General features: G+C 43.1%; 1 protein-coding gene across 1 annotated transcript; it reads right to left on the reverse strand.

Moving 5' to 3' along the window:
* Nucleotides 1-5,421: 5,421 nt before the first annotated feature.
* Nucleotides 5,422-28,411, reverse strand: MYL10 (myosin light chain 10). The gene is made up of 7 exons (XM_063173649.1): nucleotides 28,331-28,411; nucleotides 19,119-19,205; nucleotides 16,351-16,426; nucleotides 14,904-15,008; nucleotides 11,419-11,497; nucleotides 6,403-6,451; nucleotides 5,422-5,657 (listed from the first exon to the last, which is right to left on the reverse strand). Exons 1-7 carry the CDS (start codon nucleotides 28,331-28,333, stop codon nucleotides 5,559-5,561), a joined length of 498 nt encoding a protein of 165 aa, XP_063029719.1. The 5' UTR covers nucleotides 28,334-28,411; the 3' UTR covers nucleotides 5,422-5,558.
* Nucleotides 28,412-72,089: the final 43,678 nt, after the last annotated feature.

Raw genomic sequence — 72,089 nt, forward strand, 5'->3', positions numbered from 1 at the left:
AAGTTCCATACCTTCTTGGGGATTTCTCATGGACAGCTCCTCACAGCACTTACTCCTTCATCGCCACAGCCCAGCCAACAAACTCCATCTCCCTCCTCACCCAGCTAACCCACTCTTTTGTAGCACTCTTCTTCTTATTGGACACAGCTGTGGCTTGTTAAGGGCAGGCCTGTTCCTAATCTTTGGTGATTAGTACAGCTGCAACTCCTCAGGTGTGAGATTACCTTCTGCACTATTCTCTTACATTCTCTCCCTCCACACTTGGGCATGAGCATTGTCACAGGCTGGCTCAGAGATGTGGCTGAGCATTGTCACAGGCTCAGGGAGATTTGGCTCATCAACATCCTGCTGGTAACCACCTGGATTCAAACAGACTGAGGAGAAAATGAGGTGAGGCCCAAAGGTGCAGAACTTTGTAGCTGCAGGCAGGTTAAAGACCAGTGCCCCTGAGTACAGTTAAAACATGTCCAATGTGAATTAGCATTGATAAAATCATTTCAAGATGACAAGGGAGAGGGAAAAGGAGGAGGATCTGTCCCAGGGTCAGATACTGCTCAATATTAACATTTTGGAGGGTGAAATAGAGAACATACAAAAATTTTGGATGATGGGCTATAAGCTAAAGCAGTTTTTCTGGAGTTTGGAGGATTGGGATAGAATTCAGAACAGCTTTAAATTAAAGGGATAGAAAGCCAACGAGAAGGAACCAAAGATCAGTGCAGGTTGTTACATGTTAGAAGAAAGTAAAATTCAAGGAGCAATGGTCAGTAACTGGTCAGGGTGTAGCTGCTTAGGAGGGATCTGGGGTTCCAAGTGCAGCACAGATGGATCAGGTGTCACCCCAGAGCAGGGGCAGTGTCCCCTGGGCTGTGCTAACAGGGCTGACACCAGGAACATCAGCATCTCAGGGGTTTGCAGTGGGAAGGCAGCACAGGGGATTGGCCAGACCAAACCTCCTGCTCAGAGCAGCATCAGGATTCCCAGGGCCAAGTACAGCTGCGTTTGGGATACCTCCAGCAATATTTGGGAGCTCCACAACAAATCTGGCCAAGCTGTTCTGATATCTGACCATGTTCACAATCCAAGAGTTTAAAGGGGCTTTCCTTATTCCAGCATGTCCATTGCCTGTCGTCCTGTGCACGGACGCTGCTGGGAACAACATGGATTTGTTGCACTCAGTCCCATCACCCAGCTCATTGATGAAAACCTTAAATGCTTTTGGCATTGCTTTCAAATAGAAAAAGGAGGCTCCAGACCAATCTACACCTTGTTAACATTCGTGAAAATTCAAGGTAATGTCCTCAGATAACCCCTGCTGGCACATTACCAAGGTAACAGAGGCACAGGGAATCAGATCTGAGGAACTTTCTGGGATAGACAGAAGAAGCTACAGGGGGATCAGAAACAAGCAGTTATTAAGGAAGAGAGGTCTGGAATAAACTTCTGCCCACATTGCCTAGAAACATTCATAACCTTCATTGCTGCTGAATCACAGAGGGGGGGATTGGTTTGTTTGGCTTTTTACAGACAACCAACCTCTGAAATAATTATTCCAATCTTGCTGGTGCTGGAATTTTGTGTCCAAGTTGGCATAGGATGTTTAAAAACAAAATATGCACAAATTTAAGGTAATCCTAAAGAGAGCAAGACAAATTAGGAGTGGAGAAAAGATTACTGGGAGGAAAAGTTGGAAAAAGATTATTGAAAAAAAGAAAACTAAACAGGCTTCCACTGTGCTAACGTCATTACAGAGAGGATGCAAAGGATGAAATTGGCTTAATTTGCAGACAGAAAGATTTAGGTTAGGGGGAAAAAATGCATAAATCTAAGGCTAGCTTTGGACTTGAGGCTACCTACAAGGTTTAGGCAGGTCAGACAAACGTTTGTAACAACAATCCTGCCTCTAAGCAGAACAACAAACTGGGGGAACTCATGAGAACCTTTCTCTGCAGTCTATTTCAAAGGCTGCTCTCCCCTTTCACAAGGTTTCAGAAAGGTTTAGGGGATTAAACTTGCAAGAGTTAATAAAATACATTATCAATTCTACCCTGCTTCTTTGTTTTTTCCCATCTAAATAGTAATTGTTTGTGAAAGGGCTGACACTGAAGAGCAACTGCCAGGGTTCATGCAAGTTCATTTCCCATCTGATCGTTTTAATGATGCTTGGTGAAAATCTGTTTTGTGGAATTAATCGTTGCTCTTTGTTCCCTTTGGTTATTTGAATCTGCATCCAAACCCCATGAGCACAGCCCTATGTCCCCCTGTGAAAGTGGAGATTGAAATTAAATTGGGGTTGATACAGGCTTGTTTTGAATCTTGAATATTTTCATGATGTTTATCTGAACATTTGTCCTTCCCCTTTATAGAAGGGGAAGCGTGACCCCAAATTGTTGTCATGATGGTCCAAGGGTCCAAGGTACAGCCAGATTGGTGGCATGGCCCAATCCAAAGATCTCCTCAAGCAATCTGCAGCAGGCTCCTCAGCTGCACTGCCCTTGAAATGCCATCATTCTGGGGTAACAGACAGAAAAAGAAGGTAAGAAATGGGTTTTGAACCAAGATAAAAGTGCAGCAACAAGGAAGGAGCAGAACTGCAGAAAGCCTGAGGGCACCCAGGGTCAAATGGAACCCGGGGCTCTGCACAGCCACAAACCACTTCAGAGGGTCTGCAGAGCTCTGGTGGTTGGGAGCACCCTGGTGGTGCTTCACTGTTTGGTGCTGCAGGGCATCACAGCTGCGCCCGGGTTTGGTCCCACCAGGAACCAAAGGCAATTTGGACTGAATTCCAAGCAGGGCCTCTGGTTTAACTTCCTCCAAAAAAGCTACTCAGGTTGCTCAAGGTAAGTTAGAGCAATCAAGTGATTTGCTTCAAAATTGCAATCCAAACTAAGCCTCTCCTCGTGGTAAAGCCTGGCTCAACCTAATCCATGGTCAGGAGGTCCTGCTTTCCGTCCTGCCCACTGCTCCCTGCTCCTGCCCCATCTGCAGGTGTGAGGGAGCCTCCAGCAGGGCAGGGTAAAGTGACCTCAGCAAGATCCAAACAAGGCAGAACTAAAGAGGGAGGGATGTCAGCTCCCAGATTCCAGAAAGGAAATTTAGGGAGCAGAGGTTTCTTCTCAGGCAGTACCTGCTGTGTGAGCCCTAGTGCTGACTGGAGGGAGGGAGGGAAGAATGTGGAACTGCTCAGACCAGGCTCCCATCAGCCTGAGAAGTCACAGAAACTGCACTGGAAGAAGTCATGCAACAGTTACAGATGAAAAAGGACTCATCAGAAACTGTGCTTTGATGGAAAAGTGTAACCTCATCCTTCAAGAGCATTATCCTCCAAGTTTTTACCTACCAGCTTGCATGAGAAAAAGTAAATCTCTCTGGATTGAAGGCCAAAGGTAAGCCTGAGTGCTGTTTCATCTCCTCTTCAGCCTCATTCTGAAATTTTCACAGTGTAAAAACCATAAGCACTGTCTGACATCTGATGCCTGAGTGACTGCAGCTCAGTACTCACTTGGTGGGAAATGTGATTTTGTGGGGCTTATGCAAGGTAGCATTACACTTTGAACATGTGTTTGTGCCACAAAAGAGCATTTTACAGACCCACCTCTCAGAAAATTTCCAAATTAGGTCTGAAAATGAAACATCCATCCCCATGAGCAGCTCAGTCCTTTGCTGAGAGGAGCTGTCACTTGCTTGCTTGGGTCTGCAGAAGAGCCTGAAGCAGAAGTTTGTTCATAAATCACCTTTTTGATTGTGCCAACAGAAAATCCTCAACCTCCATGACCTCCCACTGCCAATCTACAGCCCCATCCCATGGACAGTGGTCACAGACTGTGAGGAAAAACATTGTGGGGACAAAAAACAGTGGTAAAAGCTGGGCTTGTCCAGGAAAGCTCAGGAGGTAGAAGGACAGGTTGTGTGGGCTCTTGCATTGCAAGAAGATTTCTGAGTCACCAAAGCCCAGGGGGGCTGCTCATGGTGTTGGGAGGGACAGCTCTGAGTGATGCTTCAGTTCTTACAGGAACAGGTGGCAAGAAGTGTTAAAGCCTTGTCCACATCTTCAGCAAGATTCCTGCAGGAAAGGAGTGAGTTTTGCCCCAGCTGTGCCCACTGATATATTTAAAAGAGATAATTCCTACTGGATAAAATTTGGAATGAACTTGTTATACTGGAAAAACAGTGCTAGTGCAGGAATGTTCACACAGCTTCTGCACGCAGGGGCAAGGGGAAATTTATTTTATTAATTTTCTGTGTGCTGAGAGCCTTCTCAATCCAGTTGTTCTCTATTACTGAAGTGCACAGAGTGCAGGATTTTGCTGGAACAGCAGAAAATGCAGGTAGGGGTGAATGTGACATCCCTGAACCATGCAGATGTTAGAGCTTTCTCATGGAATTTCTGCCCCTCTTGATGAGGGCAGAATTCAGCACATTGCCCTCAAGTTCTCTTCCTACAAAGCCTAAGAAGATGGAAACAGAAAATAAGTGGTTTGTTTCTTCCTCTCAGTGTCTGTGGGACTGTGGCTCCAGCAGCACTGATGCACAAGGAAAGCATTTTCATGAGCTGTTAAAACAGCAGAAGCTTGTTTTCCTTTGGCTGCAGCATCCTCCTGCCTCCCACGCAGGAAGTGTTCATGCAATATTCCACATAGGCAGAATATGTCCTGTTCCTAGAAGTCCAAATACAAGAAACTGTAGGGCATTTAAAACCCAGGCTGCTCTTGGATTAGAAAAGTGAGAGGTAATCTGCTTTCATGGGCTGCAGTTCCCAAATTGTTCCCTTTGTCCCTAGACTTGATGATCTTTGGCCAAACACATCCTTGGTGTGTGTGGGTCTCACTGAAACCTAAGGATGTCACCAAAGGTGACACACCAGGTGTTATTGTTATGTCATGGACACCTCCTCACATAATAAAGATGTCTCTGAAGGAGGAAATTCATTGTTCCTGCATTCTCAGTGCACCTAGGTGAACTTTACCATGAGGAAAACAGCCAATATTCCACTATTTCTGCTCTTTTGCACCAAAGCAAATGAGTCCAGTGGTTTCAGGAACTGGCCACATCACTGAAATGGGGAGGGCATATTGCATATTCACAAGAACTTCAGATTGTTTTATTTACACTTCCATTGCTAGGGGCTGTGGAATGGAACATAATTCTATTTGCCAGACACTCTTCCTAGTGCAATAAGCTAGAGGAATTCTCAATTAATACATGGAGCTTATGTATAAAAGACAAGAGGTTAAGTAAGACTGCAGTGCCCAATGGACCATCTGGTGAACATTAGGTTTGTCAATAAATCACAAAAGCACCAGTTCATCAAGAAAATTCCATTTCAAACCACTGACAGCAAAAAAAAAAAAAAAAAAAGATGGGAGAAAAAACCCTCACAAAATTGGTATTTTGATATTTTATAAAAACAGGAGCATTAAATAACTTTAATCTATTTGCAATTATTTTATTGGTTCTCTTCCAATGACCATGTGGCTTTCACATCCTGGATGTTTGTACATGAAAGCATCATGAAATAACTGGGTGCATCACCTCAGGAGAAGCTCCTCTCTTTGCTCTCAGTCTTTCTCCTCACCATGGGTGATAACATAGCAGAGGTTCTTATAGTCAAGGTTCCCAGAGACATCTGGAGGGAAAGCAGCAAACATCTGGTTGATCTGCCAAGCAAACAGAGAGAAGTGTCACAGACTGTGGGACAGCAACATGAACAGCTTTTCATTTTGCACCCAGCTCAGCTCCCTGCTGCCCTGGTCCTTTAACCACCAAGGAGAAGTTTTCCTTGGGCTCGGTAAAGTTGAAACCAGAGTTGGAACATAACTGGTTAATAAAGTTCTGCTAGAATCCCACAAGTTCTCTGTTGAAAAGAGCTCTCCCTGAACCCCAGGTAAGCTCTGGTTGATAAATGTCCAGTCTCTGTTCTGACTGGAACAGACTGTCCAGTCTGTTCTGTCCACAGACCAACTCCACTCAATCTCCTCTTCTGAAATTAAAGTGCCCCTAAATTCCTCCCAAACAGCAGAATCCATGCTGTCTCTAACAAACCACCAAGTCAGTACCTTATTTCAGATTTCAAACCAAGTAACTCACAGAAATGGAAACCAGAACACAGTCCCCACCCAAATCCACTTGGACTCCAGTAAATCAATTGCCCAGCTGCCCTCCATGGGGAGGAGCAGCACAAGATAGGCCACACTTGCACTTGGATGGGAGTCCAAAGAATCAGTTTGACTTTGATTTAGCCATGGAGCTCTTCAGAAGAGATGCTTTGAATTGTTTCTAATTGCCAGAGCTGGCATCAACCTCCTCTCAGGCTGGATTTCAGCTAAATTCATGCATTTAAAGAGGGGCAAGGACTTAGTGCTGAACAGGAGCTGGATTCCTGGTTTGAATGAAGTTCCTTACCTCTTCTTGACTGAACCGGTCTGCCTGTGTCATGAGCATTTCTTTGATGCTGTTCAAATAAAATGAAATAACCTGATTAAAGGGTGATAATGGCACATGACAATTCAGATGGCAAGATCCCTCCTGAAGTTGCCTGAAAGAAAATCTGTGTGACCGCATAAATTAGAGCTGCTAATCCTTACATGATATTGTAAGAGATTTTCTGTGGGCACCCATCAGTGTCAATGCCTCGCTCTGCCAACTTATTTCTCTTTTGTGACACTTTATAGAGGTTTAAAATTGTTTAAGGTTATTACTGTAATTGAAATACAGCAATTTTGTATGCTTATCTTAGCCTAAAATGGTAGGTTTCCTCACTTGCTGCTTAAAGTTTGGATCACTTAACAAAACCAAAAGAGGGAATATTTTCTGTAAAATCTGAGGATGAAAGGAACAGAGCATGAAATGAGAAAGAGGACTTGAAAGAGAACTCGAGCCTCTATTGCCAGTCATCACTGGAGAATGCTTTATTTGCATGCAGCCATTCCCAGAGGAGCTGTGGAGCTGCATGAGCCCTGCTGTATTTCACGGTGCCCTGTCTTGATCTGGAGTCACAGCGCTGGAACACGGAGCTTATCCCACACACAATCTGCATCCCGTGCAATTACATCAAAGAGAATCTTTTGGGGGCAGACTCTCAGCTGATTTACCCTCTGTTTTAAACCCATTGTGGGAAGGCAGTCGAGCACGTAATTTATTTTTTTCTTTTTTTACCTAAGTTTAGAGGTGAATAGAAAAGCCAGGAAGAATTATTTTTTTTTTCTAGTCTAACCCTTGTACATAAAATATCTTTATACCTCCCCCAGTTTCTCATGTACTGAGGGCAGCACATGCACCACGTGCTGGGACATTGACCAGTATAAACTCACTTAGATTCACATAAACATCCCTTCAATAACACCAATAATTTCCTCTTCCTGTAGAAGAATTCCTATATTAATCTCACAGTTTTCATTCACGCTGAAGAGGCAGAGTTGTCTCCTTTTGTCGCTACCAAATGTATTTATACATTATCAGACACAGCTCTGGAGCAGTAAAACAAACTGTAAAGCTGTGATAACAGGTGAGCAGTCTGTTGTACAAAAACAAAAGCTGAGGCAAATATAGAAATCTGGTTTGGTTTGTGGATTTGAAAAATAAAGCTGCTTTTTTCAAGAATTTGTTGTGGGGGGAGTGAGAGTGGCAGCTTTTCTAGAAGAAGTCCTTTCTGCTTTTTAAAGGGAATATTTAAAACTATTTCTAACAGAAATGTTAGAATATATAGAATATTTATAACAGAAATCATGCCTGAACAGGAACACTTGCAGGGGAGCAAAATTCACCTACCATGGGTGCAGATGTTCAGGCAAAACAATAAATCCTCCCTTTCAGCACATGAGAAAAGTCCCCCAGACAGAAGTGCAGTTTGGGTGGGAAAGCGACAATGGCACTCACAGCTCTGAAAAATTATCTTTTTCCATGAAAAGGCTACACATCCCAGTCTGCAGCAGGGGCACAGACACTTCTGCAGCTCTTGTTGGTATAAATGCACATTTGGAAGCCCAGAAAGGGAAAATTGAAAACAATGAAGAAGGACAAGTGTGAAAATATCTGTGCAAGCTTTGGGAACACACAGAGCTTAAGCTAATTGGTATATTTTTCTTGCATTACTTCACCATTCTCTGTAGTTAGCTAAATTTCTTCATCCCTTTGTCTCAAGTTTCTGTTTCTGTTCTGTTCCTCTGGCCATTTGGTATGTGACTGCATTTTTGAAGGCAAATTCTCAAATGATCAGTGGGTGCAAGAGTAGAGAGATCATTCCCCTCAGCATAAATTATTGGATATATTGGATATAGATGGATTATTGGATATATATGCCCTGGACAAACAGAATTAGCAAATGCAAATGGAAGTGTGATCCAGGAAGAAGCTTGGTGAATAGAAGGAAGCACTTACAGCAGTTTTGTCAGAAGTCACAAATAAACTTCATTGCAAACAAGCCTGAATTAAAAAGAGATCTGGGCACTGTGTGTCTTCTATTCACATGCTTAAAGTATTTAGGGGAAAAGAAAAGATCAAATATCTAATTATAATCTTCTGATGCACAGCCCAGTAGGCTCTGGCACACTCACAAGGAAGAAGGACTGACTAAAGGATCCATGCACATTTTCCATTATTTATTTTATAGGGAAACAAACACTCACCATTTCCAAAGCCAAAAATTATGCACTTTTTTGGTTTTGTATCTTGTTTTCTTTAGGAATCTTATATTCTTCTCAAAAAATAGCCCAAAAAAAAACCAAACCCCCCATTCCCCAAAAGAAAAAAAAAAAAAATCCATTTCATTTGCCTTGACTTAGGAGTGTAAATATTGTCTCTTGTCCTGGCTCACATAAATTCATTCTACATTTACAAATACCTTGTTGCATTCTGATATCTTTAAAGCCTTTTTAAAAATTATCTGTAAAATCTCTGGGACATTTTTGATTTTCCTCTGGGTTTGCCTTTTCTACAGAGCTGTCTTGGAGGAAACCAGGTGAGTGGGAAGGAGCAGAGCTCCACAGCTATGGGGAGAACCATCTCCAGCTCAGCCAAACACCTCCAAAGCCCAGCATGCCTGGGACCTCTTCCATCCCCTGGGTCCATTTTCATTTGGCCCAAATCTGAAAAGTTTCATTGGCCTCAGCATCAGGCACAGTTGGTGTTGGCCTGAGTCACTCTGCCCCACGAGTGGCATTTGGGACTGAATCATCCAACCTTTCCAAACACTGCCCCAGTTTACACCAGCTGAGAATGGGACTGGGAGCTTTTTCTCTTTTTGACATCATGCTGTGGGAAGGGTTTTATGTGTGGTATAATGATGCAGAAAAACAAAGTCTGTCATTGAATTTGGAAGTAAGTTATAAACTCCTGGAGCTTCTGGAAAGGTTAGAAGGCTCCATCCCAGCTACCATCACATGGACTAAGTGAGTCATTTCCAGACTAGAGGTGAAAACACGCAGAGGGAAGAAACATAAAAATCCCCAGAAGGATGCTAACTCCATGAACATAAAAATGAAGTTCTGATTAAAAGGTCAGCATGACTGGTTTTTGGGAGAAACATTCCAGGATTTTTTAATACGGAGAAATATTATTTATTAGCATTAACTGTCGCATTGAAATGGCTGCGTGAGCCAACAGAAAAATTATTTCAAAACTTCAAATGTCTACATTTTGGAAGCATATGAATAGAAGTTAAACCTCAAAGACATCCACAGAATTGATTTAATGGTTTGTTCTGTAATGATCAACATTACCCTCGGGTCTAATAAGTAAACATTATGCTCTGTTGTGGTGATGAACTAAAACAATTGTCTAATGTTAGCAGTGCAGTGGGGGTGGGGACAAGATTGACCTTTTCCATCAAGGAAAAATTAAATATTTCTCTCTCATCTTCCTTTTGGAGTGTGATACTGCATTCCTAATTTGCCCCAAACTCCAACTGGCTTCCAGCATCCAAGGAATGTAGAGCTGAACACAGGGTGGCAAGCTGCAGATTTTGTATGCAGGATATTGTTACAGATAGTGGTGGGAAATATAACATTTCATGGGTTCTGGAGTATCAGAAGGTTGTATTTCATGGCTATGATTTCACTACTGTGTGATCTGCCCTATTTGGTAAAAGGCTGCATTAATTCTGTTGTTTGAGTCACTTCTGATATGATCCTCTGACTCTTCTTCCCAAGCTCTTTGGGTGATGTTAACCTCAAAACCATCAGGACAGGTCTTAACCTTCTGTTCCTTCTGATTGGTTTCTATATCCACTTGTGTTTAATTAATTTGGAACTTCTCACTCAAAGGACTGTCTCTCTTATTTTGCATATTGCAGAAGTTCTCAGACCCACTGGGGTACTGCCATAGAAAACCACCTTGGTAAAGGAAAGAGATATTGAACATGAATCTTACATTTTCAACTACCTTTCATCAATTATTGCAGATAGTGTCATGGAAATCTCCACAGGGTTCTGGTCAGAGGCTATCACATCATAAACAGCAATAATTGATGTAAATGCAATTTTGTAACTCGTAGTTCCCTGATAGATTTCCTATACATATCATGCTTTATAAAAACCACCTGAAATGGCTGCTGCAGTAGAAGTACAGACCCCAAATTCACCAGGAAATTTCAGCATATGAACAAATTTAAGCATATACATAAATCTAGGTACATAAATCTAGGTACATAAACCACTTCTCTGGAGCAATAGGTCCAATATCCTTATCCTCTGCCCTGATGTGATATCATTTATCTCACTCACCTGAAAGTCCTGCTTGCACCATTCTGGCAGTGCAAGGAGGGTTTGCATTTGTGCAAATACCTCTTAAAGTCCTTTTACATTGCTTTGTTGGTGCAACAGGATATGAATACAAATGAAGTTCTGCCTCCTTATTTAAAAATAGCCATATTGACAATAATTGCCAGATTATTAATAGTATTATTTGGTTTGGCTCTCACTGTATCTAGTGGAATTTTACAGCAAATTATTTCTAGAAGCAGAAGGCTCAAATGATAAACACATAAAAAGGAAAACGTCCAGCACTAAAACCATGTCTCAGAGTTAATTAAATTGATCACTTTTTTAAAGAGAGGAGTAGCTTTCCCATTTTAGTCAAGCACTGAGAGTTAGGCACCAGACATTCATTTTAATTTTACATATGGAGTTAATTTACAAAGAGTCATGTGTCGATTTATATCCAGACCTTCAAAAAGAGGCTATCTAATGGCCTACATGTGATTATATTTCCGTTGGCTCTTGCAATGTCTGAAGACAATAACATCTCTTTTTGGTATACAAATACATTCATACAACAGTCCAGACTTTTAACTCTGGCTTACAAAGCTAAATGTTTCTCTGCCTCTTAAAATACTGTGAAAAATGCAGCTTTTAAGCAGTTCTTTAAAACTCTGCAATTATTATTATTGTTGTTATTCTTCTAAAGGATTGGAAATAAACTTACTAGTCTGCCTTTATGCGGCCTTTTCCTTCTGGGTCGAAAATCTTAAAAGCATTCAGAATGGTTTCTTCTGGGTCCGTGCCTGAAATTAATGAAATATAATTTAGAAGCCTGGATGTATTTCTCTGGCTGCAGAATACTTGCTAAGTAATTACATTCGCTTGAAAACAGTGCAAAATGGAGAATTCTGCAGTTGTGGGTTTGAAGACAAAGGTTCCCTGAGTCGGCAGCATTTGTCATGTCAGATAAACAATAGAGGTGAATAGTTCAATGCTCAGAAGCTTAAAAATAATAACTCATATCTATTCTATGTCTGCAGGAGAGAAAACTTCCAGGAACTGGTCTCCAATATCAGTACCCAGAGGATTAGTGGCTTTCAGAAATGAAAATATAACAAACTGTTTCCCTCACTGGCTTCCTTTAATCTTGCACTGTACGTTCCTTGTAAAAACACTTTTTGATGTTACTTGTTCTTGGCCATATAGAGAAGAGGTTATTTCCCTCACTAAGGGAAACGGAGCTCATCATAAAATCCAAATGCCAATGGAATGCAATGGAAACAGGATGATCAATGTGAGATGGTGATCTGCACTTAAATCCCATTGTGCCCTTCTCCTTAAGTGTCTCTTCATTAAGTGTTACTTACAGAAACAGGATGGTGTAAAGAATTAGACTGTGGCTACAAGATTTTGCTTCTGCTCTTAGCTGGGCACAGATTTTTAGTATGACTTTAATATCCCTGTCCTTCTGTTCCCAGCAGTAAAATGATTGTAATGGTCTCCCTTTTCTTCCTTCCATTATCTATCCCATCTCTTTAGACTGGAAAACATTTGTGTCAGGGACTCGTTTTCACAGTGCCTTAATCTTGGCTGGGGCTTCTGACTATTCTGTAATGCTGCAGATCCTGAGTAGACTCATTTTCAACCCACACCAAAGGATACACTGTGTACTCTGTTCCTGACTGTTCCCCAATATTTCAAAATATTCCTGTAGTATACACAATACAAATCTTTGTAACTGTAGGAAACCAAATTTACAAGCAGATGAACTGATTCCATGGACAAAATGAAGCTATTTGGTATGCTGAAAGAGTGATTAAAAAAGGATACAACACAAAGGGGTTGCAGATTCAAAGTTTGTTTCAAAGTTTGGCAGAGGTAGAACCAGAACAGAACCCAGCCAAGGTTCCCTGCTCTACAGACTCTCCTGATGCCTTCACAGTTTGCTTTGTTTGAAAGATTTCACAAGGATTAGCAGGATCCTGCAGGATAGAATAGTGAACACACCTCGGGCTATGTGGCCTCCTCCTTGCCACACAATGGCCATGTACATTATTTTTGCCAAGCTGTAGGCAGTGCATTCAAACTGCAATGAATCTGTGATCAATACAAAGAGCATTGGTGTTTAATGAGTGTTTGGATTGTCCCATGAAGAGAAACATCCCCCAGCTCTGAGGAGAGGGCTGCATTTTAAGTAGTCACCGCTGTGGGGGGGATTTTTTTTTCCTTACTGTGTTTTACATTTTCTACTCTGTCATATCCTTGGACTTTGGCTTTGAAGAGAAGCAATGCAGCAGGCATTCTTTATTGATTAGCTGGTAAATAAAGTGGTTTCTTTGATGTGCGGCATCTCTGTTTTCTGTACAAATTGTATTATTCTGACTCCCTGTAGAAGCAGCTCCATGTGGTTGGCATTAACATAAACCGAGTTTTGTTAGCTGTTCATCTGGCATCATAATCTCAACATACAAAGCTAAAGCTCATCCTGAAAATCCCAGCTTCCCCTTTATGACAGAAATCAATTATAGCACAACAAATTTTACTTAGAAAGCACCTTTCACCAAATTCTCTGAGTGGTACTTAGCTAATAAAGAGTGTTGCAAAATTGCCATATCCACTTCCTCTAGCCCTTTCTCCCTTTCTAATTGCACTACAAAGGCTCTTCATCCCAATTAGTTTTGATTGGGAATGTGCAGTCTTTTGGCTCTGCTTCCTTTGCATGACAAACCCAACCAGAAGGGCATGACAAGCACAGCTGTGATTTTCCCTTCACCAAATGGAAATTAAAAAAAACCTCCTCCTTTGCTAGTAGCCAACAGGAAACCTGCAGACAAGAGGGCTCTGCTTTGCCATTCACCTTCCTGTGCTGGCTCTGCTTTTAGGCCTCAGGATTGGCAGGGCCAGAGGCTTTGCCAGCTCCAGCAAGGGGGAAGAGGGGAGAGGAGGAAGAGGGGAGAGGAGGAAGAGCTCATTTCCATGCTCACAAATGGAATGGGCAGCAGCGCACCCCACAACAAGCATTCACATATCCCAGGAGGAAGAATATGGAGGAGGGAACTCCCTACTCTGCCACAAGACACCTGGAATGTCCTGGTGGAGGTGCCACACACAGGTTGATGTCTGGGCAGTAAAATCCTCTCCTCAGCCAGCCTTCTCCATCACCCCTCGTGCTTCCCAGACTTCCTGCCCTCTTTAGCAAGAGTGTCTTTCTTCCAGAACCAGCTACATGAATTCTTTCTTTCAGACCTCTCTGTTTTCAATTCCAAGCATAGAAAACCCTTCACTGGAATTGTGTTTGGCAATACAAAGCCAGAGTCCATCAACCAAACAATAAATGTTTTTAAGAAGATATGATCAGATTTTTCCATTTTTCTATTCATTAGTTATTTTTACAAACTTCTGGAATGTGCTCGGCTAAGACCAGCCCTGCTTTGAAGGCTTTCACCTTTCTCTCATGCCTGTAGGAAGATGACTGGAGTTCTGTCTTGGCCTCACACCCCCCCTCTTGCAGTTTCCACCCATTAACTGGAGAGGAAACATGACTAAATTACCAGCTCACACAGTGAATTTACTACCCACATTTCCTGAACTTCCCACAGTGTTCCTTACATAATCTGGGGAAATGGGTAAAATCCCTCTCCCTTATCATTGTAAATCCACTGAAATTTAATTATTTCAGTTTATCCACCTCATTAAGGGTTATTCAGTAAAATCTTCACCTAATGGCAAAATCACCTCAAGTGACACTGAGGTTCGGCCATGGAGTTACAATTAATACAGAAAATGAGGAAAGCCCATGTTTGCTTAATGTCCTAAGGAGTGCAAAAAGGGTGGATTTTTAAAAAACAACCTAAAACCAGCTAACACAGGGAGTGCTATAACTAGAGCATGAGCAGGAGTTCAGCCCAGGAGCCTTCTGATGGTGAATAACTCCCCTGCACTGTGCTCCAGGCTGCTGAGGTTTCATCACGTTCTGGACCCCAACTCAGCCCTTTCATGTTAGTTTGTGTAAGCTAAATCACACCTTTGAGTTGTCCTCTGCACCGTCCCTCAGCCTTTCATTCTTCCCCTCTGTCTGCAAAACTGGAGATCCCTCCTTGCCTCTAAGCACTGTTCTGTGGAGACATTATTGTAATTTGCAAGGTGCTGAGATATTTCAGTGCTGAGGATCTTTGACAGATACCTCTCCAATCCCCCAGAGGTACTTACCTTTCAGCTTTTCCCCAAACATAGTAAGGAAGACAGTGAAGTTAATAGGACCTGGCGCCTCCTTCACCATGTCTTCAAGCTCTTCATTCTTGACATTCAGACGACCTGCAGCAGAGATCATTTTTCATAATAAATCACAAATTGTGTTTCAAAAAACGATTCCCATTCATCTCCTCCCACTGGGGAGCTCAGGGCTCTGTGCAACTTTGCTAATAACATGGTAGAACACAACTCCCAAATACCCCAGTGAAAAAGAAATTGGCAGAGCTGGCTCTGAGATCAAAGGGTGATTGAAGGAGCAAGAAGGATAAATAACACAGACATGGCCAGCAGTGGACGAGAGAAGGGGAACTTCCAAATAAACTGCTTTTTGAGTTGGGGCTTTTTTTTTACCTCAGGTGAAATATGGGCCCCACTGATATTAATATAGCAGAGATCAAAGTGACTGAAGTGAATCCAAGGTCTCAGTCTTTGCCCTCGTGGATATTGAGACACCTCTCTGAGTAGAGGGCAGATGGATGAGATCCCTTCCCCATCCTTGTGCAGCCCTATTGATGAGAGTTTAGACCCTGGCAACCCTCCTCAAATTGAGTGGTAATTTGCTGTGAATGTACTTTATAGGCATTGAAAGGCTTCACTGAACAGGAAAGATAGCAGAACTTGGCCTTAAGAAATAAATATTTCAGGGTAACAGTAGCTACAGGCCAAAGTTTGCAAACCTCATTGTCACAATAAAGAGTTCAGGAGCTTCTGCTCCTTGCACTGACTCTGCTGGCGTCTGATTCCACCCCGGGGAGCACTAAAGATTCTTATCAAGCTCTTTTTAATAAGCTCCAGATGGCAAAAGCCCAAATGCCTACATCACTGTTCAAGCCTCAAATGCTGCAAGAAGGATACAACTCCAGGTTTGGGATCATGAGCGCTTGAATTTTTTCTTTCCTTGGGAAGATTTGCTCTTATGTGTTTGATATCATCAAGGTTGTGATAGCCATGGAATGGACAATACCTAATCTCATGACATGCACATTTCACCCCACACAAACTCCCAGAACTTCACATGGAGCCCTCCTGGGTTTGTGTGGGCAGAGGGGCAGCTAGTCCATGACTGCGGTGCTAATCAGTGCATATTCCATGGCTCCCAGATGAAAAAGCCTGGGTTCAGAGGCAAATCAGAAATGCCTGGCATGGACCCCTGCTTGGGTGGGCTTCTTCTGAAATAGTTGCAGGGGAGGGATCAGATCTTCATTCCACTCCCTGCTCAGGACACTTTCCAGCTGGAGCTGTGCAGTAAGATCCCAACCACCACAGGGAGGAAGGTCAAACACAACAGGTTTCCTTTTGCCCCTGTGTATCTCATTTCTTCCCCCACTGTCATTCTAATACCAACCTTTCTTCTGTGCTTGAAATTGAGACAGCATATCTCTTAAGTATTGAATTGTTAGTTTACCTAGTGCAGCAAATGTGTCTCTCAAATCTGCTTTGTCAATAAAGCCATCCCTGTTCTGATCCATGATGGTAAAAGCCTGTGGGAAGGAAAAGGAACAGAAATTGCCATTTCCATTGCACAGAACAGTGCTCCAGTCACACACATCAGTCCATGGGAGGATGATATTCATGCTGTAAAAAGGAATATTTAACTTCCTTTGATTCCTCCACATCATTGCACTTTCCTCACTTTCAACACATTACTGTATCTTGGCAAGGGGCTTAATTAAACCCACCCAAACTTCTTCTTACTAAATTAATGCTCAGTGCAGCGTGCATTGGGCTGAAGCCAATGCTGGCAGCTCCAGCCATTCAGCCCTTAACCCATAAAAGTTTGAATTAGGGAGGCTTTAGTCAGGGCAGATTTAGCCAGAGTTTGCTCTGTGTTTATACCTTCCCCATACTCCATTCTTTGAACAAGGCTGAAATGTTTCTGTAAAACATTTCATTTCTGTGGATATCTCTCTGCTATCAACCTGAAGTCGTTTCCTCCTGAGCCTTAGAATGATCCATCACACAGAGATAGCTGAACTTTCAAAAGTACAGAGAAATGTAAGTTCCATAAAATTGTTTATTCAAAGTTTTCCCCTTTCCAATACACTGCATCTTTGAGACTGTGCTGTGTGCTCTGACTGACACTGATGTGCTGACCTTAAATACCCTTGTCAGGCAAAATTTAACTTTTGATAGATAAAAACAGTTGTTTTTTTTATTTTCAGCCAACACAGACTTGGTGTGCTCTAACCATTGTTTACCAAGCCAGCTAACTGCTCATGTATCTGTTTACCCATTTGTGTGTCCATCTCTTGGCTGCCATCACACTTATAATGTTTCATTGATTTGGAAAGATTTTAATGACCTGAAATTCCCCTGGCCATGCCATGGGGAATATGAGTTGATCCTGGCATGACTGAAGCTGGTTATCTGTCTGACAGGTACATCAATAGGGGACAGTATCTTTGCAATGGCCAGGAATTATTCTTTCTTCAGACAGTGCTCCCCTGAGATTGCAGTAACTTGCAGAGTTTTAAAGTCTGCTGCCCTACAGGGTGCATTTCTTCCCATGAACAAGTTATCTCCACAAATCTTCAGGTATTTTCTCCTCCAGTTTCTTGCAAAGCCTCACTGCTCACAGCCCAGTTTGCCCATGAGGCTCCATTCAGTATTATGTTCATAATCTTATATTTACCTTCCAATCAATCCCCTTACAAAAAATTAAGCCCAACTCTTTGGAGATGTTTTAAATGGTGATTTAAATGGTGATTCCCCATAATTTGGAAGCAAAAGAGAAAGAAGATATGAAGAGCAAAGCCAAACCCAGGCAGCTCACAGGAGACAGGAAGAGCATCAGGCACTGTAATGGATGAATTTTAAATAACATAACAGCAATGCTGAAACATTTGCTGATGAGCTGGTTGAAATCTCTAGATAAAAATATTCTAATCCAAATCAGGTTTTCAGAAATATGTGTCCCAGATTTGCAGTCCTTAGACACAACATGGTTTTGGGTTTCACTCGACCACTCCACTGCCTCATGCTTTTGCCATTATTCTGCCACCATCCCCCTAGAAATGCTCCTGGTATTATCTTATTTAAAGAAGATCAAATAATGGCATTCTGTCCAGTTCTTTGTGTTGGTCCATCTTCAAACAGTAATTCCCAAAGAAATTAAAATTGAAGGTTCCTATGATATGGAGAAGAAGTGGGAGAAGAGAGTCAAATATTCCCATTGACTGCGGGGAAATGATTAGTGGTTCCAGTTAATTTAGCTGGGTCATATCCCCAGGCCTTGCCTTGGGTTTGGTCTTGTCCATCACTGAGCTTTCCTGGTGGGAATCCTGAAGAAAAGTAAACTTGAAAGCCACAAGAAGGCACAACATGAAAGAGCAGACATTTATCACACTGGAAAATTGCTTTGGAGACATGAGTTGGAAAAAATGGGGAAAAAATCAGTAATTTAAAATGACAAACCAGTGCAGAATGTGATGGTCTCATGGACTCTCGAATTTGTCCCCACAGAAAAAGACCAGAAACTCATCAAACAGATTATGTGTCTTTTCTATTCTCCAGCTTTTAGGCCACCCATCAGTTTTACCTCCTCAGAGGTAACTGGTCAAAGAACCTACAGTGCCTGGACCACCAAATCCCTTGGGAGCTGAAAGCTGCTTACTTCATCTCCACATGTTGTCTTGTTCTATTGGCATTTGTGGAGAAAGCTGAGGGCTTCTTGGCATTTTCGTTTCTCCTTTGTGGGCAGCTTTAGAAGGGCACAGATGAATATTTTCTGTTGCTGTTGTGGAACAGAGCAGGAATGAAAGCCCTGGTTCAGCCTGGCATCTCTATTCAGGACAATACTTGAGCACATAAGACTATTCTTATTTAAAATACCACTTAACTTTAACATGTGCTCGAGTGTTTTCCTGAATCAGGGCTGAAGTGGATGAGCTGATGCTTTTCCTTTATTTTGGGGTGGGGGCTTGGGTGCTTTTCAAATAAGTCTAGAGAGAAACAGGGGAGTGAGTGAGGGAAGTAAAGAAAGAAAGAATGAAAGAAAGAACAAACAAACACACAAGGAAAATGATCTACCAGCCAAAACCACAGGGATGATTCAGAAAACAACTGTGTGTTCTATTAAAGCAGATGGAGAATTGAATAAGGATTACAAACAAAACCTATGTTATTCATTAGCAATAACAGGAGACTATAGAGAACAGCAGAGTAGTGACCAACCTCTTTGAACTCCTGGATCTGGGTTTGTTCAAACATGGAGAAAACATTGGAACCACCTTCTATCTTCTTCTTTGCCTTTTTGGGAGCCTGGAATATAAATAAGAAGATCAAATATATATTCCTTTGTCTGTTAAGCACCCATGAAAACAAATTACATCTTCAACAGAAGGTAAAAACTACACAGTCAAGTAATACAAGCGGATTGTGCTTTGTTATTGCAAGGTTTTAAAATTCAATCTTACAGACAGATAGATTTAGATATAGATATGATTGAATATATATATATTTAATTATACAAGGGATAAAAATTGCTGCCTTATTAACAGATTGAGGCTTTTTGCACTCCCTGCTGTGTCCTGGGACCTGACAGCTCAGACAAACCAGGACAGTTTGTCACTGTGCTGCCTTTAAAAAGGTGAGGGACCCAAAGTGGGGCCCAGCCTCCTGCCTGGTGCACTGCTGGCTCCCCCAGGAGCTGCCTGTTCCTGGGGCAGGGTCACCTCCACCTCAAAGGACCCCAGGCCATGTCACACAGGGACCTCTCCCCTTCCACGCTGGCTTTGCAGAGCTCAGGGGTGACAGCCCTTGGTGTGCAGTGGTGTCACTTGAAGATATGAGTTGGAATGCCCTAGAATTCTAGCCCTTGGTGTGCAGTGGTGTCACTTGAAGGTATGAGCTAGAATTCCCTGCCTGCTGTCTCAAGAAATTCCAGAATTCAGGTAAGTGCCTCCAAGGGCTCCCTCTTCCCAGTTCCTATGCTGGGACTGGCAGCCAGACTCCAAACAAGGCCCTGCATGAAGACTGAGCTCAGGAGCTGGAAAGGGAAGTTATATCATTTCCTACTCACAGAGAAATGTTTGGAAATCTGCTTGGTCTGGACCAGCACTGACAGAACAGATTAATCCTTCCCAAGCAGGAACACCTTCTACTCCTGGAGCCTCTACTCCTGCACCAACCTATGGCACTGCAGTGCAGTACCTTACCCAGACCATGTTATTTTAATATTCAAGATAATCATCTCAAATGAAAGGGCAGGACTGCTTTTATCACCATTCTCAAGTCTGGAGGCTGAGACAGAGCAAGATTGGGGAAAGAGCTACAATGATATCTAAGAATCTAATGCTCACTAAAACTCAGTCAGAACTAGGCTTCATTAAATATCTTTGAATAAGGGCCCAACCAGCTTGCCTAAGACAATATAGTTCTTGTTCTGCAGTAAAGAATAAAATCTGTGATTCCAAAGGATTACAGAAGTGTTTTAACCACAGTGTTATCCTTACTTGGGGCAGGATAATGAGCTGCAATGCCTTTTGAGTTCCCTTCCAGACAGATTACTTTTTTCTTTATCATTTTTACTTTTAAACTTCATTATCATAGTCCCACCTGGTTCTCGTGTCACAGAAAATTAGTCTTACTTAGTTTGGGCTATTCTGCATGAAACAGAAGGCAACTTCTACTGTCTCCTTTCATCAAAATAAAAAAGCCTGTGAAAGTTCAAATTCAATACTGATTTCAAATATCCTGAGGAGCAGAGCAGCTCAAGAAAATATTCCCACTTGACTCTGTTTGAAGCATACATTGTCTGATCAATTTAATTTGCCAGGCAGATTTCTGCACTCAGCCACCCTGGTTTAGATCCCAGGATATGGAAGGGGGGAAATTAGGGCAATGTTAGACACTCTCCCACATACCCACACTCCAGACCTGTCAAGCTCCTATCAGCTAATTCAAAGAACTAAAATTTGGAAATAGGAATGGAAATTAAGTGAAAAATATACTTGTAGTGAGGATAAAAACAAGGATAGAATGCCACCACAGGCATGGAAAAAAGAAGTTAATAAGTGGAATGTTTAATGAATGTAGAAATATTGATTTTGGAATAAACAGATTCCCTCCTCCTCCTCCTCCACATGAAATAAGTGCTATTTTGAGCAGTAATGGGCAATCTTCCACATAACGTGAGGTGCCTGGAGGAGGCTTTCAACACTTGCAGATCGAATGGAAATATTCAGAACAATCCTATGTATTTGCATGGGTTTGTTCCCTGAGGTAAAGGGGAAGCAGATGTGGCCCAGGGGAGAGTCCTGCCAGCTGTGGGGGGACAGCAGGGCTGGGGTCTGGGCAGGGCAGGGGGGCTGGTTCTGAGGGCTCCTGGAGCTGCTCCTGCTGGACACAGAACAGGCTTTGCCCTCCTCATGGGCTCTTCTGCTGGGGCCAAACACAGCATCCATGCCCACACTGATAAATATTCCCCGTGCTAGGAAACCATGGGCAGTGGGGTCCAGCTCTTCTAAATGCCAAATGCTGGCAATTCCTCCATTATTCCTCAGTTTATTGGGTTCTCTGGGCTGTAAGGCTTCAAGCAAGAGCCATAGCTCTAAGGAAGGACCAGATAAATGCAAAAGCTGCAGCTCAATAGCTATTAGAAAAGACCAGCAATTTAAAAACCGCCCAAAAAGCTTCTGTACATTAGTGAAGTCCTTTTCAAGGCAAAGAAGATGGAAAACTGATTATACAGGGAATAATTACTGTAGTATCACAGAATCTTAGAATGTTTTGGGTTGGGTGGGACCTTAAAAATAATTTACTTCCAACCTAGAAGAAGTACTAGAAAAATTGATCCTAATATATTTGTTCACTGTTACTCTCTGGTTTGCTGTCTCCAGGGATGACAGAGAAGATCAGTTCCCATGATGCCCAATCAATTTTTAGTTTTTCTGCTGAAGGTCTGGATATGGATCCCATTTATGACCTGCTCATAAATAAGAGGGGGCTGAGACCACCAATACATTTCACAGGGGCCCATGAACAGCTGCCACGTGGGTTTGATTTCCATCACCAGGTTCAAGCTAAGTCTTGTAGTGTCCAACACAGAGCATCTTGGATTACCAGTTTTCAATACTGGGAATGCAGCTTACCTGCCCTTAAAAGCCAGAAAATTCATAATCACAGAGAGAGCTGCACCCCAATTTTACACAAGGTGTGGGCAGGGAGGTGCTATGAGGGGGAAGGCTGAGAGAGAAGTAGGTGGAGCAAGAACAGAACAGAGTTCATTGTTTTTCTGGTGGGTAACTTGAATTAAAAGACAGCTCTAAGAGAACAGAAAAGAATAACTCAGAACAGAACAGTTCTGTGCTGCTGTCTGACAATTCCAAACACTCCAGAATTTTTTAATGAACACATTCATGGTTCTGACTCCAGAGTCTCTCTCTGAAAGAATGACATATTAAAAGGAACATCACAGAGCTGAGCAAATATATGGCTTCTAAGATGTCAAGGATTTAGTAGGTGACCCAGAGGAGAAAGTGGGTGACTGACACATCCCTTCTGCCTGCCTTGATTTCCCAACTCTTGAAACCAAAGTGTGCCAGGCTGCACTTTGCAGAGATAGAGCAGCTCTCGTTGCAACATGTGCTGTGAGAGTGACATACAAAACGTGCCAGATGAGAAACTGAAGAGCTGAGGGTCCCCTGGGCTCGGGTTCCGAGGCCTCAATAGCACAGCAGTGGGAAGAATGTTGCAACAACTGAACAAGCCTATTAATATTCCTGCCTGAGAGTATTAATCATCCCATTGTGAAGAAAACAACACTTCACTTTAGAGGAGAAACCACAGGCTTGTCGCATATCACTCATTTGTCTTTCCAGTGTTAGCACTCTTTCAATTAGCCTGGATTTTAAAGGGTCTTTTTTGTTGTTGTTGTTGTTTTGTTTGGTTGGTTTTGGTTTGTTTTAGAGGCTTTAAATGAAGAAATGGAACCATACCAAAATCTGGTCCCAAGAAAACTCTGCTGTACCAGACATTTTCTTTGAGCTGAGTTTCCCTCACTGAAGTTCTTTATATTTCTCCTTTCTGGCAGTGTCAGGGAGCCCCAAAGAACCAGGGTGTGCAGGGACACAGGCAGGCAGAGACAATGAGTGTGTGTGGCCTTTGCCTCTCTGGATGTAAGAAAAGGGATCCATTTTTTACATGCTGCAAAGGTGGGAGGGGAGTGATGTTCAAGGGAATCAGAAGGAAATTTGATTTCAGGGTGACCTAGAAGAAAAGGGGGTGGGGAATCAGTTTCTGCCTCTACATACAAAGGAGGAAGGAGATGAAAATACCTTGTTCTTACTTCAGAACATGAGGCATTGTTTGCCCTGATAAATTCATAAAGAGGTGATGCCAGAGCAGATCCATGACACTGGATTATTGCAGAGCTTTATCATCTCAACCACTCAGTGCATTTTGCAGACAACCAAGAAAAATATGGAAAACCAGGCAAGATGCAGCAGGGTGAGCAAGGTCCCTCAGTGGCTGCTCAGGGGCACGCTTTTACCCTTCAGTAAGTGGGAAGTGACAAACCTCCACCTGGCATTCCTGCAGCACAGGAACATCTCCACTGGCAGTCAGGAGAGATGGGCAGCACTCTGCCACAAGCTACAGCTTTGCTTTGCTTTGGTGTCGTTTGGTTTGTTTTGGGTTTTTTTGGGGTTGGTTTGGGTTTGGTTTGGGTTTGGTTTGGTGTAGTTTGGTTTGGTTTGATTTGTGTTTGGTTTGATTTGGGTTTGGTTTGATTTGGGTTTGGTTTGGTTTGGTTTGGTCTGGTTTGGGTTTGGTTTGGTCTGGTTTGGGTTTGGTATGGTTTGGTTTGGTTTGGTTTTGGGTTTGGTTTGGTTTGGTTTGGTTTGGTTTTGGGTTTGGTTTGGTTTTGGTTTGGAGAGGTTTGGGGAGGTCACTCCCTTGTTTAGCCCACCATACTCCAAGCCCCTCAGAAAATGCTCTTAATAATTAACAATTACATAATGTGGTGTTCCTGACAGCAAAGTCAAAAACACAAGCAGAAACACTTCCTTACTCAGCCACTTATTGTGTCTTCTTCTAATTTTTCTATGAAAGACAACTCAGTGGATGAGCAGGGAGAGAGCCCTGCAGGGAGAACCAGCAGTGGACACTGTTAAGAGCTTGATTTTGCTGTCCTGTGCCCTTAAGTGTTTATTCAGTCCAGGACAAAGTAGACATAAGATACCACCAGGTTTTTACTGTTTCACATTTTGTACTTCCTTCCTCTGCAACTACATGTACAACTACAGAAAAGGCAGAATCATCCATCATTTTGCTCAGACTTTGTCCCCTGCTGTGATCCACTGTATGATGTCAACTCTCAGTTACTATTACTTTTTCATCCATCACACTCTCTCCTTGTTTTTCATCCACTCTGGGATCTCAGTGCTGACATTTCCTGTCTTCAAATTTCTGTTATCATCAGATACAGCTTCTGAATCAGAAGTTGCATCTCAGGCCTGGACAAGGGATTGCTGCAGCATGGGACAGGATATTTGTTGATTTTTGTCTCACAGGTTTGCTCTGCTGAGATAATTTACATTAGATCTGCACCAAACAACCCAGCTACAGACAAGCCACCGTTTTTTAGAGGGGTTTAGGTCTTTTCCATGGCAGGTGAGCAGCACAAGGCCAACCCAAGTGCATGCCTTGGAGGGAACAGTCTAGAGAAGTAAGCAACACAAACTGCTCTAAGGGCACAATTTGCATTTCAAACAGGCAGCAGCCTCAGATCATTCAAATAAACCATGTTATCAGAAGTGAGAAAGAGAAGATCTTTTTATTACCTGCTCTGCAGTCACAAACAGACCCCTCCCTTCTCATCCCCACTCCATTTTGTGTGCAGTCCCAGCCTGCACACACCCACACAGACACACCTTTGATCCCTGCTAGATACAGAAATCTGCTGGCCTGCAGCCTCCCTGCTTCACACTCTGGACACTCAGGTTCTCCTCCTCCTCACAGAAACCCTCCCCTGTCACAGGCTCCTTCTCCTCCTGCAGACACACAGAGGGAAGGCTTCATCTGCCAAACTCATCCCGGAGCAGCAGAGCCTCCCCAGCCTCTCAACCACAGGCTCCTCCACCTTGAACACCCCAAATTCAACAGATGGGCCAAAACCCAACAGATGGGGCAAGACCCAACAGATATGCCAAAATTTAGTAGATGGGCCAAAGCCCAACAGATGGGCCAAAATTCAACAGATAGGCCAAAATCCAGCAGATGGGCCAAAGTTCAACAGCTGCTTTTCCCAACCCAGCAAATCTTCTTCTCCTTCATGTGACGAGATGAGCAGTCCCTGTGTGCACACATGGGGCTGTCACACACATGGACACATGGTCACACAGACACACAAACACATATGGAGACACACACACATATATGGAGAAACATAGGGACACACAGTCACAGACACATGGACACACATACACACTCCCAGGGCTGCCATTCACACACACTTACATACACACATGGACACTCCCAGGGCTGTAACACACGCTTTCACGCACGCACACGCACAAACACACTGTCACACACAGTGACACACACACACACTGACACACACACATGGACACTCACAGGGCTGTCACACACACTTTCACACACACACACTGTGACACACACACTGTCACACACAGTGACACACACACAGAGTCACACACACACACTGACACACACACATACATGGTCACACACACATGGACACTCCCAGGGCTGTCACATACACACTGTCACACACACAGTGTCACACGCACCGTCACACACAGTGACACACACACAGTGACACACACACTGACACACACACACACGGACACTCACAGGGCTGTCACACACACTGACACACACACATACATGGTCACACACACATGGACACTCCCAGGGCTGTCACATACACACTGTCACACACACAGTGTCACACGCACCGTCACACACAGTGACACACACACAGTGACACACGCACACAGAGTCACACACACACACGGACACTCACAGGGCTGTCACACACACTGACACACACACATACATGGTCACACACACACGGACACTCCCAGGGCTGTCACATGCACACTGTCACACACAGTGACACACACACAGTGACACACACACACACGGACACTCACAGGGCTGTCACATGCACACTGTCACACACAGTGACACGCACACAGAGTCACACACATACACGGACACTCACAGGGCTGTCACACACACTGACACACACACATACATGGTCACACACACATGGACACTCCCAGGGCTGTCACATACACACTGTCACACACACAGTGTCACACACACTGTCACACACACTCTGTCACACCCAGCCACAGCAGCAGTGCCACCAGCAGCCCCGTTCCAGCTGCCAGGTCGGTCACCGTGGCCGTGTTGCGGTCGGTGCTGTCTCAGTGCAGGTGGCACATTCCAGCCTGCAGAGCACATCTGAGCAGGGTGCAGGCTGTTTTTGGGCACAGTGCTCCCCTCAGCAAACAGAAATGCGCTACAAGGTGTCACTCAAACTGAGCAAACACGGGAATGTTTGGGGAATAAGAAAAAGGCTTCCCTCTCCTTCCTTGTGCCACTGCCCTTCCTGATGCCCACCAGCACAGAGCATTCAGGGAGACACCACAGACCCAGCTCGTCTGAAATTCCCTGGAATTAACAGAGAGCCATAGACAGTTCTCAGAACTCCATTCCACAGCACTTGTGTGGTCTGCTCTTGTTAGAAAAATTATCTCCCTGAACCCTGCCTCTCTCACTGTCATCAGCCCTGGATGTCAGAGCCTAGTAGCACTGGCTGACTTGTAATTATTTTTTACTATGCTGCTTTGTCTGCACTAATCCTTTGAAAGTAGCTTTACTGCACATCTGAAATATTATGATGCTATAAAACCTCTGTAATATTTATAAATCCCTTAAGACATCATAAAGAGAGAAAAAAACCTCCCCACAGAGTTCATCTAGCATAATTACATATACATTTCCCTCTGATTAATAAAAAATGATCACTTCCTTATGTAAAGATATTCTTCAGCTTTCTTTCATTAAGGCTATTTTTTTCTTTCCATTTTAAATCTGTTTCATGTGTCCCTGTATAGTAAGGTACCTCAGAAGAGATTTTCCCAAAACAAAAGGCACAATGAAAAGAACCACCACAGAGCATCGTCAGTTGAGCTGGGAGCGAGGAGACAGACAAGTCTCTCACTATATTTTCACGTCTCCTAACTTAAGCATTTCATCACAGAATGTCCTGGAATATCTTCAAACATCAATGAGTGTTGGTGTGTCATTGAACTAAACAGGCAGGGAAAAAACTGATAAGTAAAATCTTGGGAAAAAAAAAATAAAAAAGGGAAAAAAGAAAAGCTAAGACCCAGCACTTGTCCCCCACCCAAAAAAGGGCTGGTTTGGACTTTTCTGAGGCTGATTAAAGGGAAACCTGTAAATCCACACCTGAAGAGGCATAATCAGCACAAGGTCCCTTCTGAAGCACTGGTGAGGAACATGATTAATGTGAAACCACTGACACTGGGCTGGCACTGGCTGAAACTGGAACCTGTTTTGTGCATGGATTTTAGAAATGCCATTGAATGTGGTTTTGCCCTGCTCAGAACAGCACGTGGATCACATTCATCACCTGCTTAAATAGGATCAAGTTTGAACTAAGCTTTGAGAAAGCTTTTCATATACAACTCCCTCTCTGGTGTTCTCCACAATGAAATATTCCATAGCCCCAGGGAGCCACCGGCCAGCGTTGCTTTTAGGCAGCCTGAAAAGGACCTGCAAAAAGGAGCAAAACAAACAGAGACAAAATCACCTGCTCTTTTTTTTTTTTTTTTCCTAATACTGTTGTAGTCATTCCTCTGAATTTGCAGGAGACAAAGATCTGCCCACAATTCCTTAGGCAGGAGTTCTTTGCTCTTTGGAATCACATCAAGTGAGGTGGCTGGTGGAGTCCCAGAGCCAAAAGCCAACAGTGAGCAGGGCAAAAACACAACACAGAAATTTCTGCAGAGCTTCTTACTTCTCCTCATGGTCACAAGAGCAGCACAGACCCAGTTCCAGAGAAATCCCTTTCCCTCAGTCCCCATCACACCACAGCAGATCTTAATTCTATCTCACACCAGCCATGCCAGGAGTGTGAATGTGGGACAGAGCTGCACCAGCTCTTCCTTTCTGCAATTCCATCCATATTCTGTGCCTTCCTCCTTTGTGAAATACATGCAGAGCAGTCCTTGGGAGTTCCCAGCTCACTCTGTGGGGTATATCAGCATTCTGGATGTGATACTACAATGAGATTTCATGGGATGCTGTGTGATCATTCCTGCTCTGTTGGAATCATAAGAGTCAGAAAGAAATACAGAGATAAAGACATGGGGAAGGATAAAACCTACCATGGTGCTGCTGCTCCTTCCACCCCTGCTCTGCCAACCAGTCAGCCAACAAACACAATGCCAATTGTCTCTTTATATAGTGTCACCAAGGAATAAAAATATGCCTGCTCCAAGTTTAGACAATAGATGTAAGGTTGGAAAAGTGCAGTAATTGGATCCCAATACCATTCCAAGCATCTGTTCCACGCACAGCTTTTGCTTTCACAGAAATAATGCAGCAGATAAGTGGAGGAGGCAGTTGGGATACAATTGTACAGCACTCACAGCAAGCTTGAGCTGAAGGGGTTTTCCCATGTACTGCTAAATAATGAACACAGGGCATGCACTGGGAGATTTTAAGTGGACATGGCATTTTGAAAAAGCAGGAAGGGAAACACAATCCTTGAGAAAATGCTGGGGAAACCAGCAATAAATCCTGGCCACTTCAGTAGCCCCAGAGCCTGGTGCAGGCATTCAGAGCTCCAGCAAAGCATCTGAGGCTCTGCAGAACTGCATCTATAACTGGAGGGTGGAAAAGCACCTCTCTGCAGATGGCAATAAAGTGACTCAGGTCAGGTCTCTTGTCCCTGAATTTATAAAAATGCCTGAAGTCCAGGGCTGTTATCATCATATTTTCTGGAAAAATCTCTTTGCCCAGGATTTCTTCTCCTGGGAAGATGAGAAGCCTCGGAGAAAAAGGAAAACAATATTATCTCATTTGCTTCTCCTGTGTTTTGCTGCTTTGGAATGTGTTTGGAGATTGTTTACCAACAGGTGATTGTTTCACTGGTTTTTGGTGTGAGTGTTTTCACTTATTGGCCAATCAGTGCCAAGCTGTGTTGGGGCTCTGGAAAGAGTCACGAGTTTTTCATTAGTATCTTTTAGCCTTCTGTAACTATCCTTTCTGTATTCTTTAGTATAGTTTAGTACAGTATTCTTTAAGATAATACAGTATCATAAAATAATAAATTTGCCTTCAAAGAACATGCAGTCAGATTCATCATTTCTTCCTCTGTCTGGGAACCCCACAAATACAAGAGGGGGCCATATCCCAAAATACTGCAAAGTGGTGGAGGGTCATGGACTTCAAAGCATGAAAGAAGAGGTGTGTGGTCATGAATGTGGCAGTGGGAGCAGGAAGAGAACAGGAGGCAGCGTAGGAGCCACGGGGATTGTGTCTCCCAGGGAATGCTCGTGGACATTAATACACATTCCATCCCATTGGAATTGCTGCAATGAGCCAAAACATTAACCACTATGAAATTGCAAAATTCCACTGACGTGAAATCATGGTTCCTAAAGGTCTGATCTCTGTGTCTTTCAGAGTATCCGTACAAGAACCTCAGAACATTCAATTCAGCAGAAACAGCAGGTTTTTCAGGAACCTGCATCTGAAATTCTTCTCTCCATCAGTCATCCCAACCTTGAGTCACAGCAGTGCTCAATCAATTAACTGAACTTTGAGACAGATGTGCATTCAAGTTTCTGGTTGAACAAGAACCTTGTTCTTTCTCCAGGTCCAGCCCCTTGCAGTGCTGTCATCTCTAATCTTAGATCTGACTGCATGCTCTTCAGGGCAAGGACTGCTTTAGCTGTTGTGGGGCACCTCAAACACCTACAGGGATAATTAAGTAATAAACAGGCATAATACAGCTCATCTGGCTTTAGTGAAATGGCTGTGGATGCACGTTGGAAGGTAGCCTGGTGTTCATTGCTCTGGTTTAGTGACATTATACCAATCCCCAGTGTAACAGAGCATGAAAAGAAATCCCTCAGTCCCTCTGCCTGCAAGTGCCTGCTGGAGAGCAGCCCCAGGTTTGTGTCCTAGGCTGGGTCTGGAAACCTGAAAAACTCAGAGTGAGGTTTCTGAGGGAAATTCTACACGATTTCCAAGGTTCATTGTGATAAAGATGTGTCATGTTCACCGGGTTAGGTCCTGATTCATCAAAGCTGTTAAGAATCCACTTAACTTTTAGGGAGGAATAGTCCCACTGAAATCCACAGAACAGCTCACAAACCTTCATGTGAGAATGTGGTTACTCATTCTGCAAGATTAATGCCCTAATTCCAACAAAAGAGACAAATGAGCAGCAGCTTTGTCACCTGGCCTGGGATTCCATCCTGTGAATTTTGTGTCCTTGCTTGGAAGAATCCTTATCCTTTCACCCAGCCATTTCATGGTTTTCTTCTAGCAGCTCTGTTAACAGACTTTTGTATTGTTTTATTGGGAGTTTTGTTTTCTCTTATCTAGTATACCATCAATCACCATTGTTATTATCAATTTGCTCCTTAGTCTTGTAGCTTGATCTGCAGGCATTTTCCAATAGTGCCTGTATTTTCTGCATTGATCTTTATCTTTTCACAGAATTTCTATATTAAATGAATCCTTCCAAGCTGTTTTCAAATGACATGACACATTGGGATAAAACCCACACCATGCAGTGTGTTTGTAATGCACATGTCCTGGGAGACCAGAACCCTCTCTGCTTAGTCTGTGAAACAAATCCACAGAGGAATTAAGGGAGACATACATCTTGGCTTTAAAGGTCTGCTTGCTTCTGCAACTGCCTCCAAATTATAGAAAGGCTCCAGACTGGAGAGGGGAGGGAGAGAAGGGGGGAATAACATAAGGACTGAAAAAGAAAGGCTTGAATTTAATTGCCCTAAAAATTTCAATCATTCAATCTGGTAATTAGAGAGCTGGCTGATTCAGAAAGCAATTTCATTTGGAAAAAAAAATAAAAAAAGAGCCCAACAAGATAATTGATGCTAAGTGAATATTTTACCTGAAATATTAAATACCAAACTTAAGTCTGCCTCCAGGGCCCTTTCTGCTACCCCTTTTTGATCTGTCTTTCTACTTCTTTGTATTTTCCTCTCACATGACTCAACAGAACAGGACACTCCTTCAGAAAATCAAATTGTCACAGGGACAGGTTTATTTGAATTCTCTGTGCTGTGAAGGAGACAACATAATGATTTATTAGTAAAGAAAATAATAATAGGAAGTCTCCTGAGATGCAGTCTGGCTGGAAATCTCAGTGAGAATTTCCAGGGCTGAGTCTCTGTGTCTGGCCACGAGGACAGTCTGATGTCCTACCAAGGGGAACATTTTCTTTAGGAGCTGATCAAGTACAGGGTAACAGCTTTCTTTGTCAACTTAACAAGGATTAGCAGAACGTTTCATGTTTAATTCTGGACTCTCTGATGCCATGAAATGATACTTCAAGGCAGAGCTGTGCAGCCCTGCAGAGCCCTGTGGGTGTCGGTGTCACAGGGGTCTGATTGCACAGGTCTCTTGGCAGGGTGGAAAAGGAGCTGCTTTATTGCACTGCTCAGGAGAAGCAATTGCTCATTCTCTGCTATTTAATGGCCTAATGAACAAGGGCAGCATCCCATACACACCTTAAAGGAATGTTGTGTACCTGGAAATTAGGTAGATAATAATTTATGCCAGATTTATAGATGGAGAAATTATAAAGAAAACTGCACATGACACGTTGGATTCTGGTTTCCTGTGCTGTTCTAAGTGCTCACCAGTGCAGCGTTTTCACACAAAATGTTACACTTTATTCCTGTTAGTAATGTTAAATTTTAATCTTAAAAGACCTTTTAAAGTGAGGTTCCACATCTATTACTGCTCAGGAAGCCCACATCAAATGTTTCCAGGTGCCTTTGCAATTTCCAGCTTTGAGACTGATCATGAGAACGTTTCTGATCTGTACAACATTCAGGATCTAAAAAGGCAGATGACAGGTCTTGGGGACAATCCTTGTGGGGAGATGGGATGCCAGAAGCAGTGCCAAATGGGATGTGGCCTTTTTTTACAGCCAGAAAAAAATCTACTAATGCAGGAAATGTGTGGCAAGTACTTCTGGAAGTATTGGGCTGTTACAGGTTATTGCAGTTTTGAGACCAACTTTATACCACAACATGACTGTGCTCCTGCCCACAGAGAGTCTCCTGGCCTGCCTTTGAGGGGATACCTTCAAAAGAACACCCATGGCTGTTAATCAGGCTTGGGGACATCCTGCCAATAGGTGGGGACAATGCCCTGACCTTTAGGAGAGCTGCATTCCATCCTTCACACCACAGGACTCCAGGTTCTGTGCAAGCCCTGGAGCTGAGCAGACTCTGGGTCAGGAGTATAAACCAAGCACTAAAGGGAGAACATCAGCTAATTCCAGCAGAACCACCAAGCTAGGGTGGATTTCAAGCCTTCCACAGAAAATTAGCAACTTGAACCACCCACTTTTCCTTAATCAGCTTAAATTTATCAGAAGTTCCTGTTCTTTTAAGAGCCATGATGATGCCCTTTTCTCTGTACAGTTGTTCTCTCAGTAGCTGATGAAATTCTTCATACAGAGGACAGGTTACCCCGTGCTGCTCAGGAAGTCTGGTCTCAATACTGAATTTTGGAGCTTGGCAACAAAGCAAATCTCAGGCCAGTGAGCCTTATGTTCAGTGTGTACAGAGCTCCTGCAGTACAGGTACAGAGAAGAAGATATTACAGACACCTCTGCAGAATTTTAGATAAATTAAAAAGTGCAAATCCCACTGTGAATCTCCTCTCTCCATTGAGCAGAGACACAAACACTGTTTTGGAACCAGCCAGGGCTGCTGTAACTGTTAATTAAGTTCTGTGCGTTTGTTGTTCAGGACAGTAAATGCAAACCCCCTTCTCTGAGCTACCCCTCCCTCTCTGAGAATTCATAGCCACTATCTAATCTGACAAAAACTGTGTACTCTTTTATACTTGGAGGTCACTTTATGTTACTTACAGTGTGTTGCCTTATGTCAAAAGGCATAACACAACATAATGAAAAGCAGACTAATATAACTCAACCTGACATCAATGACATAATATGATGTGGCTACTGAGAAATGCACTGTTGTCATTGTTTTGTGTTTTCATCTGATACCTACTTGCCATTCCAGCATGGGGCATTTGTTGCAGAATTTAGAGAAGGTTCCAGACTGAGCACACCTGATTCTGCTGTGCCTCCCAAAATTTTTGCACTGAGGTCACTTGGTTGGATTTGCTGGGGGTTCCTCCTGATTTACACTAGCAAGAGTCAGGCACTACAAAATCATCACATAAAGAGCAATTACTTTAGGAAAGCCATCAAGTTGGAAAATGCAGCTCCTGGGAGTAAGGAAATGGCAACCCTGTTACAGTCCCTGTAACCTTAGCTCTGCCCTCCTGGGCAGTAAAGGAGCCTGCACTGGTTTTCCTGCAGGATGTCATTTCATTTTGTAGGACTGTGGAGCAAAGCAGCTGTTCAATATTTCTCTTAACTTCTTCATGTAGTCTGTGGTCCCATACCTCATTTGCTGCACATCAAACAAATCCTTTTGTGGCTCAGGTAGTTTTCTCCTTCCTGTTTTTATTTGCTGTTGTATTGTTCTAATTACCACAGTAGATGTGTATTTCAAAACCAAGGCTGAGTCTATCTTCCCAATGCACCCACAAGTTTGAAACACACTGTTATTCCTTCCTTGTTCCACAGACAGGGAGCAGAGCACAAAATTGCATCTATAGACTCAATGGGAAGTCTGTCCTACACAAGCCTACAGCACAAGGCAGCAAAACCCCAGCCTTTTGCATTAATTCTTTATTTTTATTCCCTGGCTACTTTATCCTGCCCAGGTCCTCAGTGGAAAAAGCAGGCATGAGCCTCATTTGTGAAAACCTTGGGCAACAACAGGTAGAAATTAATTGTTCTGGTGGTGAATCCATCCAGCAGAACCAAAACAGGAGACCCAACAGCAACCAAAATAATTGAGCTGATGGATTATAATGAAACCATACTTTTCGCTAGAGTTTTACAGACAAATCCATCAAAAAAGCCATCTCTAACCTCTTCTCCTCTCTAACACAGGCCATAGAGTTTTATATATAAATTTCAAGCCCATTTCTTCTGGTTGAGCTAGAACCCATTTTCAAGCATTGCTGTTGTGGTTATTATTAATATTATCTTATGTTGATGGTGGTTGGCCAGACCAACTGAAGCCATGGCTTCCTCAGTGACAGAATTCAGCCCCCAGTGACTCTGAGGGGACTCAGCCTCACATTCCACACTCCAGCACATCCTGCACTCCCACTTTGTGTTGCTGGTCATTCCATCTCTGCATGCATTATTTGGGGGCCTTGGAAGCAGTGGGACAGATCACTACATTATTGCTGCAAGATAGGATTTGATGAGAATGTAATTAGTGCTGACAAAGCCTGTTCTTCCTGGCCAGAAACCCTGCTGAGAAGTTCAGGTTTAGCAAAGCAGAAGTCAGGAGTGGAGGGAGGTTAAAGGAAAGCTCAAGAGCTCTGGGAAACCAGGTGAGGTTTAGGCATCTGCCAACATTCTGGCCAGGTATCCCCACGGAAAGGAATTACATTCACTTAAAACTTTCAAAGAATGAAGGAACAAGGTTTGACAAATGGTTCTCTCTGTCAGAAATTTTACCTGAATATTTCTGTCTTTTATTTAGCTTTTGATGGGATCTCCTATGTCATTTTCTGTTAGGATGAGATCTTATTTTCTACATTCATCTCCTGCATTTGTAATTTCTGTCTGTACCAACACACATGCATAATTTTTTCAAATGTTTATAATATGGTATAGAGCTTCCTAAAACTTTGGGGTGAGCAATTGGAACTCTTCACCTGAAATTTTACCATGTAGGATTCTACCTCCTCTGAAAAAAAATTGGCATAGCAAAATCCAATTTTGTTTACAGAAAAGAGTATCTAAATATTGACCCAGTGACTAAATTCATGGCAGGTGTTTGTGGTTTCGTTGCAGATGAATCTCAGAGTTGGCTGGGTCACATCACACAGAGATTTGGAGCCAGTGATGCTCAATTGCAAACACACACAGAGTGGAATAGGACACAGGCAGCAGTACCACCTCAGAGTACTGCACAGATTTTAGGCTACACCATCCATAAAAGCACTAGAAAAAGGACTGCCAAACGAGGGACAATTCAAGAATTTAAATGCAGTGGAAAATGCCAGCTGAAATAGTCACTTTAGGAATTATGGATGTAGTAGGTTGGCATTGCTCTGCAGATGTTGAATGTAGAACATGGCAATATCCCTCCAGCACAGCAGCTGTAAATCCAGGAGCCACAAAGGCATTTAACAACTTTCTGTAAATGTCACAAGTTCCTAATTCAATCCTTTGGCACTTTTCTAAAAAATCATTATGGGGGAATCATCACATGGCATGGTAACAACCTCCCCTGTTTGTGCTAATGAAACAGCCCACGTGCCTAAACCTGAATTAAAATAATGAAAAGGAGCACAACACGTAAAAAAATTGCCATATTCTGACCTCACAAACAACAGCATAAACCCATTGTCATCTCTTAGAAAAAGTGGGATTATTTGGGACTGACCATCCTGAGACTGAGGACAGAATCTGCACCCTTGGCAGCATTCAGAGTCATGGGATGGTTTGGGCAGGAAAGGAGCTTTGAAGATCAGCTTGTCCATAGTGCTGGGAGCTGTGGCTCCACTGCAGAGCAGGAGCTGCAGGCGCAGTGTGCAGGAGGGAGGACTGGCCTGGCAGTGGAGGCTCAGTGGTCACAGTGGGTGACAGCACATCCTGCCACTAAAAGACCTTCAGGTGAGACCCTGACAGTGACCAGCTCTGAGAAGAGCTGAGAACCTCCAGTAAAAGTCTTCAGAAAACAGACAGACACATTCCCAATGATGCTTCAGTGCCTTCAACCCTCACACTGGGGACTTTCTGCCTGAGTGCTTTGGTGCTGTGGGTAGAACCCACAGACCCAACACTGAGCTGTGCCTGAGAGTCTTTGCTCCTGCCTTTGCCAGTCTGTGCTAATCCTTACTCTGAGCTGAGACTAATCAGGTTCTTTTAACTTAGGGCCCCCCAAGCTATCCTTGTTCTGTGGGATGGATTACCCTGTTGTGACATGTCTCGACCTGCTGCTCGACTCAGTTCTCCTGCTAACCCATTTTATATTCCTGGCACTTCAAAACACAGACATTAGTTATGTATGCATGTGAGCCAACCCCAATGTGCTCAGAAATGCAACACAAAATCCCCTGGTAGTTTGAAAATACACACTACAGTCACTCAAACAGGAGGAAATGCAAATGCCACACTCAGACACATTGGCATATTCCCATTTAGTCCATACAAGTATCCCAAAAGCAGGACTCCACACCCCAAATGTCATGTTTTAGAGGACACAAGGTTTGAAAAATAACAATAAATTGTAATAATTGCCTCTCAGGTGGGCTGAATTACTCCTTGAAGAATTAGTCTTCCTCCCTCGTCTGTGAAGGAAGTATCTTTAACTTGAGCTTTTTGGTTTAAAAGCAATCTGAGCCATGAACATCCTGGCCATACAGAGACTCCCTAAACCCCAAAGCCTAAAGCCCAGAACATGAGAACAGGCATAACTGAAATGATCTGGGTGCACAGAGGGTTGAACTTCTGTAAGAAACAAACTTGACACACATTGTACCTTAGTAGAAGTCAAGACCAAGGCTTCTAGAAGCCAAAATCTCTCCTGAAAGGAGGAGCAGCCAACAGGTCCAGTGCATCCTTCACCAGTGGGTTGCAGTTGTGGTGACACTTCTCCACAAACCGTCTACAGGTCCAGTACATCCTTCACCAGTGGGTTGCAGCTGTGGTGACACTGCTCCACAAACCATCTGCTGTCCCCTCAGCAGGGATGGAAGCTGCTCCTCGCTGAGGAAAAAAGTGCAGGAGAAAAGAGCTGTTGGCTCCTCTCTTCCACCAGAGCCCAGGCTGAGCTGGAGCCAGGTCCCTGCACAGGGGGGACACTGAGCACACACTCTGCCCTCAAAATAATTTGGGAAAGGCATTTCCATGGTGCTGCTCAGCACAGCTGGGGGTGGACATCGTGCAGCTCCTCATTGAAAAGGTACAGAGCAATGCACTGAGGAAAATCTCCTTTGGGAAAGGAAAATAAATTTGGAATCTTAGCTGGAAGGTGCTTACCATGAATAACTGTGGCTCCCAGCCTGACTTCCACCAGCAGCTGGAATACAGGCAATGGCAATGACTGCAGAGGCAGGGCCACCAGAACTTCCCACAGGGAGCCAAAATCTTAACAAGCTCCTCAAGAGACAGAATTAACAAAGAGTCACCTTTTTCAAGTTTTTACTTTTCTTATGGTGAGTGAGTAATTAATTCTCCCTCATCAATGATAGGCAGTAAACTCGTTCTGTATTGAAAGGGAAATGCAAAATAACCCAGGAAATTCTCTGTGTTCACTTTCAGACATAAGGATGGCCTTCAGAACTCACTGATCACATGTATGTACCAGTTCCTGAGGGCACAGAAGCAAACAAAGTCCCCCTGACAAGTCTGCTGGTTCTTAAATATGCCAGGCACAAGGAAATCCAATTTTCATTAACCTCATTAATCCAGATACTCTTTTGCCTGCTGAGTGCCTACTTCAGCGAGGCAGGTAAATGCACAGTCTGTTTAAACCCTATTTTTATCTCTTGTTTTATGTGTTTATATGTGACCAACCCCTCTTCATTCATTCAGCCACTGTAGCTGTGCACTTGTGGAGGATCCCACGTGGATAAATGTGGGTTACTGATGAGAGAGAGGTCATTTGCATTTTGGTGTTTGTCAATGTGACATGCAAAGAGTTTCTGTGCAAGGAGGCATCAGTTGCGTGTCATCCTGCTTTTGGTGTTTATAATTTTATTTTTTATGTAAGAAAACAGACAAATATTCAAGGCTAATAGAGGTGCAAAGAACTGCCTTTAGCAAATCCAGTCATTACTCCACACCTGTCCTGGACAGTTTGCTTCTTACCAGCAAGCTGACAGATCATGGAAGAAAGGACAAAGTTTGGGTACATTACTCCTACATTACCTCACTCCAGTCTTTAGGTCAAGGAATGTGTTATGTATCCTGAGATTTCAGTAGGAGATCTTGGATACTCAGGGATTTTTTAATCAACTCACTTATCTACTTGACAGAATGTACAATTTGAGTTCCTCGTGTATAAGATAGGATGTCAAGGTGTCCTGCAACGTTAAGTGGTTAAAAAAAATACACCCCAGAGCTCTTCAAGTAGCTCTTTCTCCTTGTAAACCATGCTTGACTTCCTGATTTGTTTGAGGAAAAAGCCACTGAGTGTGTAGACGTCTTTTATCCCTCTTAGCCACAATTCCTTTGAGAAATCCAACAGCGAAGGTGGATACAATTATTGTAAATAATGTTGGATAGAACCCAGAGCAGATGAAGGTGGGAGGATACAGCTCAACAAGAATAGAAGTGGTTTCTAATGAGAGAGGGAATATTTCACTCTCAGCATGGCTGTTATTATGTCCTACACATTAATTCAGCCGAGAAGTCTTGAAGTAGCAGAATGAGTTTGTATTCACTGAAGTGGCAGGCACTGGCATGGCTGCCTTCCTTTTACTCTTTCAATTAATACTTTCTTGATTTCTCAGAGAAGAATATATGAGAGTTGAACCCTGCGAGGCATGAGGTACCTCACAAGGTCTCAAAACCTGCATTATTGCAGCCTAGTCCATTCACAGCAGGACATATTTCACTCTCAATTTTATTTTGATTATTTTCTGTATTTTTCCTAGAACTGTGGGACATGATTCACCTTCTTGAAAAATAAGCCCTAATAATTCTATCAGAGATGTGAATTCTTCTGCCCAGGAACACCCATGCTTGGACAGTTTCCTAAACCTTCCCCTACAGTTGTTGTGGAAATGTCCACTTTGCCCTGAACTGTCCTTTTTACAAGTGAGCAACCAGCACATGAGCTGGTGTAATGATTTACCTCAACATCCAGAAATTTTTCCCCATCTTTATTTAAATCCGTGTACCCTCACTATGCTTTAATTTTCTGGACATTCCTGACTTCTGAACAGGTGGAGGTCACCAGTTCTTCCAGCCAAAATGTGAATAAATTTCTTTTCTCCTTTCCCTGCCAATGTCCTGCAGGAGCTGCAGGGCAGGATTATTGTGCTCTTTATGAGGATCTCTCTTCGTGCTGCTTCCCAGAGCTAGAGCTGACAGAAAAGAGGACAGGAAGGTAGAGGGGATTATTTTCAGGCTGACAGAGGTACCCACGAGTAACAACTTTGGTGGTGCCATTCTAAACCCTTCATCTCCATTTAAGAACTTTGCCTTCCCAAACCTGCTAAAATCCTGAAAGTTTGAAGTGGAATCCTGCTATGGTTAATTTAAGTCAAATACAGCCTGAGTGTTTGGTTCCCTAAAGGATCTAACTATAAATCATAGATCCTTGTGACATCTCCCACCTCACAGAAGAAGAAAAATGCCCCACATCCTTTTTCTGTGTATTTTTCTTGTCACTTGCCTTGCACTCACATCTGCCTCTCCCTGTGCCAGGAGCTTGTTCCTTGTTCCACAGCTGTGCAGCACTGAATACAACAGACCCACAACCTCATTTCTGGGGTGCTACTGCAAGGCTGATAGAGAGATAACTGCAGCCAGCAGTGAAAGCTGCTTCTCACAGAATTCACAGAATCACCAGGTTGGAAGAGACCTTCAAGATCATTGAGTCCAACCCAGCCCCAGCACCTCAACTAAACCCTGGCACCCAGTGCCACATCCAGGCTTTGTTAAACACACGCAGGGATGGGGACTGCATCACCTCCCCGGGCAGCCATTCCAGCACTTTATCACTCTATCTGTGAAAACTTTTTCCTGATATCCAACCTATATTTCCCCTTGGCACAGCTTGACACTGTGTGCTCTGGTTGTGTCAGTGCTGCCTGGAGAAAAAGCCCAGCCTCAGCTGAGCACAGGCACCTTTCAGGGAGTTGTAGAGTGATAAGGGCACCCCTGAGTCTCCCTTTCTCCAGGCTGAGCACCCCCAGCTCCCTCAGGGGTTCCTCACAGGGTTTGTGTTCCCAGCCCCTCTCCTGCCTCATTGCCTCCTCTCAACGTCCTTCCCAAGCTGAGGGGCCAGAGCTGGGCCAGAGCTGGACACAGCACTCCAGGTGTGCCCTCAGCAGTGCCCAGTGCAGGGGCAGAATGAGCTCCCTGCAGGGCAGCACAGTTCTGGAGAGGAACAAATCCAGGCAAGGATGTCACAATCATATTTTCCGAAAAATCTCTTTGCCCAGGCCTTTCTCCTGGGAAGCTGAGAAGCCTCAGAGAAAAAGGAAAACAAATTCTTATCTCATTTACTTCTCCTGTGTTGTGTTCACATGTGGAATGTGTTTGGAGATTGTTTATCCAACAGGTGATTGTTTCATTGGTTTCATATGAATTGTTTTGACTCATTGGCCAATCACAGCCAAGCTGTGTCAGGGCTCTGGAAGGAGTCATGAATTTTCATTATTATCTTTTTAACCTTCTGTAATTATCCTTTAGTATAGTTTAGTATAGTGTTCTTTAATATAATACAGTACCATAAAATAATAAATTAGCCTTCTAAGAACATAGAATCAGATTCATCATTCCTTCCTGCCATGGGGCAAATACAACACAAGGGCTGGGTGCCTGCAGCTCCACTGCCTCCAACCCGGGCTGTGGTAGCTGAGCAGCTCTCAGCATCTCAGAGGATTTATTCTGCTTGTGAGGAAGGCAGAATAGTCTGTGTGTGACTGGAAACCACAGCTCCCAGCCACTTCTCCCTGGGTGTTGAGTGAGAGCCTGAGTGCTTGCAGGCCGGCCCTTACCTTTCCCAGGCGGGAATAAAAGCAAAACACGGAGCTGAATTTATTTCCAGCCAGCGGAAATTTCATATTGAGGGTTACAGGCGTCCTGTGCCTCTTAAAAGCAAGTAATAAAATGCTGCTCTCAATTACAAATTGTATTTACATTTTAAACCCCCATATGGTTTGGGGGGGTGGAGGGAAGTTTCAAATGCATTAGCAGCAGAGCTGTGCCATGATTAGTTACAATTTTTTGCTCTTTGTAATGAACAATTAATGCCTCCACCTTTTTTTTTTTCTCTCTCTCTCTTTTGCAAATTTAGCCTGTGGCTATGCCAGGTATAGTCAGTAAACAAGACACAACTCCTGCCTCATGTTATGAAGCAAAACAAACAAATGCATGGAGATGACCATCTCTAAAAGGCCTCTTGGAACAGGATTCACATGCTGAGTATAAATTCCATAAAAATTGATTTTTCTTAGGTATCTTCCTGGGCTAAACTTTTCAAAGTGTTGGGACATTTACCAGGAAAATGCAAAGTGCATGCAAATGTGCACAGCTCTATCCTCCTGTGCTAGGCAAGTAAAATCCCTTCTCCCTGCCCTCAAGCACTGCTGAAGACAAAGCACTCCTTGTGTTACATGGTCACAACAGGACCTGCTAAAGGGTTTCACCCCAACATTCTCATAAGTCCCCTTTAAGTACCAAAAGGCCACAATGAGGTCTCCTTGGAGCCTTCACCAGATTGAAAAACCCCAACTCCATCAGCCTTTTCTGAACAGAGCTGGGAACAGAGCTGGGAGTAGAACTGGGAGCAGAACTGGGAGCAAAGCTCTGCCAGTTCACCACAGCAAACCTGCTTTGCTTTTATTTACAAATAATGCATTTATGACACAAAGGCTATAAATGCTATTTCATTACTTTTACTGCTTATTTAGATACTTCCCTAGAGGGCTAATACAGCATTACTGTTGTGTTGCTATTTCAGCTCCTGTTTTTACAGAAGTTTAGTTTGCAGCTAAACCATTAGGCCCATCTGGGGCTAGGCTGAGCTCAGAGCTCAGCTTTGGACGAGGAGCACATTTGGTGTAATTAGATTTGTGGGTTTAGGTGTTTGGGGTTTATTTTATTTACTGTATAACTCTGTAATAAAAAGAAATGCCTGTAATTTATAGCCCAGCATTTGGCAAGTGGTTTGTCTGGTCCAGGATTTTTTTTTTTTTTATGGCTGAAATTTTAGATTTAGGTGAGAATTTCAAAGAAGCTTAGTACCCACAATTAAGGTAGATGTTCAGTGCTGCCAAGCTCAAGCATTCAAAAATCATGAATCAGGCATGAAAATACCAGTATTAACTCAAAATAAAAAGACATGGACACAAACTGACACTCACACACCCACATGGATATACAAGTACCTCTGAAAAAGGCTAGTATTTAATTTTGTATCAGATTAACTCCTAATGAAAAGTTATGTTTTCATATAGGGTGCAATATTTGTGATAAATAAATAAGCAAAACCATTTTGATGTTGGATTAAGTATACTTAAGGCAATAATATTAAAACATTTTTATTTTGCTGAATAAGCAGCAGTTTTCATTGAGAACCTGGGAATAAATTAGTCTCTATACCACAATATTGCATCACATTGGCTCATGACTTTGGGTTCCTTCTTTCCAATCTGGTATTTGTTTTCCACATGCATTTTTCTCAAGCTTTTCTCTACAGTAATGAAAGCTCAAAAATTCCTGTTTTGAGTTTCACACAAGCTAAGATTCTCTAACCATCCATCTTTGGGAACTCCACACCTAAGAAGAACACTCAGGATGATAAGAATCACAAAAATATCAGGAAAAACATGAACAAGGTGTGCTGCTTTCCTTTATCAAGAAAGCTGCAACTTTGCTTTCTTTAAGAGTTCAATCCCCAGCATAACAAATACTTGCCCATAAAGAGAACTTCTAAGACTTTCTGAAATATATAATTGCTCTTTTAGGTGCCTTTGTAGAGCAAGTACTCATCAGATGGTACAGACAAATGCCAACAGAAAGAGAACTGCAGTCAAAACATGTTCTGTGAGTGCACCCACATTGCTCTGCACATATATGAGTGCACTTATAGAACATTTACTGCACTTTGGGAATGTTATTGCAAATGTTTAGGCACTGTGAAAGAGGGAAATGCAACACTGAGCCAGCTTCTTCCAGAGGTATCCCAGAGCAATGAGAGTGTACTGCTGACTTCACTGAGCTGGGATCCAGTCCTCAGAGGGGAAAGGTGAAAAAGGCTCTGCAGGACTTGGAGAGCAGGTTCTGTATCCAGAACTTTGAGAGCAGGTTCTGTATTGAGGACTTTGAGAGCAGATCCTGCATACAGCACTTTGAGGGCAGGTTCTGCTCCAGGACTCTGAGAGCGGGTCCTGCATCCAAAACTTTGAGAGTAGGTCCTGCATGCAGGACTTTGAGAGCAGGTCCCACTCCAGGACTCTGAGAGCAGGTCCTGGCTCCAGAACTTTGAGAGCAGGTCCCGCTCCAGAACTTTGAGAGCAGGTCCTGCATCCAGGCAGAATGGGAAATTGCTGGTTGTATCCTACTATCCCAGTGCACAAAGGGCTGCAGGGACTGGTGCTGTTTTCCTAGAGCAGAAGCCCACTTGCCTGTGTTATTGTAATGCACAGAAGTGATGCCTTGGTGCTGAAATCCCGAGAAGCAATGGCACATTAACACCATGCTGCTGGAATACATCAGGGCAATTGTGCTCTCGTGCTGTGTTACTGACTGCAGGGCATCGCAGTAACAACACTCCAGTAACCCAGTCCCCCTGCTGAGGTGAAAGAAACATCTTAATGGGAGACCCTGACATTTCTGCAGGCCCATCTACATTCCTGCAAATCAACACAGCGATTGCCCTCGCATGAGGTCACCGGGAGCCCTGTAAAAACATTCAATCACAAAAAAGTCCAAACCCCAAGTCAAAACATAACTCACAGGAGTAGTGAAACCATACTGGGCCCCCAGCTAACTGCACTGACTGGGGAAACAATCGGGGTGGTGAAAGAAGGGCATTTCAGAGCTCTTCAAGAAAAGCTTTAACAGCATTCTATATCATGAGTCAAAAACTCAAAAGCCTACAGTGGACACAGAGCAATTCACTTGGAAGAATTCATGCAAAATGTCATTTGTTCTGGCTACTGGATCTGAAGCTACCAGGGCGTATAAGTGTTTATTCAGGTTTTAAAGCAACACTGATCCTCCAGCCAGGCCTGGGAACATTTCAGCAGACCCTGCAACAGAAAGAATTACCTATACAAAAGAGCTGCACAAGATAAACTGAAATAGTTTTTAAAAAAGCATAAGCCTGTCATAGAGAGTCTCTTTCCAGTTGCAGTGACAGCCTGCTGTTCATATTGATTTTGGGTAAGTACAGCATCAGCTGGAGATTAAACCTTGCCCCACCATGGCTCTGACACTACGAGTCCTCCTTTTGTCTCAACCAAAGCTCAGTCAGTGTAAGGGGGCTACAATGGAAAGTTTGTGCAAAGTGAACCAGAACATGACTGCACAGCAGTCACCATGTAGAAACCAAACTGAGAGCTAAACTCACAAAGGCCTTGTCCCCTTCCAAAGCTGGGACAGTGGGGATCAGCATGTACTCACCAGTCCAGCTGGAACTCACATTCAAACAGCCCCTGAGAGCACCAGAGAAGATGTTCTGTGATCTGGCCTTTAAAGCACAAAAGCATTTCCATGGGCAAGGTCCTGCAACAGAAGAAATTTTATTCAGAACTTCCCTTGGAGGTTTTGGGTTCATTTTTGATTTTAAATTCCTTTCATCCTGAAATCTTGGGGCTTGATTCTTACATCTTGAGAAGTCCTTCATGTCTGTGCAGAGTGGAAGTAAGAAGGTTCCTACTGAGAGTGTCGGGCAATCCCCACTCACCTTTCCATGGGCACAATGAGCAAATCCCAGTGCCTGCCTGTTCCTGCCACTGTCCCAGGGCAGATCCACCTCCAGGAGCAATGGGACACAGGTGGCCAGTGTGCTGTGGCAGGGATGTGTCCTCTTGCAGACAGGTAGGACAGAGCACACAGAATGCTAATTTCTTGCCCGACCTCATTAAGGGCCACCAGAGTTCATCTGTAGAATGGAGCAACACGATTCAAGTTAAGTTTCAGCAAGCCAGTGACAAACACTGACAGTGGAACTTCTGTTTTCTACATCCCAGAGACCAAGCTCTTGCTGCTCATTAATATTTTACATCATTTTTATTCATTAGTGTTTTTGTTAAGGTGCTCTGCCAGAGGTAGGCATCCACTTCTTGCAAACTCAAGGCAATCTCTTTCAAGCAAACCTGTGATGCTGGCAACAGTCTTTGTGTAGTTAACTGAGATTTCATAGAAAATTTGGGATTTTACTAAAAAGCTGCAGACTATTTACAATGTTTGTTGTTTATTTGGTTTGCTGATGGTGGTTTTGGTGAAAAAAATCGGAGTGAAACCTGATTAATCAAAACAATCCTGTTTCTGAAAGAAGACTGGATGTTTTCAGATTTTCAGACTAAATCAGAAAGAGACCAAATTTTGTGTCAAAACATGTAAAAATATGACTGTTCAGATTTAAATGTCAAAAATAAATATTGTGTCAGTTTGTGAAGAACTGAGCACAAAGCAGCAGTAAAATGTGAAAATCTTATCATGAAACATATAAATATTCCTTCTTACCCAGATACACAGATGCTACTGCACGGCAACAGATCCCATGAATGTGCATGGGAGAATGCCATCAGCAGGAGGTTTGATCTTTAAATATTAGAAATACCTAAAATGCCAGAGTGAAAGCATAAAGGGCAAAGAGATTTAGTAAATCATGCTGATTCCAGCTCTCCCTGAAAAGGTTTTAACATCACCTGCAAAGTATCCAGAGGAGTAATTATTTCTTTTTTAAGTGAACAAACAAAACTTTGAGCAGCCCATTGCTGTTTGTTTCTGTTGGGTGCTGGTTTGTGCTGTGATTCCCATCCCGCGCCCAGCACACAGCAATGAGGTTAAATTGGTTTGGATGATATCAGCTATTTGTAATTAAACCAGCAGTCCATGGCTGGGCCTTTCTGTGCCCATGTTAGGTGTTAAATTAAGGTCTGATTAAGAGTGTGCTGCTGCAGTGAAGGTCAAGGACTAAAGATCACAAGCTTTGTTTCATCTAATAACAATAAAGACTGTCTGGCTGCCAAATACCACAACAGCCCTTGTTCTGCTATCAGACTGCTGTCCAGCTAGAGGGATCTGATTTCACTGGTATCCCTTTTTAAACCCCACTTCTAAGAGGGTTTGTAGCTATTTCATCTGTGTGAAGCAGCACTGTGTTACCCGAGGCTATACAGTGCATTCTATATGATCAAAGCAGAAATGCAGCAGCTTCTGACGAAGAGTTATCATGGCTGAGGGGAACAAAATATCAAGGAAGGAGGGAAAAAAATGATACAGAGCTACAAAATACCAGGTCATGGCACCAAAGTAAACACCCACAGGTAAGTTCAGAGCAGGAGACCACACAATGGTGGGAACTGTGCACCAGTGTTTGCTTGGAAGAAATCACAGGCTTGTCCCACCAGCAGCCAGCAGGAGAGATGTGGCAGACAGGACAGGCAGGAGATAAAAGCAGAGTGGTGAAGAGAAAAGCCAGCAACTTATTTGTAGGATAAAGACAAGAATTGGTGCATAAGGGCTTCTCCCAGCACAAGTGTTTTCCACAAAGACAGGCCAGGAGGCATTAACAGAGCAGTTATCTGTTAGGAAAGAACAAAATTCCTAACAGCCCAACAAAGTCTGCTCCCAGAAGATGCCCATATCCCTCTGCAATGAGTACAGGGTGCTGGGACTTGTTAGTTTCCTGAAAAGGAGGGTGGAGCAGAGTAAGAAACCATATGGCCCCAAAATAATCTCTCACAGACACATCCTATTCCATACTTGGGGTCCAATTTCAGAGCAGATACTGATTCATTTTTCAAGAGTCATCTGAAGTGTCTTTCATGTGCTCCTAGTACCTCATAGACTATTAATAGAGCAGTGTCATACCTGGAAGGACAATTTTGCTGCTCTGTGAGGCTGCACACAGAAAACTCCTCACAGGGACACACAAACACACCAAAGCCAGAGTTTGGTCAGTTCTTTGTGAATTGCTTGATAAGTGTGATCAAAAAAATTCCTTGAGGAGTCTTGATGCTTTGCATTTCAGGGTTGGAGTTTGTTTCCTTACAAGCCCTGAGAGAATCCCAAAATATTCAATCAATGATCCAGCTCAGCATTGAGTAGCTTCCAGCTCCTTGCTGTTGCTGCTGAGCTACAGATCCTGCAGAGCAGGCTTTGCTTTGGGAGCCCCCAGACTGCCTGGAGTTGCATCAGAAGTTCAGTGAACACCACAAAATAGATAGCCAGGTGTGAAAAATTACTTCTCCAGAACAAAAGAAATATGTTCACCATTGGGAGCCAGTGCCTGAACTGGGAAACAGCACTTTACTGAATTAGGAAATTCCTGTACACCTCATTTCTCACCTATTTCTGAAAATACAATGAATCATGTGCTAGTCCCCCTTGAGTCCAATTTTCTAATGAAAACAAGAAACTTTTTCTGTCACCACTTAGATTTCAGAACACCAAACCTAAAAATATTCCAGTAAAAGTCAAAGGTTTGGTTTGATTCACCTCCTGATCATCCTTATTCCTGAATTTTGCAAGCCAAGATTGTAAGTTGAGAACCCCAGTTTTATTGCCATGTTAGAGATGGTGGTGAAAGCTTCTAAATAAACACAAAGGTTTAGCACTGAAGATATATATCCATATGATCTGGGTGACAGAGCTGAGAAGTCCTGATTAGCTGCTACAAGTCAAAGGAAGCTGCCTTTGGAAGTGACCATTCATTTTGACAATCAAACCACTGCTGCTAAGGTACAATTCAGAGGTTTAAATTTAAGCACTTCAGCCTGGATCCAAATAACATCAAAGTCAGTCCAGGTAGCAAGTCAGAACAGCTCAGCTCCTTGTTGGAGTAGCATGACAGCATCATGTCCTTACATCTGTCACTTCCCAGGGTGAGTTCCAGGGGCTCTGTCACCAGCAAGAGACTCAAGGATGCCTCTCACCACAAACAGGGACTGAATTCAGGCTCCTGCTCCTGCCTCTGTTGAGAGAAGGGTTGCTTTTGAAAACTTTCCAGTCTTATCCTGGGGAGCTGCATGACGTTATCTCAGTATCTGCACCAGTCCCCCAGCTACACTTAAGCTCCTATAAGAGGGATTGTTGTACATATTATGGTAATGTCATTTATTTATTTTACACAACTGGAAAATTTAAGGGCAACCACTTCACTTCTGTGCTGTGTAGATTAGAGTGTTCACAGTAACACCTGCTTACTGAACAGACAGCAAAAAAAGCCCTTATATTCCTTCTTTATTGCAATTTATTATTATAGCTTGAATGGTTCCTAGTGACTTCCTAAGATTAATGTTAATATTCTAATCGGAGTCTCCCCTCTGGAGTTTTATTGTGGATTTTGAACATTCATTTCATTTAACATACACATGGGACCAAGTCTGGTGGTTCCAAAAATATTTGTAGTTGGAAATCACAGTGATTTTGTGTTAGGCTTGGTGCCAAGGAAATCACAAATCAGAAGTCTGTTATAGAGTAGTTCTAATTTCTTGGCATCAAAATTCCTCTTTATGTATGTGCATAGTGTGATGTTTTCCTGGGCTGTATGGCACTAACAATTAACTGAGAAATGCACTGCTTATCTATTTTCCAGGGTTTCTGGTGGAACTAGAGAGCTTGTCTAGCCAGCTGGGGATTCACAGGGATTTTATGGACTTCCTGTGTGAGCTGGAGCCTGCCTGTTGGATATGCATCACTCCATATCACAGCTGGTGTTTTCAACCAAAAGTGTGGAGTAGAAATTTCATCCCTGATTTTTTTTGGCTGGATTGATTGTTTAGTCTAGGAACTCTCAAGGAGACTTTCTAGGTGCTGGAATTCCTCTTATTCTTCAGTCAGCAGCTGATGCTGTGTGGTGAACATCAGAGTCTAGATTCACATCTTAGTGAGCAAAGATTTATGTTCCTCCTAACGCTCCTTGACGTTAATGAGTATTACAGACATGTATCCCCATGGATTTAGCTGAGAACATACCCCAGAGTGTGTGTGGAGTTTGTCATTAGGGTATCAGACTATTAAAACCAACAGAGAAATTCCAAGGGTAAGAAAGCAATTGGATCTCCTTCCTCCTCTCTGCTGGAGCACATGTGAGAGATGCACTTTAAATCTTCTCCTATTTCCAGCCCTCTCACGACTCCTGCACTCGTTTTTGGTCGTTAATGACTTCAAAGAAGAATTGATTGCCACTTTTAAGGCACTTCCCATAACAACATTATGGAATATGTTGCTGGAAGAGGATATTTCTGTAGCTTTATAGTGGTCTCTAATGAAGGAATTTCCATGTGGCTGGGGGAGACAAGGGAGGATTTTTCCTCAGCTGGCTGTTTCAGGGATGGGATCAATACAATGGGATGATCTTTACAGTCCTTATCTGGGGATTGTGACTCCTTAAAGAAGGACTGTGGATGCTGGGATGTGTCACCTGAGAGCAGAGCAGCAGCCCCCAAAGGCTGGTTCCTGCAGATCCATGTGCAGGTCCTTGCTCTCCCCTGCCCAGGGCTCCTGGTTTTAAGGATATTTTGGGTGGCACACAGCTGGCTGTATGACCTGGACATCTGGGGACAATTCAGCTGCAACCCAGATAACCAGACACAAAAAACAGACTGCAGGATGTAAATTCAGTCTCCCCCAAAGCCACGTGTAACGCTGACCTGTGGGACTGTCAGTGCAGAATCACCACATCCCTCAACCCCATGATCTACCTGTAACAAACAACTCTGGAGCCAGGATTCTTGAATTTTCTTCCCAATATCCCAACCAAAGGGCAGACACAATTACTGTGTGTCTGGCTGACAGGAATTTTCTGGGCTGACTCTTGTCACACATGAGGTTTATTAGCCCTGTGTAATCCTGCCTATACCAGCACACTGAAAGATGGAAATAAAAACTTCATGTTTTCCCTCAGAGTCACTTGAGACCTTTTGGAGAAAATTTTCATAAGAGAACTCTAATTTAGCTAATTTGGAAGCACTGGCTCCTGGATCTGTTGCTCCCCTGGAAACACACCCATTGCTCCCTCAGAAAAAGGAAGAAAACAATACTAACAGAGATTTCTAAAATACTTTGAGATCTGTGAATATAAAGGGCTGTCTGTAAAGTGTTTAGAAAACTTCAAAAAAAAGGTGCTACATAAATGCATATTTATTGCAGTGCTGACATTCTTGTGGCAGCTCTGAATGCAGAATCAAAAGCAGAGGGGGCAGAATGTAAGTCAGAATAAGAAACTGTCAGCCTTTAGCCTCTATCTTAAACTTCTTTGAAATGTTGCAGACATTCAGAGAATCCAGTTTGCCAATATTGTATGTCCTACAGTAATTACACCAATCTGGAATATAAATTTTCCTTCCCCCTTCTGGGAGAAGACAAAGCTCTTAGAGATACACACAAATGGAGCTCTAATCCCACAAACTTTAATGCCTGTACCTAATGTCAGGCAGCAGAGCTGTCCCACTGATTTCAGTGGCTCTGCTCAGATGCATGTGTGGAAACATTTGTGTGATTAGAAGTTAATCATAATAAATGCCAGTTCATAAGAGATCCCTGTGTAAACAATCTATTTCTGCATGCAAGTGATGATTTTATTGCTGTTCTGTAATTCTGTGTAGAGGCTTTGTGAAGAAGTCTTATATTTTCTAAAGCACTAGAATGTTTCTGATAGTGTTTTTCATTGCTAGCTCTTTGGGGGCTAATTAAAAGAAATATCTGTTAAATTTATTCATTGCTTGGTTCCTTGAAAGCAAGAGGCACCTGGTGTAAACATTAAAAAGAAAATCAGGCAGCAGCCAGACCTCCTCATATATTAGATGCATTAGGACACTTTATTTATAAATATGAAATTGGCTTTAATGACTTCAAAAGGAGGAAATGCCAGGAAGAGCATAATATGAGCAAGCTCAGTAAAGCTGTCATGAAGATGCCTAAACCCACAAAAATCTAGAAATTGTACTTGCTCCCCCCTTCTCCTCTCAAATAGGAAGTGGCAATTCCAGCTGCAACTGGCAAAAATGCACATGAAGAGCTGCAGCACTAACCAAGAGGAGCAGCAGATGAGGTGGAGCACCAAGTGTCTGTCTGCAGGGGAAGTGCCACCAGTGGGAGATCAGAAATAGCTCATTTCTACTGCCCTGACTGATTCACTGAAACAAACCCTGAATTTTGACCCCTGTGATTTAAGGCAAAATCCTTAAGGATGTGAAATCCATCCTTCTGTTAGGACAACATTTAAAGAGGCACTTACATTGAGCATATGCTTTACATTCACTTGGCTTTAGTTTCAAACAGGCTTAGCACTGTTTCATTCTGTTCCCATTACAGGCTTCAATAAATCAGTAATGGACAGTGACTCAATACCTTATAATCCAGCCTGCATTCAGCCCTGTCCCACAGAAAGAAGCAATAAATTAATGATCAATAGACTGTGCAAGTGAGGAATATCAGCAAAAAGTTCTCCTTCATGAAGAAAAAGATTTACTTTAGAAGTAGATTTCACCTTAGGACGTGTTATTGCAACAACATGCTGATTTGAGAAAGGTATTTCACAGGAGTAAATCTGATGTTAGTGAGATCAATGACCACTTTCAGTGGGAGGAACCACAGCATCTTTTCTCATTTAAAGAGCTGAAGCTTTGAGCCAGGTGTAATACATAGGAAAGTGTCCAAAGAGGTTGAAAGATTTATGTTACAGGACTTTCATCCACTGCTATTTGGGCACTTAGAAAAAGTGCTAAGCAAAAAGAAAGTTTGACCAAAAATGATGAAAGAGCAAACTGATTTTGATAAAACAAGAATCAGGATTTCATTCCAAGTTCACCTGGTATGTGACAATCTAAGACAAGCCACAGATTGTATCAGGTCTCCAATGGACCTGATTGCTCCTACACCTCTTCTAAGTGACACTTGAAACAATTGGCCATGAACAGGAAGGAATTGCTTCAATCCTGGTTGGGAAAAAAACCTTTCAGCTGTTATTCTCCTCATTCCACAGAGTGCAGAACAGTTCCTAGGTAAGCAGTGTGAGGAAGGCAGGTAGAAGCATTTTTAGCATTTTTAGCACTGCACAGACTGATCCTGTGGGCAGGGAATGTGACTGCATGGTCAGAATGCAGGAGAGAAATTAAGAATTTGTAGTCTAAAGATGTTTTCTGACCTGCTGGAGTCCCATAGGTGTGATCTTTTCAAAGAGTGATTTCCCCGTTTTAAGAAGCAGAGTTTTGCTGACTTCTTTAATCACACCAGAGGCGCCTTGTTTCTAGGGCAGGAACTTTCCTCATGGCCTTGCAAAGAAAACAAACAGACACTGGTTTTCCATCCTGCCCTGACCTTTGGAAGTTGCCATCTCTGCCAGTTCTGCACTTTCTGGCCCTGGAGAGACCAGTTCAACCCTGAGTGAGGGAACTGAGCCACCTCTGGAGTCACCATCACACCTCCTGCAGGTGTTTTCCTTGGACGTCACTCCATCCAACTCACCAGGTCTGACCCTGAGTAACTTGGGAGAGCCAAGCAGGAGGATTGTCCAGACCTCCAAAATCAAATATGAAACCCACAGAGCCTCAGAGGAGCCCGAGCAGGAGGAGCTGCAGCCAGAGACACCGACCCAGAGCAGTGTGGTGTGGCACCAACCCTCCAGCCCAGGGGACTTCAGGGACTTGTCCAAGTGACTGCAGGGATGAGTCCTGGCTGAGTTCAGGTTGAGAATAAGGCCAGACGAGGGGGAGCTGCAGAGATTGTAAGTTATAAAATTATTCATTCCTATGAGCCCTGTGTGTGAGGTTTCTGCTTCCCCCAAGCCAGGTGACATTTAACCACAAAAATATTTAAGGTGCTTTTTACAGGGATGTGCATCACTGACTATGATAAAATACGGGGGTGTGGGAGAGTCAGGATGCAGCTTTTTTAGTGCATCTCCACATGAAGGGGGAAAAAAAGGCAATAAAAAGGAAGTCTTGGCATAAGGAAAACATCCCAATGAAATCCTGTCTTTTAATCTTGGCCGCAATCTCTTCTCATCATCTTTCCTGCTTTTTAATGCTCTGCTGCACTTTTTATATTGTTCACTTTATCAACTTCACCTGTCTCAAAAGTCAATAAAAGCAGAGGCCACAGTTTTAAAATCCAGGCAAATGAACTGAGGCACCAAATTTCTCAAGTTCTCCAGAGGTGCTGACTGCTCACAACTGTCAGGAGCAGCAACACAACCTGTGGGTGATCAGTGTCTTTAAAAATCACTTAAGTGCTTGAAGAGGAACATAACTGGAAAACACAGAGGATAATACTTTCAAAAGCTTCTGACTCAAGAGTCACTATTTTACTTTCAGAAGTGATTTAAGCACTTGGGAGTTCAAGAACTACTTAAAAATCAAGTGCATTCTGAAATGCATAATACTTTCTGTGTATGGTGTACAGATACCTCTTCTGCTAATGTACTTGCCCAGAAGTTGTAGGCCTCTCTCAGAGAAGATTCAATATATTGAAATTCCAGTCCAGGATTGGCCACACTGTCACCTACAGGAGCTCCATCAATATTCTAATGGGAAAGTAACTTCCCATGTTATTGCCTGAGGACACCTCAGTAGAAGAATGACCCAAACAACATTATACTGATTGCTGTTGAACAACCTGAGGAAAACTCTCCTGCACTTTTTTAGTGCCTCTGATGGAAAATGCTTTTTTACCATTTTTTTCCTGACATCTGTTCATTGTGGGCACACAGTTTGGGGTGATTGGGGTGGGGCTGAGCTCCAGCTGTGAGAAGCAGGTGAGAGCATTGAAAGCAATGAGCCATGGAGTGCCCAGGTGCACTGAACAAAGGGAACAGAGGGCACACAGGTGCATTGCATGAACATGAGGGGTGTAAAAAAGGGCTGAGAACAGGAAGGGTAGATGCCTGCAGCCTTTTGAGGTGGTATGATGTTACTCTGTCTGGGCAGATGCTTGAAGCTTTCTGATGAGGTGTGGTGTTACTCTGTTTGGGTAAATGCTTGCAGCTTTCCAAAATGGTATGATGGCACTGTCTGTGTTGTGGCTGTCTCAATTGTGATAGTTCATCTCTAAGGCAGCAGTGGAGTCAGTGTCCCACCATGATGTATGTGAGCTTCCAGAACTCTCTGAGCAGGAGGAAGAGATTGCTGAGTGTACAGAGACAGCAAAGGCAGTCATGTCATGGCTTAAGCCAGCTTGTTGATCGAGGAGGTTTACAGCTGTCATTAGTGAAATGGAGAAGAGGCTGCTGACACAAGCTCACACCACTGGCAGCCATAGATCAGGAAAAAAATCTCAGCACATGACAGCATTTCACTGCTGAGCTGTTGGCCTGGAATTCTGTTAACATTTATCCAATGTGCTGATCTTTAACATTTGGACTGCTGCTGGTAGCAGGGATTCCAACCAGCCTGAGGCCTTCACAAGGTGAGTGTGGTGTGTGGCCAGGGGCAGATTACAGCTTGGCAAGTCCTGCCAAGAGTCCAGAGGCATCTGCAGCTGAAGGGGTCAATCAGCTTGGACCTCCTTGGGCTGAGCTGCCTGGATCTTCAGCAGCTCCTGGAGGCACTGGGGAGGCTGGGGTGCTGCAGGTGTGGTTTGCAAATATCCCACCTTTACATCAGCAATGTGCTCAGTGTCTTTGACAGAACAGCTTGGTCTTGCCTCTGGAACAGAGGCTTCCAGGTCAAGTGTTCTGATGCCACTATCATTGCCCATCCCTGTAAGAGTTATCTAGAGCACACTGGGGTTAATATCTTTGAAGTATTCAGGTTTCAAGCCTTTTCTCCTTGGAAGGCATGTTTTTAATAGAAAGGCACATGCTATTTTCTCTTTCGCTGTCTCTAAAGAGGAGGAAGGTTCTCTGTTACTGTTTTAGAATCTCTTTTCTCTGATTCAGTTCAAGCACTTTCTTTGGAACAGCACTTAAGTGTTTCTTCCTTAATTTAGACAAGGTTTAAATGAGTTCAAGCTCTTTCTTCAGAACAGCACTTTAGTGTTTCTTCCTTAATTTAGACAAGATTTAAGTCACATATTTTGATGCGTTCATTTTTCTTTGGTTTTCTTTTGCACAGAGAACCTGTTGGCTTTCAGTTCTTTAACACCATCCACCACTTCTAATTCAATCCTAGCCAAAAAAGTTTTCTCTCAGTTTGCTTCCTGGCCTGATGTGCTGCTTAGATCTCTCTCACTGCCAGAAGCCTTCCCCTCTTCTGCTATTCATCACAACAATTTCACATGCTCTCTTCAGCTGTTCTCTCCATGGGCTGGTGAAGCTGGTATGGTTATTATCCTCTTTATCTTGTACAAAGTTTAAAAAAAAAAAAGATTATTTATGGATAACACTGGGGACCACCCATACAGCAAGAAATATTGAGAAAACCTGTTGTTTTCATGCTTTGGGCAGTTACACACATGCTTAGCTTGGATCAGACAGTCCTTCCCATTTGACTTCTGTTCTCCGTAAATATTTGTAGCTTTGCTGATCAAGCAGTGCTGGATTTCTCAGCTGGGCCTCCATATGGACCATAAGCTGTGGCACTGGATTATAGAACCTCATTCAATAACAAGCCTTCTTGAATAGCTGTTTGTTTCATTCTCTAATTTGGTCATGAAAAATCTGTTTAGGAATCAAATGGCAGAACAAAGTCTCCAAATACAGCTGCTTTGGCTGTAGTATTGATTGCTGTGAGGCCCATGGCAATGTAATGAGGGCTCCAAGGCATGATATTTATTTTTTTTTATTGTGACCTAAATGCAGTAACTTGTGTATAGGAAACAGCAAAAATGTGAAGGACTTTTTATATATTATATGATTTCTATTTAATGCACTTTATTTTTGTTTCAGTCTGGTTTTGCTCATGAACAAAGCACATTTCTTGTTTGTGCCTGCCCTGGCTGTGCACAGAGAGGCTTCTGAGGATGGGCTGAGAGCTCTGACCACGGCACAAGCTGCAATAACCTGAAGGGGGGAGCAGGGTGAGTACCTGCCCAAGGCTGGGGATCTGGAGTACGCAGAGAGGAGATGTATCCCAGGACAGCCAGGAGAAATCCTGTGACCAGCCACAGCACAGTTTTGGTGAGGGATCTGAACATCTAACTCTGAGCTCAGCATCCCTGGCTTGCCCCTGACCCAGCTTTCCAGTGGGAAACCCAGAGAATTGTCACCCTGTGTCCCCTGGAAATGATTTTCCATCCACCTGCACACAACTCCGCCACAGCAAAGTTTCACTCTTGACTCAAAAGTCAAAGCTATTGGGCACTTGTAAGTTCTCTAGTTTGCAATCAGCAGTTTCTTCCCAAAAGATAAAATGTTACTAAGAGGAAAAAGACACAGAAAAACAAGGTTGACTTCAGACCTCAGTTTTACAGCTTTTTCCCTTTTGGAGCTAACAGCAACTCTAACACCTCCCCTTTGCCCATGGAACTCAAAGTGCTTTACAAAGGCAACAAACATCACTGACAGCACTTTAGAGTGAGGGAAGCAGGAGCACAAAAGGGGAAAGTTATTTATCTGAGAACCCTTCAAGAGACCAACAGCAGAGGTAGGAATACAAGCAGTAATCTGCTGTCTAGGAAAACGGATCCCTGGACATGCTGCTTATAGTGGTCACATTTCTAATGCTAATAAAATCTGTGTTTTCAACCTCTCTGACCCCCTTATCAGTTTTTCCCTCCCTTCTCAGCATACACATTCCCAGTTAGGCATCATGTGACAGTGAAAGTCCCTCTGGGATGGACTTACTGCTTCTATTGCTAAAGCTGCTTTTTCCAGGCCTCTTTCTTAGGTTCAGGTTCTGGTGTTGATGAGATAAATTTTATGTTTTGTGCAAAGCAGGGAGATTAGGCATGGGGGAGGTTCAATATGTTCAATAGGTAGTTGAGACAACTTCTTCTATATAAAGATTATTTCAAAACTGCCCTCGGTGCAAGCTGCAGCTGAATTTAAATGCAGCCTTGGCTTTTTTGCAATTTCCTGCCAGAAGAGCAGCTCTCAGGCTGTTTTGAAATAAAAAGACACAAATCCTGGAAGGAGGCAAGTGGGCAATTGACCTCATCAGAGCTCTGTGTTGGTGTTAGTCAGGCATTTTTCCAACTAGAGGGGTTTGGGTTTTTTCCATTCTTTTGGGGGGCAGGGGGAAAGAAAATCCTGATTTCTCAGAACTGAAACGTTTTGCAGGAAACGCATAATTTCCACAAAAAGCTTTCTGGGAAGAATCTTCCTGCTCACCTTGAGACTGATGGACAAAAACTGATTGGGAAAGGATCCCAGCATGGCCAGTGGTCAGCACATTCCCTGGCGATGTGGATTTACACCATGTGATGCAGGAAAGGTGGAGTTGGCTCCAAATAAAGCAGAGCAAGGATTTGACACAGTCTTCCCACAGCCACTGCAAATATCCCAACCTTGGAGTCATCTTCTCTCCTCTGTCCCAAGAAATGGGATTTTTATGAAGTCAGGACCAACCCAACAAGAACAATTGTGCTCAACAGATTGATCCCACTCAAGGAGGTGTTTTAGACCATGAACTCTGGTCTCCTGCATCCTATAGAAATATCCTCAGGCTTTGGCATGCTGGGAGCTGAACCTGTTTGCTCACTTGCTCTTCCTTCCTTCTTATTTTCATTTTGATGAGACAAAAACTCTAAAACATCCCCATTTTCCCTAAAACATGTTTTGCTTTCTAGCCAGCTTTATTCAGCATTTTAGAAAAGATGATACCAGACATTTAACATCTGCCCCGCTTTGAGGCTGCCACTGACACCAAATCTAGAAAAGAAAAACCAAAGTAATACACATAGAAGGAGAAGCATTTTCTCTTACCTTACCAGGCTGTGAATCAAACCCCAAACTTCAATATTTTCCCAAAAAGTGTCATTGAGTTTGTTTGCTTGTTTAATAGAAAATAAAATGTGTTCTTTACACTTAACCATCATTTAGAGAAGCAGGAGCCCACCCGGCAAAGGTTCCTGGGCTGCTGCTCTGCCTTTTGTACTTTGCTGTTTGTTGATTTTTTTTGTTCCTAGTCCTGGAGAGAAACTGGCAGGAATTGTGCAGGGTGCTTGCAGAGCTGGGAGCAGATGATCCCTTTGCTGCTGGAGGACAGAACTCCCTTCAGCTGCTCCTCACTCTTGGTGAGGAACTGCAAACCTCTGTGGGATGCACCAGGTGAGGGGAAATCAGGGAGATCTCAGCAAGAAAGGACTCAAATCACCAATATCAAAGTTTTGATTTCACCAGTTTCAAATTTTAGTGTCACATTTTCCAATAGTTAGATCTGTCTTTCCAAAACTGCTCAGGCACACAGGAGGGATGATGTGAGTTTCTTTAATTTGTTCAAGTTCCCTTTTGGAAAGAAGCTCTTTCCCAACCCTACCAGCATAAAATAATGTTTTACTCAAAGCTAATTCTTCTAAATTAGGGTCTACATTTACATAGAAGTAAGGATGGCAATTTGAAAGAGTATTAGCTGAGAGGTGCTGAAGAATAATGGCATTTTTCTGTCATTACTATGAGGAGGAAAGGAAACTGTACATCACATGAAAGGCTGACCAGCTGCTCCTGTTACATAATGGATGGGGACATTGCTGATTCAATAAATGCTAAGAATACAGAAATTTATCTACAAAGACAGATACTCTTGTGTCCACATTAAGACTTTACTAAAATATCTGACAGAAATATACCACATATTTCCTGGATATTTCTCTTTGCATGCTGGTTTATTTCATCTCTTTTCTCCCCAATACTTTTTACAGGCACTAGAGAGGAGCAGTGGGGGGAGATTGGTGCTCTAGCAAGCAAGGACCTCATCCTAACCACATAACAGGGGAAAAAATCATTTCCAGACTAAAGAACTAAACTTTGCACAGCACTTACTGAACCTGAGTAAGATTTAAAACTTGAGTGGAGTGGCAGGCAGATCTGAGCCCACCTTCAGAGAGAGTGGCTGCAAATGAGGGGGAACCCCAAAATGTAATGAGCAGATAAATACTCAGTTCCTTCTGTCAGTAAATTTACAACATACTCAAGGAAGACATCAAAAAAAATCTCCTCAGACAAATTCTGAGTAAACTGTCAAAGAAAGAAAAAGGAAGAAAACAGCCTTATTTAAACAAAAAAAGTCAACATTTGTTAAATAAAACAAAACATGGTGCTGAGCCTGCAGCTGAATTCAAAAGCAATTCTACAGGTACCTAGAAGAAGTGTTGGGAGAGAGAAAACTTCTATTTCCCACACACATCTGGTGCTTACAGATCAGAACTGGGTATTTACTGAGGTAAGATTACCTCATGCTGGACTCTGTTTAATTCCTGTCCTGTCCTTTGCAGAATTCAGTTCTGGCTGTACAAAATACTCCAAAAATGTGGAAAACAGAAATATGAGGAGAAAGACAATCACATCTACTGGTGTAGGTAGGTATGTGAAGTGCCTCTATCTATCTATCTATCTATCTATCTATCTATCTATCTATCTATCTATCTATCTATCTATCTATCTATCTATCTATCTATCTATCTATCTCTAGATATATTTTTTTTATATCCTGTACATAGATATGAATTCATGAGTTGGGAGCTTTGGGATGTCAAAGCAGTTCCTGATAGTTCCTGCACAACAGCTCTGCATTACAGGTACATTAGATATGGAAGTAAAAATAAGGTACCTGGGCTCTCTAAACTGTTTCTGGTTTCTCTGCATGAGAAATATAATTTCCAAGGGCTCAGCTCCCATTTAAATAGCAAAACAGACTTCCTGGTTTTGCAGATATTATGAAAAAGATCCTCTCCCTGCTCTGCATCCTGGCTGTATTTCATTTGGGGCAGCAGAGCTCCATCAATTTGCACAAGCAGGGAGCTTCTGTTTCCAAACAGACCATGAGCAGAGTTATGACCTGCAAATCAGCCAGAATATCCTTGGCTCTGTTTCAGGATGCAAATACTGCTTTTTCTCTTAGAAATATTAAAATTGAATGATCTAGTGAGGAGCTCTTTTCTACCTACTTTGGTTATGGGTCTTTTGAGAGATTATCTTGACTATCAAGTAGCTTTTAGTGTTTATCAGTGACCACAAGATCAATTTGCACTCTTAGAAAATAAATACAATTCTTGCTTACAGTAAAATTCAAATGTGCAAGTATGGAGGAAAAGAAGAGAGAACAGGATTAATAAATTACAATTGTTAGCAAGGACCAACATGTATCGAAAATGGCAAATTCTCTGGAGTACAGCTGAGCTTCTTTTATTCAGGTCAATGACTCTTTTTGTGATTCTCTCCTCTCAAAAAGAGCATTTTTCAATGATTTATGTATAATAATCTCCACATCAGCATACCGTATTTTTCACTATTTGTTTGTTAAACATGCAGCAAGGATCTCACATTGAAGTCCTTAGCCTTGAAAATGCAACTGGGATAAAGGCATAAAAATATACATATAAAATAGAAATATTTATTACTGAGGCTGATGTTTATGATTTGACATGTAGGTAAGGGGGGAAAATACGTCATTTTAGATTGCTGAGTTAAGGCTTTAATGGTTTGGCTTTCAGACAGATACGTGAGGGCTGTTTATTAAGCAAAAATAAAAAACACCCATTCACAGGCCACCAGAGCAGGAAACTGCAGTCAGTGTTGCAAAAGCAGCTTGTCATTGGTCTGTGGCAGTGCTGGCTGCTCCAGCCTGCAGGAGTCAGAGCTGGACAATTAAAAAAAAATTAAATTTTATTTAAATGGCTCAGATAACTCAAATCAGTTCAAACAGATTTGCAAGTTGTTGGGTTCAGGGTGGGTTTTTCAGGACTGAATTCCATCGTGGCAGATTTTCAGCCATCTCTACTCCTGTCCTTCAAAGTCCCCACCCACCACTACACCCCAAGTGCCTGTTTCAAGTGCTAATGTGCTGATTTAATGAAAAAAAAACCTAAATAAAATTCAGGTGTCCACTTGTTTGAAGTCTCATGTATTCCAGAGTTTTGTCAATCAGTCTAAGAGCAGGAAAGAGCCCTGTGACAAAAAGATGATAATTCCCAACAGTGAATCAGAGGCTGAATTATTACCTGAGGTAAAGGCTGAGCTTGTTTTTCTTTGTCTTAAATCACCAGTTTTTCCATAGGAACATCTCTCCCCAGGCTGGAGAGCTCCCAGGGACTCTCAGATGATCCCAAATCACTCTGGACAATCCCACCAGTAAATCCATATCTGGGGTAATTCTCATTTTCCCTCAGAAGATGTGAGAAATGCAGAAGCCACATATGGGAATTCTGCACTGGGAAAAATAGCACCACATGTGAATAGTGACAGCATTTTGGAGGTTATAATTTGTTATAGAAAATATTCCAATAATTTTTATTATTTGATTGACAGGTGAAAATCCCAGCAGATTGCTATTTCAGTGTGAATTATGTTTTTTACCAGGTCATACCAAACATGTTCCTTACTGATGTAGAGGATTCCATTGTATTTTCTGTCAGTACAAAAACTCCACCAATATTAATTCCATTTTCAAATCTGAGGGGGCATGGACAGACTCTACACAGAGAGGGGGATGGAGGGGGACAAATCAATAGATAAAAAAATCAGATTTCCAGCATCTCTCAGCTAACAGGTCTGTCCCACCCCGGCCAAGACTTTAAAGGCAACCAAGCCTTCTCACTAGAGCTGTATTCTCAAAATTGACTGGGTACTTAGTAGGCACTGAAGTCCATAAATATTTCACAAGGAAAAGAATGCATTTCCCAAGCATTGACTAGCTACATATATTATTTATATGAAACCATAACTTAAGTTGAAAAACAATAAATGCTTCAACAACAGACCTGTTCACAACCTACTCCATTACTAAGTAAAGTAGGCTCTGCCTGCTCCTGAGGATCCTGTAACTATGCAGAAATTCACTGAGACCTGCACAGAAACCTATAAAGGTGCAGGATGAGATTGCAGTCACTGCACCAACACCAGTTAACTTGAAATTACATGGACAAGAGATTACAAGATGCTGAAAATCATTTACATTTCATATTTGTGCTGCACTTATGCTCATGTTTGAAGTCAGGTCTCTCACTCTAAATAAGGGAAGGGAAGGCACAAGAAGGGGGAGGTGTTACCTCCCTTTTCATACCCAAACCATCAGAGTTCAGGGAGATTAAGGACTCCATTTTCCACCACCATGGCCACTCACCAGTAGCCTTTTCCAGAGGAAAAAGGTGCTACAAAAGAAGAAGTGGGTCATAAAAACCAGAAATTGCAGATTCCAGATTGATGCCAAAAAGACTCCTGAAGGTCTGGGAATTGCACTGAGACTTTCCACTTCCCAAACAACTTAGCTACAAAACTCCCCCTTCTTGGTGAAGGATCTTCAGACAGGTTTTTAAATGGCTGCTTTGTCATTCGACCTGTTCAACCCCGCAGAGGAGCCTCTCAGAGGAGGTGTAACAGACTAATGCTCTTTTGCCTGAAGCACTCATAACATTAATGGAAGTTAATTCTGCTGGTGGAAAAGGTTTAAGTGAGTTTTGCTAGCTCATAACCACAGCTAGGGAGAAGGGGAAAGCTTTTGGAGCAAGTGGATCCAAGATGTAGGCATTACCTCCACCATTTACCACTCAGCTGGCAGCTAATGGCCCATGTATAAACTCAGGATGAAAGTGGGTAAAATAAATTGCATTCTTTGGAACAACCATCTCTTCTTTCAGTGGCACAGAAAAAAAACCCATCCAAAATGCACCCTGAAAAGCTATTTTGAGTTTGTTCTTTTGGCAAGACACAGAAAGTGCCAAGATAAAGTCAGTCAATTCAGTATTGTGAAGGGAGGGGGAAAAGGCAATAAAAACAGTGGAAGCTCTGAAGACAAGACTCACCTCAGTGCAGACAGCAAGAAGGATATTTATGCACTATTTATACCACTCCAAGTGCAAATTTTGCCTTGCATCGATTACAATTCACGTCTCAAAGATCTTTCTGCAGCTCTGGCATAATTCTAATAATGCAGAGGCAGAGGCAAAGGGAAACAGCAGCCACTTTGGGCAGGATCAGCTGGCACATCCCTGTCCCCTCACAGCCCAGGGTGTCACACACGTCCTGACAAACACACAGACAGAGCAGGCTGGAGGCTGCAGCACGACAGAGCAACAGAGCATTTCCCAGGCATTTCCCTCTTGTTCCCTGGCTCTGCCTCCATCCCCTGCTCTCAGTAGGAGTGGGAGGGTTTGGGGTGCTTGGTTTGGCAGTGATGTGCTGGGCCAAGCCCTGGCCAGTGTCAGGGGAAGGAAGTGCATCAGGGGGGTGTCTGGCTGATGTTGTGCCACCCCTGTGGTCACCAAGGCAGGAAGGTGTCCCTGCAGTCCCTCCAGAGCTCCCAGTGACTGTGCAGCCATGGCAGGAGTTAGGCCTGACCCAGTCCCAGCCCAGCTGAGCACAGCTCTGAGCAGTGAAGCCCCCCCAGTTATTACAGCACTGCTGGTTTCTGTGGCAGGTGAGAACTAATGCAGTGTGTTTGGATCCAAGAGCCCTCTGCAACAGACAGGAAGAGAAATAACTTTGGGAAAGGGGGTGTTGACAAGCAGGGACTTGTGGAAACTGACTGGAAAATCAGGAGTCTGCACACCCAGCTCCCCCCACTCCTAGAGCAGCCAAAAATCATCCCCACCATCAGAGCATCACTGCTCTCTGTGCTCCATTTTCCATGAAAAGGCATTTTGGGGAAGTTCTGCTTTGGTTGAAAGAACCAACTCACCCTCAACACCTGCTCCTTCCAAGGCTTATCCAAAGAGGATTTCTGGTAGCACCATGAAGATATGCCCAGCCCTGTGCTCCACTAAAGCCAGACTCCACAGGTTCTTTGCCCCAGCAAGCTGAAATTGCTGTCACCATTTAGCAGGAGGCAGAGTGACAGAACCCCTTGAAAGGATTATTCAGCCCTATGGTCCCAGACAATGCCCTAAAAGATTGGAATGGGCACCCAGCTTGGCCTCACACAATTCCTGCACTAGCCACACCTCCAGGAGGTGATTCCCTCTGGTTTCTGCAGCACTGAGGTACCAGTGAGCATCCTGCAGACCTGAGCCAGGGCATGGAGCAGCTCCCAGGAATGTGCTGTGTGCAGGATGTTGGAATCCATGGGCAGCCCAGGTGATCCCAGTGCTCATCCCCAGCTGATTCCACACCCAGGACAGAGGATGAGAGTAGGACTGTGTCCAACCCAACCCCTCTCCACACCAGTCTCAGGTAGGTGTGGATTTGCTGTTTGTGAACCCTTCACAACAGTGGGAAATCACATCCAGCTCTGTCACTCTCAGGGCTCACACTATAAAACCTTCATTGCTCCAATCCGTGAAGCAAAATGACAAATGGCTCCAGTCAAAAGCTTACAGTCAGGACCTAAATCTTCCACCACCCCCTTTCTGCCTGAATTCATTTTAGGTGTTCTGTGAGATAAATTGTATTTTGCATTCTTCCAACTGCAAAAATAGATTGTTCAAGCTATTAAAATAAATATATGAAGAAAAAAATTGAGAACATGAAAAAGAAAGGAAATATTTGTGTACTCAGAAGTCAGAGTCATGCTAAAGAATCCCAGTGCTACTGAGACACCTGTGCTATATTTCTGCAGGGGCAGCAAGGAAGAAAGAAAATAAAGGGAAAAAAAAAAAAAAGAAAAATCCTACACCTTTTCAGAGTCTTTTTGAAGAGAGTTTAAGGTTAAAATAAAAGCAGGTGTCATAACTTCAGTTGCACTGTATCAGCTCACTGACTTCAATGGGAGCAAGGGCCAAATTTTTTTAATCTTCTGCTTATACCTCCAGGTGCTGTGGGGCATCCCCTGGGCAGTGTCAGGGGTTGTGCCTGAGTTACAGATTTTGCCCAGCATGGTTATGGTTATGATCTCAAGCAGCCTTCCTCCTCCCTCTCCCACAGGGCTCTACACATCGTTTTTCTCTAACTGGCCAAGTTCAGTTCTGCACAGAAGACACAAGAAAATCTGAATTGTCCAGGGGGCTGTGTTTGGATGTCCCAGGAGAGGGGCTGGAGGCTCCTCCTGGAAGCTGTGCTGGTCCCTCAGTCACCATTACCTCCTTTCACATCCCTTCACACTGGTTGATGGATTTACCTTCCACCAACACTTCAGTGAGAAGTTCTACATTCCTCAAGAAGTGAAAGTCAAAAATTCCAGATACCAAAGCTGCAGAGGCTAAAACTGAAGAATTGGTACCTACATGTTTGTGTAGCTGGGCCCCTGACACTATAAAGCAGCAATTACCCCTTTTTTGAGTCTTCCATCACCTCAGTCACCCACTAGACCAGATCTCTTGGGTCAGCCCCTCTGACCTGTTTAGTAGAATATTTTTTATTCTGACAGTTGCAGATCAAGCTCAACTGGATCTATTTACCAGACTTGGAGATGAAACTCTTGAAAGATGAAGCTACTTTATATTTAGGCATCTGAATTTTTTTCTTAGAGAAAAATATTTTTAAGTTGATGTTTCATTTCAGATAAAAAAAAAATTCATTCCACTTAAAGTTTTTATTGATTTTTTTTTATTCAGCCAGCAAACCAAGAAATAATTACCAATTATTTCCACAGTGCTGCTTAGATTTGGGCACCAAATAGATTTCAGTGCAGACAAAAACCAAACAAGGGCTGTGTTGCTAACTCTGACCAGCTTACTCTTAGTTCTGCAATAGTGGATTTTTTTAAAGCTCCAGCTTCTTGAATCATATGATTCTATGAATATCTCAGCTTGCTTTCCCACTGAAAGTAGAGGCCTGACAATTTGAGTTGCAAACATAAGCTCACATGGTGAAGCAGTAAATGTCCCAAACAAGCAAAACATCTGTTTTTCCATCTTACTGATTCTAAAGTCAATCTTGTCATATAGGACAAATATTATTTGTGATTTTTGAACTCTTATGGTAGAAACTACTGTAAATTACATTCCAGCAGCTATTTTAGAAAGAAATCTCCATCCCTGGGGCTTTTGACCCTTCTCTGTTCTTGGCCTTCTCCCCTGTGTTTTGGGGAAGGAAACCATCAGGCAGCTCAGCCCAAACCCGTACAAACAGCAAGAGTTAATTTGGTGCAATGTATCTGAGTGTAGTAACTGATTACATTTTTCCCCAAAGGAAACTTCAGTTAATTTGGTTAGTGACTCATATGCCAGGCTGCCAATTACAACACAGATGATTACACACATAAATTCACGTCGGAGTGGCTCAACGATCACAGGGAGGGGGAAAAAAAAAAAAAAGAAAGAAAAGGAAAAGAATAAAAAAGAAGCAGAGAGGGAAAAAAAGGGCTCCCATTTACCTTAGTGGGGCTGGGGGTGGGTAAGAGCCCACCCTGCAGGGTGCTGGGTGCCCATGCAGGTCTCTGGAGACTGAGTGCCAAAAGCTGTGAGACTGGGACGTGCCATCCCTGCAGTGGCAGTGTCTGTAGCTTTCCATTTGGGATTTTCACTGCAGAAATGTGTGGCACGCTCTCTAAAAGATTGTTTGCCAGTATCGTTAGAGGAATCCATACACAAAGGGAGCAGGAAGGAGGTTAAATGAGCAGTGCTTGGCAGTACATCAGTAAATCATTTAAAGATAACCTGTGCATACCAATACCCTAAAAAAAAAAATCCAATTAAAGTAACTTATTGCAAACCCAGTCCCATTTCTGAAGTGCTTTTTATTCCTAAGGAGGAGTGGGAGAGGGAGAGGAAAGAAACAGGACAAGGAGTGAGAGTCTGATGCTATCACATGAGGAAAGCCCAGGCTGGGGATGGGAAAAGAATTCCTACATGCCTCATCAATGGGAATCGATACCAAGGGGGTTGGCCAGGCTCCTCAATACATATATTCAGAGAAAATGAGACTTTGCACTTAAAAGCAATAGGAAGTTCTGACATTGGTGGCGAGCGTAGGAGGAAGAAGGTTTTCTTTTATCTTAAAAGGAAGATACTTCACTGGCCTCAAATGTGTTTCTAGCTAGACATCCCTGCAGATAAACAGCTGCATGCAGTTCCTGAAGCCAGGGTCAGCAGGCTGCAATGGGGGAATTCATGCAGCTCCTTGCTGGGGAGGTTGAAATCCTTTACAAACAGTAATTAAGCTTCGTGGCACCAGGGTACTATTATACCAGTTTTACAAGGGAATAAAAAGAATGTGGCAGCAAAGTGATTTGCCCAAGGTCATCCAGCAAGTGAGTGGCAGAACCAAGTACTGCATGCAGATTCCTGGTCTCCCACCCTCACCTCTCACCAGCAGACAAGCCCCCTACCTTGGCTTTTATTAAATAACCATTACAAAATGTATTAATTTTAATTTGGAACTATGTAAATTGACTCTTTCCCAAAAGAAAGCAATTGGCTGTTAAATAAATACCGAGTGATTATTGCAATCATATTTGCTGACGAGTGGATCATCAGTGTAATGTGCTGGGTTCAATAAAAAGCTTATTGCCTGTCAAATAAACATGAGTCTGGACTGACATGGGGCAAATCCAACAGCCACTGGCTTTGGTGGGAACTTCAGCTGCTCAGCACCCTTTTAGAGGCTGAGTTCAAGTGTTTTTTGCAATATGTAGAGAGAAAACTGGTGCTGCCAAAGCAGAACTAACTCCATTAGCAAGATGACTTTAGGTCAGATCCTGGCACCCTAAACTTGATTGTGAGAGGAGTTAAGTCTCCCTGATTTCTGTAAAGACAGCTCAGTGTGCAATGCTGTTCTTAAAAGGGTAAAAGTAGTAGAAATAATTCCTGTAGTATGAAAGGTTGGGATGGTGGTAGGAGATTGTAGTTGGATGGCTCATGGTAGTGGGAGGAGCAGGGTGATTTCTGTGTTGAACAGGAGGAAGAGGATGGCTACTAGGAAGAAGCAGATTGAGAAGGGGAATTTTTTACTTTTTCTACTTTTTTTACTTTTTTTACTTTTTTTTACTCCTAAGTATGAAAGGATGCGATGTTTTTAGGATTAGTGTTAAATTAAATGCAGAAGAAAATGCTTGTGTTTTTAGTATATTTCAGGAGGAGAGAGCTGTAAATACAGCTGAATGGTCAGATTGGGTCTTTCAGAGAGAAGGCCTGCACAGAGATGAAACTATTTTAAGTTGCCAGTTTCTTTTGTGTTTTTCTAGAGCGTGAGTTTGTAAGAACAGTGTTCTTACAAAGGACGCATCACAAAAGCCCCTGTACCCTGCAGAACTCCTTGTCACTGGCAGCCACCCACTGAGGCAAGCACCTTGCTGGAAATATTGCTTATTTCCTTGCTTATTTCTCCCGGCGGTGTGCAAGGACACGACCCCGGGATGTGATCCCGGTGTGTAACCCCGCGAGCATCGCTGCTGCCGCAGCCCGTCCGCTCCTGCAGAGCCGCGCCGCGCTGCTCTGCGGCCGCTCCTGCTGCTGTGAGATGAACATTTCTCCCTTGCCGGGCTGTGGCAGAGGCCAGGCGGCCCGGGCAGTTCCCAGGGACGGCACTAGGTGGTGGCAAGCCGCTGGCGAGGAGCGGCGTGGCGAGCGGAGCCGCCAGCGAGGCGCTGCGGCAGCGCCGGCCCCGCGCTCCGGGCGGAGCGGGCTGCATTTAAAGCCCTCACGGCTCCCGTTAAGGGCTGATGTCCTCCGCACAGGGACGAGCTGTACCGCTCCGAGGGAACAATTCTTACCATTCTTATCCGCAGACCTTCGCAGGGTGTTCTTTTCGCCGTTAATGTTTCCTTAAAATAGTTACTTTTTTTTTTTTTTTTTTTTTTTTTTTTTTTTTTTCCCTCTCCCCTCCGTTTAGGGTTTTGCTTTTTGGAATTTAAGGAGATGCAGGCTCTGCTTGGTTTCAGGTTGGAAAGTGCGGAATGCATCCTCTGTACCATCCGCGCTCGCACAGGCCAATTAGAATGTTAATAATAATTAAGTGTCTTACTCCTAAGACGCTCGTACACAGGGGAATGCTAAAGTGCCAGTCAGCTCGGTTCGTTCCATGCAGGCAGACACCTCTGCAGACCTCGTGTGTTTGCTAAGGGAGCGGAGCGATTCCAGCTCCGGCCAATCTGATTCCAGATGATCAGCTCAACAAACAAATTAGAGCAGCCTGCAGAAAGAAACGTGCCCCAGAAAAAAAAAGTCCAGCTGTGGCAGCTGAGCTCTACCTTTCACCTCCAACTGAGCCACGGCAAATAAATACAGGGCGAACCCTATAAATTTCCAGTGTGCAGGGGTTTGTGGGAGTCTTTATCTAGCTTTGGTTCACACGCTTCAAAGCAGCTCCATTTCAGATTTGAGATAATCCCCTAATTAAACACAAACTCAAGCCTTAAGCTGCATGTCATCTGATTTCTACCCCAAAAATCAGAGCTGGACACATAATCTAGAGCTGCTGAGCCTGTTTGGCTCTGTTACATTGGAGTGGACAGCAAGGGCTGGCCCAGAGGTCGCTTCCATCTGTGAGAGCCATGTGAGTCCCACCTTGCCCAGCTCCCAGGCTGGCTCACAGCTGACCACAGCGTGCTGTGATTCACAAACTCAGCCTTTCAGATGTTTGCAGGCAGCTACATCCTTTGGTGGGCAAGGGGACAGGAGCTTAGAAAGATTTGATATAGAAGAATTCTTGCTTTTCAGGGAACATGCAGGAGGGAGCTGGGGAGAAAAGCTTGGATACAGTTCTCACAAACAGAACCTTTTGAGTGACTCTGAGGAGTTCTGGAGTTTAACAGTACCTGGCTAAAGGGAATGAACTTAGTACATTTCTGATACCAGATAACAGAAATGTTATGGCTACATTTCACCCAAAGCTCTACTTTCAGAAAAGGGAAAAGAAAAAGAAAAAGAAAAAGAAAAAGAAAAAGAAAAAGAAAAAGAAAAAGAAAAAGAAAAAGAAAAAGAAAAAGAAAAAGAAAAAGAAAAAGAAAAAGAAAAAGAAAAAGAAGTGAGTCAGGAAGAAATATCTCCAGGAACAGGAAAACAGAAAACTGTGTTTATCCAGAGCACCCACCGAATAAACCAGTTACAAAATAAGTTAAAGAAAGACTGAGTCATTCACATTTCCAATAAATTAAAGGGAAAAAATCCTGTCATTTTTCACTCTATTTCACATCAGAGAGCAATCACAACAGACTATTCACTTAATGTGATGATGACTTTACCCCTGCCCCCAAGGGGTTTCTCTGCCTCTCTTGCACAGCCCTGAAAATTACCACATTTGCCCCCATTTTACATCTCTCCCCACACCCAGTCTGTCCCATTTCAAAATGCTTTGGGTTCTTACATCTGCTGTCAGACTCTTTTTACTGTCCTTTGATTTTCACCAGCTGCAAGAGAAAAAAACCTACACAAACCCATGTATCTGATTAGATGTGCATGACACATAATACTACACCTGAACGTACAGCTGAGCTCACCCAGATCCAGTTTTCCCAAAAGATCAGAAGTCTGAGCAAAATCAAGCCGCTCCAGGAACCCAAATCCTGCAAAGAAGGTCCCCCTGGGTCCTGTTTCCAGTTTCTCCACAGATAACCTGAGGGGATGCTGTGGGGCCAACTCACCACTGTGGTAGGAATTTTGCATATCCAGCTTCAATTTTATCTCCAGCCCTTGGGAAGTAAAAACTAAATGAGGAATCTAAAGTGAGGACACATCTTCCTGTTGAACTGGAACTTTTCTAAGCCACCATGGAGTTTGAAAGTTTTGTTAAGCCACGTACACAGGTACTGATGATTTTTATTGTAGATCAGTGAAAAGAGTATTGCACTTGGGTTAGGAGAGACCTCAGAGATCCCTTCTGCAGTCTCCTGCTCAAAGCAGGACTAAGTCACAATGCTATAACACAAGATCTTGAAGCTGAAGAGAGCAGATGTGGGGATGTTTTCAGGTTAAGGTCTTCCCAGAGCTTTTCAGAAATTGTTACTGAAGCCTAACAGTACAGAAACTGAGTTTGCTCTGGAGCACAACAGCTGCTGTGTTACTCAATAAAAAGATTTTCTATATTGCATTGCTGTGTGCACCGAGCTTCTAAAAGCATTACAAAAGGTAAAATCAGAAGTGTATGGTGGAAACCAAAAAGGAAATGGCTGCATTTGAGTTTAGCACAAAAACCCAGTTATAATTTCACAGGAGAACTGAGGGAGAATGGAGTAAACTCCTACACTGCTCTTACTGCTTGGAGATGGTGACACAGTGAGGCTGAGAGCCGAGAACAACCTGGAGACACAATGTGGGTACTCACTCCCACAGGGATGCTGCTGACTGACTTAACTGGAACTATATTTGAGCAGAATGTTTCAGATCTTCTGCCCACTTTGTACGAGATCAAATTCCATCCACTCACTCAAAAGCAAGAACTTCTGCTTTCTCAAAAAATTAATTGCAAATTTTAAACATAGCATAGTAACACAACATGCAAAAATAAGTTTGACTAGCTCTAAGTGATTTGCACTAGCATTACTCTGCACACACAAATTCTCAAACTGTGGAAATAATGAGATATTCTGATAATAATTTTCCTCTCAGCTGTACAGTAAAAAACAAATCTGTTCTATTGCTATTGAAGGCAACAGTGAAACTGTATGAGAATATCTGAAAATGTAAGAAGTATTGAAAAAGTCAAATAGTCTGAGCTTTGTAATTCACAGTTGTCTAATAAGACTAATGTTAGTTTTTTGACACATTGCCATCAATAAATTACAGGAAAATTAGCTGGGCAATTAGCTGGGAGCAAAATAAGCATCCTCATATTCTGTAAAACACAGCAAATTATTTTATAAATAAGCATTTGATCAAACAATCATTTGATCTTGAGAGCTGCGTAATCAAAGTTTTCAATCACTTCTCCTTAGCTGCCAAGAGTTTCAGCCTCACGGAAGCTCTATCATTTTGTCAACCTCCAGTGCACAGAAATGTTGAGGCATGTCCCCACAAGATGATCATCTGTCTGCCTTGCACTTAAAGCCATGAGATGTTACTTTTTACATTAG

The sequence above is a fragment of the Melospiza melodia genome, chromosome 21, assembly GCF_035770615.1.
Source record: "Melospiza melodia melodia isolate bMelMel2 chromosome 21, bMelMel2.pri, whole genome shotgun sequence".
Lineage (NCBI taxonomy): Eukaryota > Metazoa > Chordata > Aves > Passeriformes > Passerellidae > Melospiza > Melospiza melodia.

Bases quoted from the DNA above. Each gene is read 5' to 3' on its own strand.
- MYL10 (XM_063173649.1), bottom strand. The intron at 6,452-11,418 runs GTAAGTTTATTT...TTATTTGAACAG, and splicing joins GGCCGCATAAAGGCAGACTA to CATCAAAGAAATGCTCATGA. The intron at 5,658-6,402 runs GTAAGGAACTTC...TTTGCTTGGCAG, and splicing joins ACCGGTTCAGTCAAGAAGAG to ATCAACCAGATGTTTGCTGC.